This window comes from Lepidochelys kempii, chromosome 26 (genome assembly GCF_965140285.1).
Source record: "Lepidochelys kempii isolate rLepKem1 chromosome 26, rLepKem1.hap1, whole genome shotgun sequence".
NCBI lineage: Eukaryota > Metazoa > Chordata > Testudines > Cheloniidae > Lepidochelys > Lepidochelys kempii.
In genome coordinates this window covers 10,703,223-10,775,311 of record NC_136405.1, presented here as the reverse complement: position 1 = coordinate 10,775,311, position 72,089 = coordinate 10,703,223, and the positions used below count along the sequence as shown (strand labels likewise).

General features: G+C 40.2%; 1 protein-coding gene across 1 annotated transcript; it reads left to right on the top strand.

Moving 5' to 3' along the window:
• Window positions 1-36,377: 36,377 nt before the first annotated feature.
• On the top strand, window positions 36,378-50,915 carry GKN2 (gastrokine 2). Its single transcript, XM_073324752.2, has 6 exons — window positions 36,378-36,497; window positions 40,996-41,049; window positions 41,839-41,970; window positions 42,384-42,494; window positions 43,185-43,338; window positions 50,740-50,915. Exons 1-6 carry the CDS (start codon window positions 36,378-36,380, stop codon window positions 50,913-50,915), a joined length of 747 nt encoding a protein of 248 aa, XP_073180853.2.
• Window positions 50,916-72,089: the final 21,174 nt, after the last annotated feature.

Sequence of the window (72,089 nt, the reverse complement as noted above, 5' to 3'; positions counted from 1 at the left end):
AAATAAAACTTGACACATGGCCCTCTACTTACATTACTTGCAAAGACTGGATTCATAAAGATACCCAGAAAGACAAGAAGCAGAATCTGTAATACAGCATGGAAAACATTAAGGGAGATTTCTATACACTCTGCAGGTCCTTTTTAATTGCCAAATGCAACTAAAATCACATGGTAATAAGCAGCTCCCCAGTCTTTCTGATTTTCCACAAACTCACGTAAGTTATTGAGTGGGAATTTATCATTCATTTATTTTATCTTTTCTATTCACAAGGACGACATAGTGCAACTGTGCTTTGGTGGATTATTCTAATTAATAATGTAACACCTGTCAAGCTAGATTCTGATCTCAGTCACCAGAGTGATTCTATTGTTACTCCAGTTTTATACTAGTGTAATTGAGATTGGAATTTGGTCCATTAAGTAGAACGGGATGCTTCTAACTTAACTGAATAGCTATTTTCCTACCTACAGAACTATGGGATTTCTTCCTCAATTAAGTGTCATGTCCTGTCCCCCAAAATATTTAAAGTATGATTTAATTGCTTGACATGCTAGCATTCTCCATGCAGCTTTCTTGATTATTTAGAGAGCATTTTTTTAAAAACCTGGAGTCAAATCCTGCAGTCCTCTCTCAGGTCATGTTTCTGCCCACACTTTATGCATGTGCTTAAGTTTATTCATGTGCCCAGTCTCATTGGTTCTCAGGATGAGGGCATCAGTCATCACTCAGCAAGGAAAGAGTTAAAATTGAGTAAGGGCTTCACAGTATGGCATGAAATTCTGGCCCCATCGAAGTCAATGGGAGTTTTGCCAATGACTTCAACAAGACTAGGATTATACCTTAATGCATTATGGCAGGATTGGGGTCCTTCACAAAAAGGCCTGAGATAGGCACCTAACTCCCATGGACTTTCAATGGAAGTTAGACACCTCTCCTGCTTAGGAGCTTTTGTAACATCCATTAGATGCCTATCTTCATCTTTAGGTCCTGAAATACCTTTGTAAATCTCGGTCCACTTGACTAAATTTGAGTGTGGGTGTTTGGCACGTCTCAAAATCAGGTCCTCGGGGTCTCAAGTTGGACTCCAAAAAATTGGGGCACCCCAAATTAGTGACCACTAATAGTGAAAAATTAGGCCTAAGGGCACAGTCTTGTCAGTTTCTAAGCCCCTTCCCACTCCCACCTTCCATCTTCTTATACCTTATCTTATCTATCCCATTGACTTCAATGGGAACCATGGACTCTCAGAACTGCCCAGAGTTGGGCCCTAAATGTACTAAAATACAAACCATTTAACAGAAAATGTAGGTTGTCAAAACTACTTACAAGTGTCTTCATTTTGAAGCCAACCTGAATTTGATGCTGATCTGACACAAAACGCTGAAGAAAATGAATTTGTAAGTCTGCTACTAACCTTATATATTTTTCAAGGTTGGATTTGAACAAAAGCCCGCAGATAAAATATTTATTTTTCTCACTACAAACAGAAGTGAAACACTGGAGCAAACTAAATATTTTGTGCATTATATATTTATCTATGAGGCTGGGTAACACATATTACTGTCAACAGTCTTCATCAAAGCCTTCTGTTTGAGATGATTAATGATACAAACATGAGCATTAAATACACCACAGAGTCTGGTTCAATGCAACCAAAGGAGAATTTCCCCCTTTTCTCAGTCTGTTTTCATCATAGTCTTATTTTCAAAACCCTTTCGACTAAATGTTGTCTAAGTCATTTGATGATACAAATTTTCAGAGCATTCTGTGTGAGATCTGAGCTGAGGAGCTCATTCTCTGCTTGCTCCTGATCTGGAGGTACCTATTCAGCCTGGCACCTACTGTGCACTGTGTCAGAAATGTCAGCTATTCTCTAGAATGGTCATCTTCAGACCAGTGCTGGAAATGGCAAGAAGCACATTTGCATATATGCTAAGGGTATGTGTGCATTGAGGTACACAAACTTTGGGAAGGGGCAAAGTGACAGGAGATCTTTGTTTCAACCATGGATAGAAAATGGAATGAAGGGCCTACAGATGAATTACATTTCTTTAAATTCTCTTTTGAATGGGATTTCTTGAGATACTTAGGGGACTTGGGCCCTCATTCTCAGGGTGATAGATGACAGATGGACAATGGTTTTTTTTTGTTTTGTTTTGTTGTTGCGGAGCAGCATTTCTTTGGAGCTGGGGTTTAATAAGGGACTGAAACCACCGATTCTTCAGCTTGTGCAAACTTTGGCTTTAAAAATAAATACTTCTAAAAAGCTTTGTTCTAGTTCTTGCTAGAGGAGGAAGTTATGCAGAGACATACCAGAAAGAGAGCAAAGCAGGTCATGGCACAAGTTCGAAGATTCCTGAAGGTGCTGTATAATTCCTCCAAAAATAAATGAAAAACCCTGCTGAACTTTGATTCTTGCCTCTTTCTGTCATTTTTTGCGTCACAGCATCCTGTGTAAGAAGAGAATCGGTGCTGTGCATAGGGGTTAAACATGAAAGTCGAGTGAAATAGCCACAAGAAAAGAGCTAACAACAGCTCAAACAGTAAAAAAGAAAAAAAGAAAAGTCTGTCTCCCACTAGAGTTAATTTGTTGTCATTTAGACACTTTTCTTGAAATGCAGGCTGGTGTAACCAAGCAAACTCAGTCTGCTTTCAAACTGGTGGAAGAATAAAACCCAAAGGGATTAGTAAAAATCTTAAAATGTGCTGGGAATGGAGGAATTGTCTGTGGCTCACTGTTTTCTCCTGCAATTCATTGCTTCATAGATTATAAAGTTCATGAGTTCATAAGGCAAGCTTTATGATCTATGAATCATACACTACAAGTATGTGCTAGGAATCTGTGCTGTATCATGTGGATAGAAAAGTTCACTCTTTTGGACTGTCAATCTGGACCCTTTCATGGGCTTTAAATTTATATGAAAAATGTAATTATAAGCCCCTTCCCCCAAAAACCCCCTCAAACCCCAAATCAGGAATTTTTCATTTACAGCCTCCATGCCAATCTTGGCTTTGCTTTCTGTACACCTTAATTCTGCCCTTAGGACATCCACTCTCCTTATTGGAATCAAAGAGCCATTCTTCCATGTACCCTAACCTCCTTCCACATACACGCCCTTTACATACATGTACTGTATGAATCATTGTATAAAGCTTGTCTCAAGAACTATGGATGTCGATGGGGCATGTCTGTATTTAAGAGCTCTGTATAGCTTGAAAGCTGGTCTCTTTCTCCAGCAGAAATTGGTCCAATAATAGTGATTATCCCACCCACCTTGTCTCTCATGTATGTGTCAAGGCTTTTACAAGCAGCAAAGTGCAACCATTCCTTGCATGGCCTGATTTTTTAAAATTTGTCACATCGCATCTACACTTTGTGATGCCAAATTAAACAGAAAAAATAAGCTAAATAAGAAATAAGCCTATATCAAGAACATGGTTTATTCAATATCAGGGTTACTTTCTGAAAAGAAACGGCTGAGTAGGTGCACATAGCCATTTGAGTGACTATCTTGACAACTACTGATCCATCTGCTGGGCCACTAAACCAGTTATTTCCATGCCTCTGACTCGGCTTCCCCTCTTTCAGTTTTCAGTGGAAATTATTCTCTTCCCTGTCAGCTTTAAACTGGCTGTCCACAGTTCTTCTCTGTCTCAGGTACAACGCATTACATTAGCCCGAATAAGCAAGATCACATTCATCATGCGAAATAATGATATTCTAATCCTGGGCAAGAAATGAAGTTCCTTAATATTTCTGATACATTTTTAAAGCTTGGGCAAGATAAATGATGTGCTTCAACTAAAAATAATTCCACTGCTCAAGACTTTAATTATCCACAACAGCCCTTTAACTAGAGAAGCCTAAAAAACTTCCTCCAAATTTTGTAATTCACCTAGTTCATCAAAGCCTCTCTAGAGACAGTTTGTAGTCCAGCCTTGGATGTCCATGCAGGGGAGGAAGGAGGAGTGAGATCCCATGTCTGTCCTCTTGCACGGGGATATGGTTGTACCCCTAGGGGGAAGGACAGAGCGTTCCCTTATGCCATGCTTGAGATTTAGTTCAGTCCTGACCCAAAGGTGTGCATCACCTTCTGCATCGGTAACCTCATTTCCTGCAACTTGTTGGGTTTTCTTTGAATATCTCCCACCCACATATTGACCTGGTCCAGCCTTTCCTTACTTGTGAGATCACATCCTGACTTATATGATTAAGGATATAAAAGATGAGAAACAAGGCACAGCTGATTCCAGTGCTAAATGTATTTAATTGACAGACATTGTAATAGCCTTGGGTTTTCTACACATGAAGCATAAAGGGAAGACAAAGACAAAAATCTAGAAAATGGCATGTCACAGGAAGAATAACGACAGACCTGGTTTTATCTAATCAGTGGGCACCTTGTCAGACCAGTTCCAAGCAGTGAAGATTTTACTATTTGAATGACACGTCACCACAGAAGCCAATATTAATAATCCACAGGATGCTAGTGTGAAAACAGCTTCCTGAGTAGAAGAAGTTTGCTTCTTTCATTCCTTAATGAAAAGAAAAAGAAAAGGTATTGTCAGGTGATGCCTGATGTGGATGTTAGGAGATCTGTGCATTCACTACACTTCAGGACACACAGAACCCTGCACCTCGTATAGCCACTAACACCTGCACAAAGTGATCACAAAGTAGGTGTAAAATGCTACCCAATCAGAGTGGGAACATGTTATGCCCACATTACACAAACGTCAATAACTGCCTAAAGTCCAAGGCAATGGAGAGTCAGACCCAGAAAATTCCCACTGTTCTACAGGATTAATTCCTTGAATAACACCGAGTTCCTGTAACAAGGAAAATACTCCTTTCCTGCAGAACAAAGAACATTTTAATGCGATCAAGTAGGACAAGACATAGCATCCGCATCAGACAGTGAATGATTTATCTCTGCATGGTTTGTGACCTCTACTATTTTTGGTAACAGTTCAACAACAATTGTTATACAAGTATATATTTCTATTACTCTGGTCAAGGAATCTTGTTAATATAAAAGTTTTTGAAATAAATAATATACAAATTATAAATAAAAGTATAAAAATACAATCAACAAAGCCAATTGGATTTTTGCCTCAAAAATGACTGACCAGAAATTTGAGCTAATTAGTATTCTTCAATGAACGCTAGCTAATTAATCCTCTCAACAATCATATGTGGTAGCCAAGTAATAGCTGTTATTCCCAACAAGAACCTGCAAGGTGTTCAGAAATGTGGCCTGATCCAGCAAAGTGCTTCAGCACATGTTTAATTTTAGGCACATGAGGAGTCCCACTGTAGGCTTGAGCCCACAGCAGTTCTTCCATGACCACACAGCAAGTCAGCAGCGGTTAATGGGTTAGAAGCTAGTAGTTCCTGAATCCCAGCACCAAGGTTATTCCACTAAACCACATTGTCTCTCTTCCGTATCTTAGCAATAGATCCAAGGTACAAAATTCTGTACCAGACTTTGAACAACTCAACGTTTGGGAGTGTTGGAATCCGAGCTTTTACCATTATAGAATATAGACTGAGGGCAAAAAAATTCAGATCCAGAGTCTAATACCCTTCTAAAGCACACCAAGTTCTTGGTTCTGGTCCATCTCTACTTAGGACAGTAACATTCATTCCATGCAGAAAATGCAACTCAGTTCGCTATGAATAGTTACTTTAACTTTCACTCACTCTCAGCCTCATGAGCCACATAGGTAGGAAGTCCTCTGCACAAAGCTTCAATGTTCTTTCCAAAAGAGGTCAGATCAAGGACTCTGGTCTTTGAGACAACGAATCTCAGTTCCTTCGGACGAGGCCCTTGAGCTCCAGCCTTCTAAACATCCGGAAAGCAAACTCAGAACACTGTCATTCAATAAAACTGATGACTAGAATCATTTATGACAGTTTGTGTTCCTGTAGCTGACATTTCTGACACAGTGCACAGTGTGTGCCAGTCTGAATAGGGCCCTACAGACCAGAAGCAAGTAGGGAATGAGCTCCTCAGTTCAGATCTCACACCGGGGCACAAGGTGGAGGTGAGGACTGAAGACGCAACCATGCATTAAGAGAAGAGCACTGGAAACTCCATAAAGTTGACTGGGGAAAAGAGAAAGGCTGTCTATAATTTACCTGGGCCCTCTCTCTAAAATATTCCCTTAATCCTATGCTCAATCCTATACCCTAGATATACATGGGATTGAAGATAGGAGAAGTGAGGGGCTGGGAATCTATTAATTTATTTTCCCATAACCATAACAAATGAGAAGGCAGGAACATGTATATTAAACACATTTGCTGGAAATGTTTACAACCTGTTCTTGAGAACTGTAATGAATATATTGATAGTATGGCACATTGTTTGGTAGAACTAAGTGAAAATTGGAATTTCCATCCCTCAGGAAAGTCTGATGTTTCAACATTTGTTTTCATTGTGAATTAGAATAAAAGGTTGAAATACTGAAATTGTTCAAGGAATATAAAATTCCAGAATTTTTTTTTTGAAATGTAAAATTTCATTTTGCATTTTTGATCAAAAAGGAACATTTTGATATTTTTGAATCAAATTGTTTTGCTTCAGTTTGCTGAACTGACCCAAACTGCTGTCTTTTTAAACTGTACTGGCTCATTGCCTCAAGGGAGCTGTAGATCAGGTTGCCTGATGTCCCTGTTCTCCTCTGTGGGCAGGCTCCCTGACTTGAGTACATGTCCCATGATGCACCTGCAATGATATGACTCCCATGACATGTAATGGCACTCAGTCAGAAGAAAAACTCTGTTGCACCATGGGAGAGAATGGAGGCCTAAAGTACAACTCCCATGAAGCATTGTGCCACAATAGGAAATGAGGTTTAAAATTGAACTGACTCAAAATGAAGCATTTTGGGTTAAACTGATCCAAAACAAAATATTTAGTTTCTATTTTCCCAATAAAAATAAATCAATAAAAAACAAAATTTCCCATAGAAAATTTCAATTTTTCAGCAACTGCATTTTCCATTAGAAAATCATTCTGCTGAAAAATTTCCAGACAGCTCTATTGTTCAGCTTGAGTTATTTGAAGCAATGCTGAAGGCTGTGATGGACTATAATGGGGTATCTTCCAATAAGGAGTTTTAAAAACACCTCAAATCTGTTCCTAACTCGGTGCAATCTGGTCTTCTCCAGAGTGAGAAAGTATGTTCTTCAGGAATATTTCGATGAGCCCCCGAGTTATGTCATATTTAGCAGGGAGGACTGAGAAATATCCCTCTAGTTTGATGGTGGAATTGTAACAAGGGGCTGAGCTCTTTCGAAAATCTAGCCTCAATTGTGTGTTCTGAGCCACTGAATATATGTCCTTGAGTTCCTTTGAAAAACTGGCCGGCTCGTTTGGCCAGAGACTTTTCTTCCAGAGCTGGATCATTTGTTCCCCTCCAATTTCAGCTGGTCAGAACATGGATTTTATCTGATGTGAAAAATTTTGAAATTTTTATTTTTTGTTCATCCTAATTGGGAGGAAAAGCCAAAATTTTGAATTTTTTCATGAAATGAAATTCTGAAAAAAAATTGTTTCAACTGTATTGTTTCCTTTCAATACATTCAAAATGTTTCATTTTCATTCTGATCCTGCTGGTTTTATATACATACATTATATATATGTATGTGTGTGTGTGTTTGTGTATATATATATATATATATATATACACACACACAGCCCCCCCACACACATATATAAAGCTGCAAAGAAAATTTGTTCCAAAAATGTCAAAACAGGACTCTTCTAAAGTTTTTTCATATTTTTTCTGAATAAAATTTTGTCAAAATCAATATGATATTGCAAAAATTTTCAGTTTCATCTAAACGGGAATTTCTGACAGAAAACTATTCTGATGAACATTTTCCTACCTACAACAGCTCTACCTCCAGCATCTTAAGATGATTCATTTCCACAATTAGCTTTATACTACTAGGACTTGTTTACCTGGGGACACTCAGGAAAGTTAAGATGAATTAATTAAAGGTGTGAAGTTAATGTGCATAAATTAAAGTGTGTTAACACCCCCCCCATGTGGACAGTCTCAGAAAGTGGCCCAAGTTTGTGGAGGATTAAACTACAGTGAACTAAAGCCACTTTAGCTGTGAATGAGAGAATGTGTGGGGGTGTAGACAAGCCCTTAGAAAAAAGCAACCTCACTTCCCCCCATCAGTTCCAGCATTCCCTACCATCTTACCTTCCTTTCGCTAATCAGCCTGGGAATGACTACAATATCAGGCATGACATCTTTGTTCATTTTAGCAACGATGCAAGATTTCTTGGAAAATACCCTGGTTGCCATGAAACCCTGTAAAATAAAATTACAAAGAGCTAGACGTTTTGTTTGAGCGGCTCCCCAGTAAATGAGACGCAAATCAGGTTTGTTTAATTTTTGAAGCTAACTAACATTTAATACAGATTTCCCTCCCCAACATTTAGACCAATTTTGATAAATTATTCGTAATCTGCATGCATTATGACTAATCATTTAGGCACTACTCCAGTCAGTGACTCCATACGTTTCCCAAAAATGCATGTTTGCCACTTACATTGCCATAGTCCCAGACGGAGTTCCATGAGTTCCAGCCATTGTTTGTGTCAATGTTGGCCACGTGCTTATTGTTGTTGATGCTCACAGTCTGGTGTGAATTTCCACCATCATTTCTCTGGTTGTTTTCATTCACATTCTTGGATTTAAAAACAAAAGGTGACAAACATTTCGGTTTTTCGGGTTTTTCTCGTCAACTCTCTCATAATCACAAGTGCTTTGGAAAATCATTGCTCTTAAAATTATGTTATAGTGATGTAATGGAATGAGCCTCCCACCCCACAGAGGCGACTAAAGATTTCATGCCAAACCCTGAAATCTCTTATTCTAATTTATGCAGCCCTTCTTCGGCAAAATGCTATTGATACAAATCTAGAGGTGGAGTTTTGCCTGAGTGAGAACTCAGTCAGAACTTGTCCAATTGGCTTCAGTTAAAAGATAGCCAGATCATTCCATCACAGATCATCCCTAACAGATTTTCCCTTCCTGCATGGAAGTAAGGGGTCATCTGTCTATGCAGGACAGACCCGCACTTTTCCAGATCCTACTGACGGTGCTCAACAGGGAAAGAACTCAATCATCATCATCATCACCACCAATAGTAATAATAATAATAAAAATGTATCAGAGTGGTAGCCGTGTTAGTCTGGATCTGTAAAAGCGGCAAAGAGTCCTGTGGCACCTTATAGACTAACAGACGTATTGGAGTATAAGCTTTCCTGGGTGAATACCCACTTCTTCAGATGCATGTAGTGGAAATTTCCAGAGGCAGGTATAAATATGCAAGCAAGAATCAAGCTAGGGATAATGAGGTTAGTTCAATCAGGGAGGATGAGGCCCTCTTCTAGCAGTTGAAGTGTGAACACCAAGGGAGGAGAAACTGCTTTCGTAGTTGGCGAGCCAGTCACAGTCTGTGTTTAATCCTGAGCTGGTGGTGTCAAATTTGCAAATGAACTGAAGCTCAGCAGTTTCTCTTTGAAGTCTGGTCCTGACTTTTTTTGCTGCAGGATGGCTGCCTTTAAATCTGCTATTGTGTGTCCAGGGAGATTGAAGTGTTCCCCTACAGGTTTTTGTACATTGTCATTCCTAATATCTGATTTGTGTCCATATATCCTTTTATGTAGGGACTGTCCAGTAATAAAAATGATCTGTTTGTCTGAATTATTGTAGCATCTACAAGCCCCAGTCATGAATCAGGACAATCATGCTTAAAAGCCTGTTTGGAGGTGGGTTTGTTGTTTTCAATCACATTTGTAGCATAATGAATTAAGTTTCTGCAATGGACAAAAAACTCTTGTGAGGTTACCGTTGGGTTACATACATTTGCCATTGTTCTAACCTATTGTTATGGGGCAGTCAGAACCATTCCTAAATATTGACGTATCTTTGTGATCAAATTTCCAGCATTCTTAACATACACAGTAGTGTCCTAAGGTCTGATTCTCATTTATGCTAAGGCCTTTTTGCACCAGTCCGGCAGTATGAAAGAACCTTAAATTGGGTGTAAATTATATATATGCCCTTTGCAAGCACTGTTTACACTACCAGAGCAGCATAACGAGGAGTAAATATAAATGAGAATCAAGCTCATAATATATACAATGGTATCTCAATGGAATTTTATCCACTGATAGAACAAATATTCATTTTCCCACTAGGAACTCCACCAATAATCACAACATTTTGACAATGGCAGAACAATATTGATGCATTGCAATAGATATTACACAATTTTTCCTTTCATGTTTGGTCTGACATGCAGTAACGTTAATAGCAAAATCATTCTCTGAGTAGGTTAGCTGAATAATTATTTTCTTTAGAGCACAAACCCAGTCTTGTGATATTGCAGCTTTATGTGCTAAGGACATTTTAGATTTTTCTTCAGAAACATCTTTCAGTAATGTGAAAATTCATGAAGCATAAATTAAACAAATTGAAGGAGGTGTATTATGAACCGTATTTGATCATTATACTCACATCAGTAGCAAGAGATGGAGTTAGGAAGACTCCAAGAAGACTGGCAACCACAATCTGAAATAAACATTGAAAGCATATCAGTATAAAGGCTGATATGGCTAAAAATATAGTAAGAAGAACCTTGATATACACCTTTCCTTCAAATTGATGTAAAGTAAAGTATCTGAACTGATTTTGCTTTCACACTGGATGCATATTACTTCAGGGGATTTATGCCTTTGTTGACACTAGTGTGAGATCAGATTCAGATCCATTGCTTTAATTTTTTACATATCAGCTATTTAAGATTCTTTAAAGGGCCAGATTCTTCAGACTTCACTTATCATATTTGCTTTGAAAAGACTTTTTTGCTTGACTAAGGAGAGCAGGATTATGCTCATACTATTTAAAAGTTACAGAAAGTGGGCTTGATCCATCACTGTGTTACACCAGGTTTCAGAGTAGCAGCCGTGTTAGTCTGTATTCGCAAAAAGAAAAGGAGTACTTGTGACACCTTAGAGACTAACAAATTTATTGGAGCATAAGCTTTTGTGAGCTACAGCTAGTGAGTATATTTACGAAAGCTTATGCTCCAATAAATTTGTTAGTCTCTAAGCTGCCACAAGTACTCCTTTTCTTTTTGTGTTACACCAGTTTTCTGATGGTATAACTCCATTGACATCAATCGGCACTGGACCATGCCCCACGCCCTCTGCATACAATACAATTTGCATCTAAATCGTATTCAGCTTAATGTGGTCTGATAAATTGCATTTCCTGTTGCAGTGAAATCACTAGTGACCCCACAAACCTTGCACCAATGCAGCTCCCATTGAAATGTCTGGTATTTCTGCGTGTGTAAAGACTACCCTTTTTGGACCAACTAGAGTGTTAATGCTATATTATTTTGTAGGAAGCAAATGGTAAATATACTCACGGAGAGCTTCATTTTTACAGCGGAGGAGGTGAAAGATCTGCTTGAGGAAGTGATACAAACTCTTCCACTTTATATACACTGGGGGTTCCCAAAATTAGGTGTGGAAAGTAAACGTATCATACTAGCATGTAGCCATTGATATGTGACATGGAGCATTATCTCCTGGTGCAATTACTATGCAAACAAAGGGGTTTGAAACTGGCCTGATAGAGTCAGTCACCTGCAGCAGATAAGGGTCAATTATACTTAATCAAGATCAGCCTTTCAATCCCTAAAGTCAAACAAGATTCCTGGTGCAAAATAGTGCCTGCATGCCAAATGCCTCAGCCCAGCAAACATTTTTCTCTTTTATAACTCATAGTATTTCATAAAGTATGATAGCATCTCTTTGTGCCAGGAAGCTCTATGGGCCTAGCCCACTCCACATGAAAAGGGTGAGTTAGCTGCCTTTATGGCTATGTGTCGGCTCCTCTGGCACTGTGAAGGGCGATCTCCATGTGTTCGGGGTCTGCAGTGAGGGAAATAGCAGGTCCAAGGCATGCTGGGTGCAGGAATAGGTGGAACAGGGACAATGCAGAAAAAATAATATGTCCTAAGACCATGTTATCTTTTCTTAGCCCCCAAGGCCAGGATCCTGGGGTGAAATGTGGCCCAGGAGTATCCCCAGTTACTACTGCCCAGGAACTGGCAGTCCTACCAAGGGTCAGAGCCATGGCAGATCCACCAGATTTGGCTCCTCCTCCCAGCCCCGCCCCAGTCTCCAAATCCTCTAATTTTCTGCAGAACATTAATTTAAACATTTACTGGTTTTTATGAGAAGGGTGTCAAGAACCGAACAAAGCAACGGGATGCAGCTAATCCCTGTGGTGCAGTGACTAAGAATGCTTCAACAACCATAATTATTTCAACTGCCACAGACAACATGTGCCTCTTAGAAATGTGACTCTCCAATCCCCTTTAGACTGTTGGTTGCTCATTATCGTCTATCTGTCAGCCTTGCATGGCTGGGCCTCTGGAGACTGTGACAAGCTTTGGAAGCTAATTAGATTCACAGAAATCAGAGATGGAAAATACTCTGCAGCACCATGTCCCATCCCATGACCAATGCAGGGTTGTTCCCTATAGCATGGGCTTTAATGCTTTGCCAGAAAAGTTCTCTTATGGTGTGCAGAAGGCACCTAGGGGCAGGCAAATGGACCTGGATAAGAATAGATTCATAGATTATAAAGCTAGAAGGGACTGTTGTGATCATCTAATATCGCCTCTTATATAACATAGGCAATAGGAATTCGCTGGATTAATTCCTGTTTGAACCAGAGAATATCTTTTAGAAAAAACATCCAATCATGATTTTAAAAGATTGATGGAGAATTCATGAAAGCCCTGGGTAAGTTGCTCCAATGGTGAATTACCCTCTCTGTTAAAAATGTACACCTTATTTCTAGTCTAAACCTGTCTTGCTTTAACTTCCAGCTGTTGGATCTTGTTAAACCTTTGTTAGCTCAATTGAAAAGCCTTCTATTACCAAATTTCTGGTCCCCATGTAGGTATTTAGAGATTGTGATCAAGTCAGCCCTCTCTGTGATGAGCTAAACAGATTGAGCTCCCTGAGTCTTTCTCTATAAGGTATGTTTTTCAATCTTTTAATCATTCTTATGGCTCTTCTCTGAATCCACTCCAATTTCTCAAAATCCTTGAACTTTGAACACCAGAACTGGACACAGTATTCTAGTAGCAGCAGGACCGTCCCTAGCGGGTGCGGGGCCCGGGGCAGAAGTGACGAATCTGTCATTTCCAGGACCAACCCATCACTTCTGGGACCAACTGCAATGGCCAATCACTATGATCCCCCAAAGCATAGGGCCCGGGGCGATCACCCTGATTTGCCATACCCTAGGGACGACTCTGAATAGCAGTCACACCAGTGCCAAATACAGAGGTAATACATAACCTCTCTATTCCTAGTTGCCTGTGGTCCATCATGGGGAAAGGGAGCCTACCTCATAAAGGAGAATGGGAGCATGAAGCACTATGGCTGTATTTCCAAATCATAATATTTCTGATTTAAATTTTTGTCTAAAAGTCAAAATTTCTGGGTGTGGGAGGAAAAAACCCCAACATTCCCCCCCACCCCACCCAGCTCTGTTACTCATCCCCACACTGGCCCTGGCAGAAGGAACATGACATGGCCAGAGAGAACATGGCTACAGAACTCCTGCACTTCAGCAATACACAGTTGGCAGATGGTAGGATAGGTGCCAAATATTTTAGGGCAGTGAGCTGGAAAGCAGTATAGAACTGTCCCCAGCATTGGGGATTCGCAACCTGATCCTTTGGGCCCCCCATCTCCCACTGTGTTGCACTTCAATTCCTCTGAGCCTACCAGAGAATTTGTCCCCAAGTACTGAACTGAGAAACACAGTTTGTCTGCTACACGTTATTTGCTTTAGGTGGAGAGTTCAGCAGAGGTGTAATAACTGAATGCAAAGGTCACCATGGCACATTTTGTTAGTATTTTAGGCGGTGGCATAGAGCTCTATTGCCCGATCCCTCTTATCTCTTGTGGGTGAAGTCAATATTCATCAAAAGCATCTCAAGAAATGTTGTATTGGGGATTGGTCCTGCTTTGAGCAGGGGGTTGGACTAGATGACCTCCTGAGGTCCCTTCCAACCCTGATATTCTATGATTCTATGATTCACATGGGAAGATTTCTGAATCAATGTTTTTTTCATCTGAGTTTGTTTGATCTGGTTTTTCAGGTGTTATTAACCTGCTTCTGCATGGTTGAAATGAAAGAATTTTGCAGATTAAAAAAAACCTCTTACTACAATTTTATAAATTTATCTTTTTCAAAAATCCACATCTCTTTTATTTAAATGATTGACATCGGGTGCTGGGACTAAAAACTAATTCCCCTTGCTAATTTTCCCCCTATTGTTACTCACACCTTCTTGTCAACTGTTTAAAATGGGCCACCCTGATTACCACTACAAACGTGATTTTTTCTCCTGTTGATAATAGCCCACTTTAATTGAATTGTCTCTCTAGAATTGGTGAGGCAATGCCCATCTTTTCATGTACTATGTATATATATCTTTCTACTGTATTTTCCACTCCATGCATCTGATGAAGTGGATTTTAGCCCACGAAAGCTTATGCCCAAATAAATTTGTTAGTCTCTAAGGTGCCACAAGTACTCCTCATTGTTTTTGCTGTACAGAGTAACACGGCTACAACTCTGAAATATTCTGCCCTTGGTTACATTAATGTAATCTGTGTTAAATCCATTGGCTGCAATGATACTGAAGTCATTGCAGTTGCACTGGTATAAGCTACAGCAGGAATTGGACCCCTGAAAGTGGCTAGGAGAGAGGCAATTTCCTGCAACTATTTTTCTATTTTTACAAAGCATTTACAGAACATATTTTTCCATTCCAACACCTTAGTCAAGCTCCATTCTCTCCTTCTCTCTTCTCTGCAGTGATATTATCTGTCTGACTTTGAGCACTATAACACAGTAGAAGAGTAGTTACAGATTTTGCAACCATAGAATGGAGAAGTTTGCTATCTCCTGACCTTGACCAGGAGCAGCCGATGCAAAAAGAGAAATGCAAATAATCAGCTGAAAGTTCAGATTTGCTCAGTGATATTCAAACCTACCATCTTTAGTTTATGCTGCTTTCATTCTACACTAGAATTGACACTAGTGGAAGCATTTGACATCGACTGAAGGCAATTTTATGGCCTTTGGTATTTAACCGTTCACCCAGCTTTCGTGAACATAGCAAGTATTCAGCTACACAATCAAAAGAGGTTTACGTGGCTTTCCCTCATTGAAAATCTCCCATTGGTGCTTTTGGGATGAATTGTGCATACAATAAATGGGGACTGTATTCCCCAAAGTAGCAATGGTATTTGTGCTAGGAAGGATGTACATACTTGTGTGAAGAAAAGGAGGACTTGTGGCACCTTAGAGACTAACAAATTTATAAGAGCATAAGCTTTCGTGAGCTACAGCTCACTTCATCGGATGCATACAGTGGAAAATATAGTGTGGAGATTTTATATACACAGAGAACATGAAACAATGGGTGTTACCATACAGACTGTAACGAGAGTGATCAGGAAAGGTGAGCTATTACCAGCAGGAAAGCGGTGTGGGGGAGGGGGGAACCTTTTGTAGTGATAATCAAGGTGGGCCATTTCCAGCACTTTACAAGAACAGTAGGAGGGGAAATAAACAAGGGGAAATAGTTTTACTTTGTGTAATGACACATCCACTCCCAGTCTTTATTCAAGCCTAAGTTAATTGTATTCAGTTTGCAAATTAATTCCAATTCAGCAGTCTCTCATTGGAGTCTGTTTTTGAAGTTATTTTGTTGAAGAATTGCCACTTTTAGGTCTGTAATCGAGTGACCAAAGAGATTGAAGTGTTCTCCGACTGGTTTCTGAATGTTATAATTCTTGACGTCTGATTTGCGTCCATTTATTCTTTTACGTAGAGACTGTCCAGTTTGGCCAATGTACATGGCAGAGGGGCATTGCTGGCACATGGCATTATCACTTTAACACCCATTGTTACATGTTCTCTGTGTATATAAAATCTCCCCACTATATTTTCCACTGTATGCATCCGATGAAGTGAGCTGTAGCTCACGAACGCTTATGCTCTAATAAATTTGTTAGTCTCTAAGGTGCCAGAAGTACTTCTTTTGTTTTTACAGATACAGACAACACGGCTGCTACTCTGATACTTGTATGAATTATAGTGCAAAGGTAGTTAGAAAGCAGCCTGTAAAGTGACTGAGAAGTGGGAAAGGGAAGACATGAACCCCACCCGGTAGCTGGAGAGACAAGCAGAAGATTCTATTAACCAATGGAGCACCTGAGCTGTGACAGAAAAATGGCGGGAAAACACTGAGGGGAAGAAGAAAGGGAAGAAGAATCCCAACCCATGCCCTGAGAGGAAAACAAAGCCTCTTTTGAACAAATCGAGAGTCTTTGAGCCATGGCAGGAAAATGGAGGGGAAACTGCTCTTGTGCAGCACGAGGGAAGCGAGGAGCCTCACCCCCACCCAGTGACTGAGCATACCACAGAAATTCCTATTAAACCACACAGAATGTGAGCTAGAGTGGAAAAATGGAGGGAAAACCTGAGACTGCGGAGCACGACACGAACCTCACCAAGTGGCTGACAGAAATAATAGAAACTCTCATTGGTCCAATAGAGAGTCTGACCTAGGGCAAGAAAATGGAGGGAAAATCTGACACTGAGGAGTGAGAGATGAACCCTTTCTGGAGACTGAGCAAAACAGAGAAATTCCTATTGAACCAACGAGGGACATGAGCTAGGAGAGAAAATGGAGGGAAAACCTGACACTGTAGAGAGGGACGTGGGTCCCACCTATTGATCAAAATGTCCCGGCATCCGAGCTTCCACACTCTCTGAGAAAGGCAGACACTTCAGTCTAAGGGCCCAGTATTGATAGTATGTTGCCATCATCTTGCTCTTCTTTTCTGATTACTCTGTGAGGTAGATACTATACCTCTTTCATAGATAGCTAAGGGATACTCATTTAACCAGGGAAGCCAACAGTATCCCAGAGTTGACATTTTGCTGTCTGGGATTATTATCTGACTGGCTATTAGTGATATTTCTAGTTGTGTCCTTACTCATATTGGCCCGATGCCCATTTGCTGGTCAATTCAGAGATATGGATGTTGACCTGCAAAAGAGCAATATACTATATACTTCCTTTCTAATGGGAGTTAGGTGCCTATGTGCCGCTGAAAATCCCAGCAGGTGTCTTTTGGTGACTAAATATCTTTTTAAAATCTGACCCAAAGTGATTTAGCAGCATAAATCCTACTGAAAGTCAACAGAATGTACGCTCTGCAATCACATAAGTGCTTTTTGAAAAATTACCCTTAATCTTTATTTTATGGCCGTCTCTTGACATGGCTCAGGGTTATGGAAGGTTATAACTAGAGCTGTGAGAATAACTCCTTTTTTTTGGTACTGTGGCCAACCCAAAAAATAGGGGGGGGGAATTGTTTCAGGTCAATCCTAATTGAAAATTCTTTTGCATTTTTTCAGTAAACCCAAAAACAGTGAAAATATTTTGTTTCAGGTAAAATGAAACTTTTTGTTTTCATTTAGACAGTTGAGGGTTTTTTTTAACCTTTTTAAAAAACAATAAAATTGAAGTAAAATTCTAAACAAAAAGTCATTTTGAACCAAAAACTTGAAATACTTTGTTTTGAAATTTTTTTGGAATTTTGGAGGGTTGGGGTTTTGTTGACCAAAGCAGTTTGGAGATTTCAACATGAATTTGCAGAATGTTTTGATGGACCAAAATCAGCATTTCTCACCTCCCCCCCACCCCCCCCCAAAAAACCCAACAACCTGGTTCCAAACATTTCATACAGCTCTACTTTTAACTCCTATTACATGTTGGGGGTCAGAATCCACTGTCACAATTCTCTCTCATAGATTAGTTTGCTTTACACGTGGAACATTGTTCTCTGCTGGGAAGAATGTCAGATCTGCTCGTGTGTGTGTCAGAGATACAGCAGTATTGTCAACCCCAAATGTTCAAAAATCACAATTCAAACTCCAGAAATCATGACATCACAAGTATTTTTTTGAAATAAAAAAAAATATTGAGGGGTCTTTTTATTTATCATCTGGCTTTGGGGCCTTTCAGTTACACTCAGGACATATTATTAATTTTTTCTCTGCGACAACATCTAGAAACTTTTTTAAAAATAAAAACTGAGATTCTCACACATTCATATAACTCCAGAAGCTGAGGTTTAAGAAATACACTAAATATCATGAGAGTCATGATAAAATAGTGAGAGTTGGCAGCACCAAGTTAGCCCTGCTAGTGGGAATAAAAGTACAGAGAATAAAAGCACTACAGATAATGGAAATTTTCCTTTAGCAAAAAACAAGCCCATGCTTTGCCGAGAAGGATCATTTTTTTTCTGCTGATTTGAAATTATGAGTTCCTTTGTTAAATTAAAAAGGTAAATATCTATATGCATTCTTGAAAAAGTATCATTTTATTGAATTCGCAGCTACTGAAGTCTCTTCTGAGCTACTAAACCAGTCACTTTGGCATCTCTGGTTTGATTTCCTCCTCTTCTGACTTTCAGTGGAAATGATTCTCTTTTCAGTCTGCTTTAAGCCAACTGTCCACATTTCTGCCCTGTCTCAAGTACAATTATGGTATTGTGCTGAATAATCAATACCATATTCATCATGCAGTATAATGATTTCCTAATCAATCTAAGTAAGAAACCAAGCTCCATAATATTTGAATTAAATTCTTAAGGTTTTTCAAATGCAATGTGATTCCTCTAAAAAAGTAAAAAGAAAAGGAGGACTTGTGGCACCTTAGAGACTAACAAATTTATTTGAGCATAAGCTTTCGTGAGCTACAGCTCACTTCATCGGATGCATTCAGTGGAAAAGACAGTGGGCGATAGCTAGATAGATTTTCGTAACATTCGTGATGCTTCTCTGTAAAAATATACTGATGGATCTGCCTAGTTATGTTTTTACAGGCCATTTCCCTGGGGAAAAATGTGCAGTTGGAGATGGATGAAATATTGCAATATGTAATAATAAATTATAACAAAAATAGGCATTTATGGTCATGTCTTTTATTGTGAGGTGTTTGAAGATTATAGATGAGCTTCTTAGCCCTGTTCCAAATGCTTGTTGTGCCACTCAACCCTAAAGTTTGGACCCTGTAAAATTGTCCCTGATTTAGGGTAATCATTGATGTTCTAGAACAGGCAAAGTGGCTCCTAGGCTTCTCCTGTCCCAGCCCCCAGTGCAAGGTGCAATCCAGGGAGAAAGAGGGTGAGTACAGAACATCCCTTTCCTTGTACAAGCTCTTACTGCTGGAATAATTCTTTGTGGGCCCTGGACATCCATCATAAATTTGAGTAGATTGTCCCCTGACATCCATCCGTGGCTCTTGCCTAATTGCATTCTGACTCTTTACTTACAGTTTTAATTGGAAATGAGTATACGTTTTCATGTCCTGTCTTAAACTGTTACTGAGCACTATTAAATAACAGCTGCACTCCACGATAAGGTGTCTGCATTTCAATAATACACTTATTGATCTTCAAATAGCTACACAGATGAATCTGGATTTCAATAATTATTATTTCAATAATAAGTATATTGATCCACAAATATATATATATATATGAGGGCTGCCAAGTGATTTAAAAAATTAATCGCGATTAATCGCACTGTTAATAATAGAATACCATTTATTTAAATATTTTTGGATGTTTTCTACATTTTCAAATATATTGATTTCAATTAAAACACAGAATATGAAGTGTATAGTGCTCACTTTATATTTATTTTTGATTACAAATATTTGCACAGTAAAAAACAAAAGAAATAGTATATTTCAATTCACCTAATACAAGTACTGTAGTGCAATCTCTTTATAATGAAAGTTGAACTTACAAATGTAGAATTATGTACAAAAAATAACTGCATTCAAAAATAAAACAATATAAAATTAGAACCTACAAGTCCACTCAGTCCTACTTCAGCCAATCGCTCCGACAAACAAGTTTGTTTACAATTTGCAGGCGATAATGCTGCCCACATCTTGTTTACAATGCCACATGAAAGTGAGAACAGGCATTCACATGGCACTGTTGTAGCCAGCATTGCAAGATATTTACATGCCAGATGCGCTGAAGATTCATATGTTCCTTCATGCTTCAACCACCATTCCAGAATATATGTGTCCCTGCTGATGACGGGTTCTGCTCGATAACGATCCAAAGCAGAGCGGACTGACGCATGTTCATTTTCATCATCTGAGTTAGATGCCACCAGCAGAAGGTTGATTTTCTCTTTTGGTGGTTTGGGTTCTGTAGTTTCCGCATTGGAATGTTACTCTTTTAAGACATCTGAAAACAATCTCCACACCTCGTCCCTCTCAGATTTTGGATGGCACTTCAGATTCTTAAACCTTGGGTCAAATGCTGTATCTATCCTTAGAAATCGCACATTGGTACCTTCTTTGCATTTTGTCAAATCCGCAGTGAAAGTGTTCTTAAAACGAACATGTGCTGGGTCATCATCCGAGACGGCTGTAACATGAGATATACGGCAGAAGGTGGGTAAAACAGAGCCGGAGACACACAGTTCTCCCCCCAGGGAGTTCAGTCACAAATATAATTAATGTATTATTTTTTTAATGAGCATCATCAGCATGGAAGCATATCCTCTGGAATGGTGGCCAAAGCATGAAGGGGCATATGAATGTTTAGCATATCTGGCACCTTGCAATGCTGGCTACAAAAGTGCCATGTGAATGCCTGCTCTCACTTGCAGGTGACAGTGTAAATAAGAAGCAGTCAGCACTACCTCCCGTAAATGTAAACAAACTTGTTTTAGCAATTGGCTGAACAAGGAGTAGGACTGAGTGGACTTGTTGGCGCTAAAGTTTTTCATAGTTTTGTTTTTGAGTGCAGTTATACAACAAAAGAAAAATCTACATTTGTATGTTACACTTTCACAATAAAGGGATTGCACTACAGTACTTGAATGAGGTGAATTCAAACATACTATTTCTTTTGTTTATCATTTTTACAGTGCAAATATCTGTAATAAAAATAATATAAAGTAAGCAGTGTACACTTTGTATTCTGTGTTGTAATGGAAATCATTTTATTTGAAAATGTAGAAAAAACATCCAAAAATATTTATATATATAATATATAATGCATCTGGATTTCAATAATTATTATTTCAATAATAAGTTTATTGATGCTTAAATAGCCATCTTGGTCAATAAGCCTTACTGAAATACAGCTACCTTGGAACGGAATGCAGCTGTTGTTTAACAATGTTCAGTAAGAGTTTACTTCAGGAAATGAATCAGTGTACCATAGCCAATTAAAACTGCAGTGGGAAATTTTAGATAATCATATTTATTTGCCCTAATTGGAATTTGGCAAGTACACTACCATTAACCCTATTCTTGCAAAAAGAATCATTGATTTCTTCAGGGCCCGCATGTTCAGGATCTCAGTTTCAATTAATGGAAAGCACCAGAATGTTCCTTAACATCACACAGGGAAACTGGTTCATGACTGATATGGGAGACTGCAACCTTCTAAATCAGGGGTGGGCAAACTTTTTGGCCTGAGGACCACATTGGGGTTCTGAAACTGGATGGAGGCCCAAGTAGGGAAGGCTGTGCCTCCCCAAACAGCCTGGCCCCCGCCCCCTATCTGCCTCCTCCCATTTCCCGCCCCCTTATTGCTCCCCTCAAAACCCCCGACCCATCCAGCCCCTCCCCTGCTCCTTGTCCCCTGACCGCTTCCTCCTGGGACCCCACCCCTTATCCAACCCCTCCACCCCCCGCCCCCGTACCATGCTGCTCAGAGCACCAGGACTGGCAGCCCTGCCGTCCAGCCAGAGCCAGCCAGCCGCTTGCAGCCCCGCCACCCAGAGCGCTGGTGGCACGGTAAGCTGAGGCTATGGGGCAGGAGGCTCAGCAGGGGAGGGGCCGGGAGCTCGCCTCCCCAGCCGGGAGCTCAAGGGCCAGGCAGGACGGTCCCGCGGACCTAGTTTGCCCACCTCTGCTCTAAATCATTAGCCTCCTTGCATGCAGCCCCAAGGTTCTCTTTCGTTATGGTCTCCCATCCAAATGCTAACCAGGTCCAAACCTGTTTAACCTCTCAGATCACATCTTGAGCCAGTGTCCGTGACAGAAGACAGAAATTATTAGAAACATGGCATAACTGACTAATTCCTTTATTGACAGATATTGTAACAGCCTAGATTTCTTCTACACAGAAAACATATGGAGGAGAGGAAAACACATATCTGATAACACGATCATGAAAAGAACAGCAACAAAATTATTATTTGTCTAATCAGTGAGGGCATTGCTAGCTGGATTCTATCAGCAGCAATTTTATTTGAAAGATGCAGTTTCACCGCAATAGTTAAATGTCATCACATCCATTATATTAGTCTTGAAACATTGTCCAGAATAAAAGAAAAAGTTGTCTCCTAAGGGAAAAAGAAAAACAAAAATTAATATCCGGTGATGGCTAAGGATGTTATCACAGTCATCCATTCATTACCGTCCTGAATAATTCTCCTGCAAAGAACACTCCAAACCATTTCCCATTCAATCCAAACCATACAAGGTCTATGCCATCTAATAAAAGCCCGCAATGCACGAGCATGATGTGGGAATGAGTGGATTATTAATTTGTGAGTAAGAGCATTAAAATTCCACGTGCCCTACAGTTAATTCTTTTGTATGAAAATGAGTTACTATAATCAGAAAAAATACTCCTTTGATGCAAACAGAATTTTAATATACTGAAGCATGATCCAAAGTTCATTGAAGTTGATGAAAACATTATTTCCATGGGCTTTGGTTCAGTTTCAGGACCACTTGGACATTACTACTTGGATATCTATTCGTCTATCTTAGATATTTACATTGCCCGTATTGGCATATCTGTGTGACTGTGATGTCAGCAATCAACAGAGAATGGTTTATCCCTCCATGCCCTGACGTTGCTTCTATTTTTTTCCATTTTATTTTTCAGTACTGATTACAGTCATCTTTAAAATCTTGCTAACTATAAGTAGCAAAGATTCAACTCAAAAGGAAATAATGGGCCAGATTCAACATTGGGTTGGTTCAATTTCAGTTCAATACGGCTGCCCTGAAATCAGTGCAATCACACCAGTGCAAAATGGGAGTAACAAAGTGGGTAATAGGTCCCAGTAACTCTGAAAAAGAATCATTATTCGTTTAGTACCAGTCTTAAAGTCACGCTGGGTTTCTACGTTATAAAAAACTGACAACTACTGAGTATTCCAATAAATAGTAAAAAAAAACAAAAAAAACAAAACATCAAAAAATCCACTACTGAATAGGGAGACTATGAGATTTTCAGAGCAATACCGTGGCATCTCAACATACTTTGCTGAAAATCAAAAAGGAGATACTTCTGCCATAAGATTGTCTTCTGAACCATCTAGGTCCGCACAAATCCAGGTGAAGTTCACCCTTGTGGAGAGAGCCAGCACGAGTTCCACTCATCTCTTAAGTCTGACTTAAATTATTAAAAAGGTCTGAAATGGAATTTAAATGGCATATAAGCCTTTATCCTCAGTCCTATTTACATACATGACCTAAGCTAGCATGACCTAGCTTCATCAAAATAAAAAGACCAATTTCTTTCCCATCTACAATTAGGCCATGATTTGCAGAAGAGAAAACAAAGGCAATTATGCCACCTAATAAAAACTCAGATTTAAGCAAACAATTTCTTTAAGCAATTTGTTTCGGTGCAGCTGTGTTGCTCTAGTCTTTGTTTATCAGGGAAAAAGTAGTTTTTTACTTTAATGTGATGATTTTTCTTATTTCTCCAAACTTCAAACATGAGTCAGTCTTTATCATTTATTGGAGCAATATTCAGCACAAAGAAGGAAAAGCCAGTGGTGGAAAAATGAATGCGTTAGCAATTTCCACAGACAGCTCCATTTCCCCCCCGTCATTGTTTCAAACAATAAAGGAAGTTTATCACAATAATTTGGCCATACAAGTGCTATGAAATAAGCAATATCCTAACATTACACGATTTCATATTATTTTTACAGAGCTTAAATACTTTAAATTTCTATGAAAACTTCCTTTATCCTTAATCAAAATGACCCTGCTCGCCACTGAAGTGGAATGAGGCATTTAGTGCTCTCAAATACATTCTTCCTCAGATTTTTAGCATTCTGTTTTATAGAGAAAGATTTCGAGGCTATCAAACCTCATTTAAGAGTCCAATTAATTGGAAGGCAGTTGCAATGCTTGAGAGCAGACAAAATTGATTTGGGTGATATATTACAAGATGAGGGAATAGAGTGGAGAGTGGACAAGTTACATGCAGCTCTAACAGCCTCTAAACCTGCTCTGTAAGGAGATTGCAAGGATGGTGAGGGAATAAAGAAATCCTTGCATTTCTCCATCACTTTGGGGAGTGGAAAGAAAGATATGTGAGTATTCATTTAAAATTTTAGATGAGAGCCTAAGCTGCAAAATTCTTTTCTGTATTTTGAACCCCATTAAATCCAGGTGTGGTGGGATCTGGACTTTGGGTTCAGCCCCTTATAGAGATTGCCTGCAAAATTCAGATCCAGAGCTGGGTTCAGATCCTGATGCCTTCCTGAAACACCCCAGGTTGCTTCTGGCTCATTTCCACTTAGGAAAGTGACACACTTGCCATGTTTCATATTGTAAATACCCTGGGTGGTTTTGCGGCATGAAATGTTAGTTAAATCTGTACTCACGAGCTTCGCGAGCAACATAGGTTGGAATTCCTCTGCACATAGCTTCAACAGACTTCCCATACAGGGCCAAGTCACTGACTCTGGTTTCTGAGACGGTGAATCGCAGTTCCACTGGGGGAGGCCCTCGAGAGCCGGCCTTCTAAATATTCAGTAAGCAAACCCAGAATAACAGCATTTAATAAAATCATGATCCTCTTTGTGAAATTCCTAAGAGTGCACAGCTTGTGACAATGTGGGTACAGCCTAACATTTCAGGAGCAAGCTGAGAGTCACTCAATTGCTCAGCTCTCCCGTAGGGCACAAGTGGAGAAACTAAGAAGGGCTAAGGGCTGAAGACCCCAAAAGTGCCCTGGAAAGAGTCACTGGAACAGTGAAATGCTGCCAATATTTCCACTGCCATCTAAAAACCTTTTTCTTTCATCACTACTCATGCAAACTAGGGGTCCAGTTCACCATTAACCCACACCCTGGGCAGTTACTTTCACCAGTGGACTGCTAAGAGGTGCAAAATGAGTATAAAACACTACCAGATCCGTTTAGTAGCATTTTACACCCGCTTTGTTCTGTTGTAAATGACGGCAGAAGGTGCAAGGCAACAAAGAATGAGGCTATAAGGCTCCATAATAAAGGCTTGAAGTAAACCATGCATGGCGAGAAACGTGCCTTTTGCTACAGCAGCCTTTGCCTTTTTCTACCATTTTAAGATGATGCATTTTCACAAGCAAACTCCCTAGTCCCACCCCCCACCAATCATCCCCACCTTTCCCCTCCTTCTTACCATCTTTTCTTTAATCAGCTGGGGAAGCTCTACAACATCAGGCATAACTTTTTCGTTAATTTTAGCAATGATGCAGGCTTTCTTTGAAAGTATCCTGGTTGAAATGAAACCCTGCAAAATAAAATTACAGAGAGAGTGGCATTTTGTTTCAAAGCAGCTCCACTCTTTGGTCACAAATGAAATAAGCAATGGAACTTGGGGCTCAAAAAATAGACGAAGTAGTATTGAGAAATGTGTAGTGTAGAGACTTGCTATAGTGCAAGCAAATGGTGTTTCTGAATTTTATTTGTTAAGGGATAGTATCATGATGACGGGGGCATTTTTATCATGGATGAAGCAAATGAGCATTTCAGTGCTGCTATGTGATTGGTCCGCTCTGCTGTTTCAGGCATGTGAATGGGTGCTCAATTGATAATGCTGATGCAGCACATAGTGCACCAGAAGTAGTAAAAAGGTTACCCAGGACATTTTCAGAACCCCAGAAGGATTTAGGAGTAAAAGTTCCATTGGCACTCCCAGGCACTTTTGAAAATCTTTTCCTCATATGCTTGATTCTTTTGCCATGGAAGATCTGGATTCTGATTTAGATTGCAAGAGAAGTGTATGTTTGAAAGTTTGCACCTAACTGGTCTTGCTCATACTTTCCTTGGCTTCAGTGAGAACTACTCTACCAGTTTTGAATTTTAATGTAAACTAAAATAATTCTTTTTTCAAGCCTGTTTCTTCTCTCCCTTATACAGGCATAAATCAAAAATAGTTCCTATGACATCAGTGTAACACAGGTGGTGAGAAACAAATCAGGCTCATTGGAGTCTTATTTACACGGCGTAACTCCATTGTTTTCAGTGCAGTTACTTACTAGTGACTGATGCCCCAATCCACTGGAGCAGAATGCACAGAGCTATTGGCTCAAGGAGTCTCCAAAAATGCATGTTTGCCACTTACATTGCCGTAGTCCCAGACGGAGTTCCATGAGTTCCAGCCGTTGTTTGAGTCAATGTTGGCCACGTGCTTATCGTTGTTGATGCTCACAGTCTGGTGGGAGTTTCTGCCATTGTTTCCCTGATTGTTTTCATTCACATTCTGTTTTTGTGGGTTTTTTTTGAAGACAAGCATTTATGTGTTTAGATTTCTAAAGCTCAGTTCTATAAATCCATTTCCATAACCAATGCTATGGAAAATCATTGGCCTTAAAATCACATTAAAGGGCTATAACAGAGAGACTTTGGGAAGTGGCTGGGATGCTTCTAAAACTATCTGAGCCAAAGCATAAAGGTTCTTAGACTCATGGACTCACAGACTGTAAGGCCAGAAGGGGCCATCATGATCCTCTAGTCTGACCTCCTGCAGATCACAAGCAACAGAACCTCACCCACCCACTCCAGTAATAGACCCATAACCTCTAGTTACTGAAGTCCTCAAATCTTGATTTAAAGACTTCAAGTTACAAAGAATTTACCATTTACTCTAGTTCAAACCAGCAAGTGACCCATGCCTCATGTTGCAGAGGAAGGCACCTCCCTCCCCGGCCAGGGTCTCTGCCAATCTGACCTGAAGAAAAATTCCTCCACAACCCCAGATATAGCAATCAGTTAGACCCTGAGCATATGAGCAAGACCCACCAGTCAAATACTTGGGAAAGAATTATCTGTAGTAACTCAGAGCTAATTTGTAAACACAGGGGTCATACCCTATGATTGCAGAATTGCAAATACAGTATGAATGGGGAGGGGAAAAGTGATCTGGGAAACTACAGGCCCATTAGTTTGTCTTCAATTGTATGCCAGGTGTGAGGACAAATTTTGAAAGAGAAAGCAGTTAAGGACATAGAGTTAAATGGTAATTGGGATAAAATACAGCATGGTATTGGAAAAGGTAGATCAAACTAGACCAACCTTATCTCTTTCTTTGAGAAGATACCCAATTTTCTAGTTAAGGAAATGCAGTAGATCTAATCTGCTTGAACTTCAGTATAGCATTTGATTGATACAGTTCCACGTGGGAAATTATTAGTTAAATTGGAGAAGATGGGGATTAAAAGAAGAATCAAATGGTGGGTAAGAAACTGGTTAAAGGGGAGACTACAGTAGGTCATGCTGAAAGGTGAACTGTCAGGCAGGAGGGAGGTTACTAGTGGAGTTCCTCAAGGATCAGTCTTGGGATCAATCTTATTTAATATTTTAATGAATGACATTGGCATAAAAAGCGGGAGTGTGCTAATAAAATGTGCAGATGACACAAAGCTGGGAGGTATTGCCAATATGGAGGAGGACCAGAATATCATGCAAGAAGATTTGGGTGACCTTGAAAATTGGAGTAATAGAAATGGGATGAAATTTAATAGAGCAAAGTGCAAAGTCATGCATTTAGGGATTAACTACAAAAATGTTTGCTATAAGCTGGGGACACATCAGTTGGAAGTAACAGAGGAAAAGAAAGACCTGGGTGTATGATCAATCACAGGGTGACTGAACTACCAATGTAACGTAGCTGTGAAAAAGGCCAATGCAATCCTGGGCTGCATCAGGTGAGGTATTTCCAGTAGAGATAAGGAATTACCATTATACAAGTCACTGGTGAGACCTCATCTGGAGTACTGTGTGTAGTTTTGGTCTCCCATGTTTAAGAAAGATTAATTCAAACTGGAACAGGTGCAGAGAAGGGCTACAAGCATGATCAGAGGAATGGAGAACCTACCTTACAAGCGGAGACTTATGGATCTTGGCTTGTTTAGTCTAACCAAACAAAGGCTGAGGGGAATATGATTATACTATAAATACATTAGGGGGATAAATACCAGGAAGGGAGAGGAGTCATTTAAGTTAAGAGCCAATGTTGACACAAGAACAAATAGAAATAAGTTGGCCATCAACAATTTTAGGCTTGAAATTAGAAAAAGGTTTCTAACCATCAGAGGAGTGAAGTTCTGAAACGGTCTTCCAAGACTAGTAGTGGGGACAAAAAACCTAACTCATTTCAAGAGTGATCTTGATAAATTTATGGAGGGGATGATACGATAAGCTTGCCTACAATAGCAATCTAACAGATTTCATGAAAAACAAAATGCATTTCCCATCCAGCTCTCACCTTTATTAATCTGCAAACAGACATTAGTTGATATCATTGTACTGTGTTTCTGTGATCAAATCCTCAATGCTATCATTATCCCACCACGCCACACAATGATTTCATAATATTTATACTAGTATCAAAATATAATTTGATGTTTCCTAAACTGCCAATAATTGAGTTTTCCCCCTCAGTAAGTAAACAAACTAAATATTTTCTTTAGCACGCAAGCACAATCTTGTGCTATGTCAGTTTAATGCACTAAGGAAATCTTAGATTCCTTTTCAGAAATTTATTTTTCAGATATGAAAACTCATACAGCCCAAAAGAAACATTTTGATAAGAGTTGATCATTATACTTACATCATTAGCAAAAATTGGAGCTAGGAAGACTCTGAGCAGAGCAGCAATCACAATCTGAAATTAACATTGGAAGCATAACAATGTAAGTGCTTGCCTTGATAAAACATGTTCTAAAAGTTCTTTGTTGTCTAAGAATAGGCTTAGGCATATGCTTAAATTTAAGCACATACTTAAGTGCTTTGCTGGACTGGATCCTAACCTGTAATCTATTGGAAGATTATTCAAACATGCTGAAATAATCGTATGGGTAAATCTGTTACCATTTCTGATGCAAATTCCTATTAGCCTGGGCAGGATGCTTTGCCTATGTGAGAAGAGCAACATTTGGCTCATAGTATTTGTGACAGATTTGGCAATTTCCAGCAATATCCTTGAAAAACCTTGCTGAATTAAGTTCAAGTATATTTGGAGTCCATTGTATCAAATGGAAAGGTTATGTATTATTGTGGGCCTGGATAGTCAAAGGACTATATTGAACAATATGGCAAACAAGAAGGGTCTTTTGGGACAGCAGATGTGAAGGGTATTTCCTTATAAATATCTAGCTGGAGGTGAATGCAAATTCCCCACCCTCAGTTATGCAAAAACCCAGCCTTTTGAAGCTCCACCCTGAGCCTTTGTCTGCTGATCACCTGAGGCCAAGATCAAAGGGCCAAGCTGTCTAAAGGAAAAACTGAAGTATTCATGGTTGTTCTGGTTCTAAGCTAAGGCTGCTATGAATTTGTAACCACAGAAGAAGGTGGGGTTTGAAGGACTGACTCCTGTCAGAGCCTTTGATGGAGTTGGGGGGTGAGCTCTGGTAAACTTGTTAACAGGCATGTAGGTTATTTCATTGTTTTTAATATGTTTTCTCGATAACACTTTCACGTTAAGAATAAATATACTTGCTGTGTGTTGACTTGTTAGTGCAGGCAATCAGAGCCATTCATAGCCTTCAAAGAGAAAGCAAAGCATAGACACTGGCCTTTTTGGATAGTTTGACTTGCTGCGAATATCACAGTGTAAACAGGGAACTGTGCAGCCTGGAAAAACTCTGGTCAGGAGGGAGAGAGATGTAGGTCTCTGCCCAAGGGAGGTGACAGCTGACCAGCTGAGAGCATAGAGTGGTTGTCCTTGCTGGACCATGGAAAGGGAATATATGTGCAGTTGCCCTGAACTGTGAGAGTATTAAAAACCTACAAAAAAAGTATATTTAAAATAGTGGAATGTCCAGGATGTGGGTGACAAGCTGAAAAACTCTTGGATAGGAGGTGAACCCTTTGGATGGAATATTTCATTCCTTAAAAGAGAGTTGATTTTTCTCCTAATGTTTTTATTTTGAATATTGACCAGAGCAATAACATTACATTATATGTGTATTCATAAAGAGTTAGGTCATGTGCTGAGAACAGTGCAGAGATACATAACCACCCCTCTCCACTCCCTTTAGGGTGATGCATGCCCCGAGGGATCTTGGTAGCATCTCTGTGCCTCTCCAAGTGCATTTCTGGTGAGCTTTTATGTCTCCTTAACCCCTTCCCCGTGTGGATCACAGAGGGCAAGGGAATTCTCCTTAATTCCTTCCCCATATTGAATAGTCAAACTGAACCAAAATTCAGACTGACTATGCTTTGCTGGAAGTGATTGCATATTTATAGAGGACATAATTTAGGAGTTCACATCAGAGATTGATTTTCAAGTTGAGAGAGACACAACATAAACAAACCCTGAAACTAGTATATTAGTAGCACTTCTTTGTTTCAGTCCGAAGAAAATGTTAACAATTGAGTTATATACCCCTGAATACAGAAATAAATAATGGAAGGGCTGACACAGTCTTATTTAGTGCAGAAAACAATATTGCTAAATGCTTTCGTTATTCTGTTCTAAATGCACACATAATTATTACAATGATTCAGAGGCTAAATATTATTCAAACTTCCCTGAATTATTTAGTCAAAGTCAGAGCCAATATATATTGTTGTAAGATTTAATAATTTTTACATTATGTCATTTCAAGACATAATTATTGTCTTAGAGACAAATTTTGAAGTTTTTCCTCAGATGTTGACTCCCACTGACTTCCGTAAGAATTTCTCACGAGTAAGGGCTGAACCTGGCTCAGTAACTTCTTAGAATTAATTCCTCAACAAACTAGGATGAATTTAAATACAGTTTTGCTTTCCAGTCATATATCCAGATTCTTACATTTCATGATTCTATGGGTCAGATTCTCCCCTCACTTCTGTGATCATACACCAGTGTTGTAACCCCCTCGAATTTCATGGAATCACTTCTGATTTACACTTAGGTATTGTAAATGAGGATTGGCTACTCTGTAGACAATAAAACATGCATTTAAGTCTGGGTTAAAAATTCTCTCCTATTTCCATTAAAATTCTAGAGATTAATGCATAGATGGGTTCATTTCCTTATGGAGTGAAATCTCTGCTGAAAGTAAAATTTCTAAAACTTTTAATGAAATTAGCAGTAGTTCTGCGTGTGTATGGTCACACCCCAACCCTGTGCAACATTCCTGTTGTATAAGAAGAAAGTAGTAAATGTACTCAAAGTGAACCTCATTTTGATGGCAGAGGAGATTCAAGATCTGCTGAGCTAAATGAAACAAACCCTTCAATTTTTTATACACCAGTTTCCAAAGTTAGATACGGGAAGATTAAATACTGAAATAAACTTATTTTATTGGTATGTATCCATTTATTTATGACATTGCACACTGTTTCCTTATGTAATTGCTCTAACAAGCAATTTGGCACCAAACTGATAGTGTCAATCTCATGTAGCAGATAAGAGACCATTTGTAATGTTAAATTCAATATATTTTATCATAACTTTCTGTTATGCAGAAGTTACACACGGTACATTTCCTTTAACAATGCTTAATTAAACCTAGATGATTAATCCAGAAAGTCAAACAAGATTCCCAGTGACAAATTTTGCCCGTATGTCAAAGGCCTCACCCCAAATATCTTATATCCATAATTCACAATATTGATAAAGTATACCAGATTGCCAGCCTCAAGCATTCAAAAATTAGTCAGACCCCACAAAATTATGAGATGCTCTAGGAATAGTTGAAATTAAAGATAAATTTTTCACTAAAACACTCTCTAAAAAATTATCATTTTCCAACCAGCTCTACTTCACACCCACTTTACATTGCCAGAGTGATATCAAGAGGCCTTTGTGAAACTAAGAATTCAAGCAACTGGGTCAGATCTTCCCGTGGTGCAAATCTTTTTGCTTCCTTAACCTTAATGCAGTTATGACAATTTAAAGCAGCCAATTGTATTTAGAAGCATCAGGCCTGATTCTCATTTACACTAAGGCTACTTTGAACCATTATGACCATGTAAAGGGATAGTGCAACATTATCTGTTGTCTTGCATCCTGAGTTGTCATTTACACTTGTGCTAAGTGAAGACAGAGGAGGTGTAAAATTCTACATTTAGCACAAGGTATAAAGTAGAGACCACTCAAGCCAATAGACTGCTGAGTTGAATGATCTACAGTTCTTCTAATCTATCTGAGTTGCAGATGGCAAATGGAGCAGCATATGTGTGCCATCAGTGGAATCCAAAACACACAGAACAGTACATTGTTCATGTAATCAAATCCTCTCTTTTTTTCTGGACCATTAATAAATTGGGTAGTGGTCATGAGAAAGGGATCAAGGAAACTGAACTACGTAATGCCATTTAGCTACTCTCTGTGGTATCATTAGCAACAACTTGGAAAGTTCCTTAGTCCAAGAGTCCAATAACCAAAGCCATTTTGGCCATCACAGATAGTGTGTCACACTTGGAAGTCTGAATCTACAAATCCCCCATCAGCTTTTCACTGTTTATATAGTCTGTTTGGCAAACTTGTACGGCTGGAGTTATTGATTGTAAGAAAAAATTATGGAAACTAATTAGAATGGTAGAAATCAGAGAAGGAAAAGATCCAACTGTACAAGATCCCATTCCTTGGCCAGTGCCAGATTGTTTCCTGTAATATTATCTTTAAAGCTTTTGCTCAGAACATTTTCTGTCTATATACAGACTCTTAAAGGTTATCTGACAACAGGGAAACTCATATTGTTAAGAACCAACTTTAACCAAAAGTTAATTAGATTCTATTTCTGAGGCCCAAAGATAGCCTTTATTTTATACATATATATCTGCTTTTTCATGCATCTTTCCACATCCTTTCATGCAGGATCAGAACTAGAAATAGTGAAATTAGGGCTGGACTAACCCAAGTAATTTGTTTTCTAACTACACGATTTGTAGAACCCTGAACCTGAACCTGCCCCTGTTCTTGGGGAATGAAACCCCAGGACAAAGGCTCTTGTAGGCAAATGTTATCACATCATGATCCAATATCAAGATATTACCAATATGGTTATGTATTATGTGATCAAAATGAAGCAACTAGCGCTAACTTGGAAAACTCTGATGAAACCATATTCCGTTGAAACGTGTGGTTCAGTCAAAATCAAAATGCTTTGTGAAATTGGGTCCATTTTGCCAAATTTAATTTTAAAAAAATTAAAATAAGCTCCAACAATGTTGAAACATCCCATTTCAACATTATGGGAATGAAACATTTCAATTTTTCATTTTGAAATGACTTTTCATTTAGAATTACTTTACTATTTGTATAATATATTAAAATGCAATATATATAACATAACATTGTAAAAACTTGAAATCAAAACAAAACATTTCAGTTCTGTCAAAATGAAACATTTTGAATGGCCTGAAGTGAAAACTGATTTGGAATTTTCCTTCACAGAGAATTTTGAAATCTTCTCTTTTTTTTTTTTTTTTTCTGGTTTGGAATGAAACCAAATATAGAAATCCTTTACAAAAGGGATCTTCTGTTCACCACATGGCCGTAGTAGCAATTTTCATTCAGGCCTGGCCAGTTCAGGAATCCAGAAACAGCCTGTTTTCCAGCCCTTACATAAAGTCCTGCTTAGGCAAAAACGAAAGAATGCAAAGGCTGGCATGGTACAGTTTGTTGGTTTTTGAGGTAGTGATAGGCACTTTTTCCCCCATGTCAGCTTATCTCTTCTGAGTGGAACAAATATTTATCAAAACCACCTAAAGACATCATGATTCAACAGGGGAGTTTTTCGTATCAATATTTTTTTCCATCTTAATTTGTACGACTTGATTTCCTATGTGGTGTTAGCCTTATACATTGAAATTTGCTGGATGACTGGAAATCAGTCTTGAACTGAAATTGCACAAATTTTCCCTTGGTTGTATTTTCAAGACCCCTTTGTTTAAGTTATCTACAGTGGATGCTGGAGCTAAAACAATGGGCCAGATTCTCCTTTTGGTTATACCAGTGTAACTCAAGAGTAACTATTAAAACTATTTAATAGTATTGCACTGGTGTAAATAAGGGCAGACTTGGACCTATGAAAATAACAAAGACTGACAATTCCTTGCAGCAAGAAATTACAAGCACTTACAGTGCATTTTCTTTCATCCCAGCACCTGAATTCAGCTCCCTTCCTTCCTCCCGTATTCTCTGTGCAGATGTCACCAGTCTGAACTTGAGTGAACCAGCTGAGAAAAAGTGGCTCATCTGGGGGATGTGGAAGAGAAAAGCTTGCAACCCCCTGACTTAGACCAAAAGCAGCCAAGGCAAGAAGCCAGCTTTGGGACATGTGAATATTCAGCTGAAAGATCAGGTTCATGGAGGGATACTCAGACCTGCAGTGATCAGTTTGTATAAAACCTCATTCTGCATGAGAGTTGACATTAGTGAAAGCTGGGCTCATGAAATTGAACAGTTTATGGCCCCTTACTGTCTAGTTGGTTACCTAGCTTTAGTTTACAGGTCAAATATTCACCTATTCACTCAGAGGATTATAGCATAGCCTCCACTCAGTGAAGACATGTGTGTTTCTACGCAGCTGCTGAGAGGTATGTACATACACTGAAAAGAGAATATATTCCCCCAAGCAGTCATGCTATTCCTGCCTAGAAGGACACCCATACTAACCTTTGAATTAAAGTGCAGAGGTAGTTTGAAAAGTGATGCTGTGACAGTGACATGGATGAGTTCCCCACTGGTTCTTGGGGTAAGATTGTGACACAAATCAATTAATTAGAAATTAATTTTTATTTTCTGATCCCAAGTCATGTGACAGGGATCAAAAGGATACACCCTGGTCACATGGCAGAGGTCAGTCTTCAGTGGTTATAATTCTCCCTCATTGACTACTATTCTGCATACCACTGTGCTCAGCTATAAGAACATCAGAGATATACTTGGGTGAAACAGTTTGTGTTGCCCCCTGCTGATGGCTCATACATAGAAATTAAAATATGAAAATTACTACTGCTAATTTAAACTGTCATTTAAACTTTTAGTTCAAGTGGTAGAAGGCCAATGTGCTTCTGGTGCCTGAGTTCTATCATCAGTGTTCTGTGTTTGCATGGTTTAGCTGGCCACTGCCTGTCATGAGCATTTTTTATGTGCCCATCACCTTATATTGAGGCACCATTGGACAACAGATGACAAGGGCAGCTTTTGATTTAAGGGCAACATCTATTCCATGCTCATCAGTTTGGTATCTGATCACAGACACCTGACGTATTGTCTATAGCTATGGATTTGTGACAAATCCATATAATTAATTATTATTGGAAAGCAGTGTGAAGTAAGACTAAGTATGTACCTTTCCTCTTACCATTGCAACCTTTTTTGAAGAGATGGATTTGCACAGAACCCTTTTGTCTCTTTATCACATGACTAAGGTTGCAGAAATTTGTTCCAGATTTGCAGTTTAGTTTTAGCAAAACGTATATGCATGAGGGAGAGAGAGATTGCAAATAATATACAGATCAGAAAATGTAAGCATACAGTACAGTGGTTTTTTAAAGTATCATTTAATTTCATTGCACTGCATTAACAGAGAAAACGAAACCTTCAAAATGAATAACATACAAGGGGCGAAGGATAAGCATAATCCACTGTGAAAGACTACAACATCAGTGCCCATGCTCCATACTGCTATATCAGGTGACAAAATGGGATTATATTTTTTTTTCAATGAGACAATGGCTTTTTCACTCAAGTGAAACTTGACTTCAGTTGTTTTGATAGTTCAGCTGGTCCATTGATCACTTTGGAGTGGCTTCTGAGATGTCCCTTACCTGGCTTTATGGCTTTCAAACATCATTTAAAAGTCCCAGTCAGGGTTTTAAAATCTTAAATGAAGTGTAATCAATGGCGAATTTCATACATTGTGGAAAGAGAATAATCACAGTTGGCAAACTGAAAAAACTGAAGATAGAGAACATAAGAACGGCCAGACTGGGTCAGATCAATGGTCCGTCCCAGTGTCCTGACTTCTGATAATGGCCAGCGCCAGCGGCTTCAGAAGGAGCTAACAGAACAGAGCAGTTTATTGAGTGATCAATCCGCTGTTGTCCAGTCCCGGCTTCTGGTAGTCAGAGGCTTAGGAACACCCAGAGCCTGGGGTTGCATCCCTGACCATCTTGGCTAATGGCCAATAATGGATGTATCCGCCATGATCTTATCTAGTTCTTTTTTGTCCTCTACTTATCTAGTATCATTGCAAACTACTTTCACACTGCTCTGCCTCAATCCTGCTGGACAGGTGTCACCACTGAAATGATACTGTAGTCCAGTCTCGGTTGGTCATTCAGTCCTTGATCTATCTGCTGAGACTGCAAAGAAAGAAAGAATGCTGAAAGTAAAAAAGGTGATACATAAAATATATATAAATAAAATATAATGGATTACTGTAAAGAACTAGGAAATACAATATTTAGGAAGGAAAATTTCATGGGATTTAAACTCTTTCTTTGAATATAGTTTTAGACACTAGACCAAAATTGCAGACTATTATTTTTGAGATACAGAATGTGTCCTTTGTGAAGGACCTGATCCAATGCCCACTGAAGTTATATGAAGATTCCAGTGGAAACTGGATTAGATCCAGTGGAACCCCTGGCATTTTTCCATTGACTTTGGTGGGAATTGGACTAGCCCCTTGTAGCATAACCCAGTTCTGGGTAAAGAATAAACCTGCTGGACTTAAAATGAACTCTGTTAAAACACATATAATTAGTTGGTCAAATTTATTTCTGAAATAAGTGGGGAAACTACCTTCTTTTCTCTCTCTCCCTCATGCATCTCCATGAAACCAGCAATGTCCAAAAGTCTCGCCCTTTCCTTCTCCCACACGCACCCACAAACACACAGGGCTACTCCCTTTGAATTGATATATTATTGGCAATGGTGGGCCTGTGTGTTTACTTAGGGAGTTGTCTGCCCCTGCTAGTGCCTGAAGACAAAGAAAAGGTAATGATGCTATTTTCACCGGTGCTAGCTGATATGGAATCATTAAGAGAATAGATGTTAGGTGGCTTATTCCTTCACCCACTTACTTCCCTGGTCCTTCTCGCATGAACAGAGAGCAACAATACCCAAAGTCCAAAGGTGCAAACAATTCGATGTTTATTGGGGTGAACTTCCAGCAAGCATGATTCCAGTTTCCTTCCTTAGTGTCCCCCTTCCCAGCTCTGACACCACAGAGCCTTACACCTGTGTCCCTGTTCCCATTCCTGCCCTTAGCCAAACATGATTCCAATTTCCCCACTCCCATTCCCTGTTCCCATTTCCCCCTTTAGCAAAACATGATTGCAATTTCCTTACCCCCCATTCCCTGTTCCCATCCCACCCCCACCCCCACCCCCACCCCCACCCCCACTCTCTTCCTGATTGACTGCAGACTATATAGTAAAACTTGAGTTCGGCTTAGCTATACCTTAACCAATCATTTTCCTGAAATTTAACTAACCAATCCTAACATATTGTAACATGATTACGTAACCAATTATATCCCACCACCTTAATTAGTTTACCCCCAGCAAAATTAATTATACAGCAGACAGGAACAATCACAGAACCAGACAGAGATTATGCAGACAAACAATAGCAAAGTGGGAACTATAATCACAAAACAATACAGAAGTGATGATTTCACATCCCAGCTATTGATAAGTGAGTTCTTGCCAGACAGGATGCTATCAAACTAAGTTTCCTTTTACATTTTCTAGGCAATCCCTTTCTCTGGAGGTGATAGGCATTATCAGGACAGGATTATATTCCTAACAGCCCAGTAGCACCTTCTTTCAATGTGACTAGTTTGGAATGTGAGGATGTAACTGGTCGCTTCCCAGCTTATGGCTGCCTCTGTTGCTTAGCCAAAGGCCTTAGCCTAAGCACAGGGCCTCAGACTGTCACAGTAAGACAAGGCCCTTACACCGGCAGACAGTGATTTTGATTCTTTCTTTTATATCTCTAGAACTAGCCAAGTGATAAGAATACATCTAAATTCTTAGAGTACAGGCCTTTACAGACAGGCCTGAATATCTATATCCTAGATGGAACATAGATGGAACTTACCCATTTTTATAGAGTAATTTTTCACAATACGACCACACTGTATTGGTGAAGTCTAGTGAAGTCTAGCTGAAATAAAGAACAGTTGTAACTGGGAACCAGGAGACCTAGATTCTATCCCCCACTTTTCCAATGATCCATTTTGTGACAATTCACACAATTCATACACCCTCTCTGTGCTAGTTTCCCCATACATCTTTATATCAGGGAGACTAAGACTTACCCAATTTATGCATTCAAAGACATAATAATCAGTCGTTTTAATTCCAGTAGTTATTTAATGGGCTATTTTGGAGGCAGTAGCCAAAAACTGTGAGGTGCAGTAGCTGAGTGGTTCAGGTGTTCAACTAAAATCCTGCAGGGTATGGGGTTTGGGCTCAATAAATCTCACACTAAAAGGCCACTTCCAGTTTACCCAGCTGTAAAATGGGTACCTGATCTATCAGGTTAGGGCAGTCAAAGGTGGTCACCTGTGATGCTGACCCCATAAGGCCCTGGTGTTCTGTTGGCTATGAAACTGATATGCATTAACTGTGCGAGCCTATTGAGACATTGACTTGGGAGAACTTTGACTTTGACCTAGAAAGTTGATCTATTCATTGGTATTTAGCCAGTACTTGTGGGTTGCCAGGATATGGATATTTCTGTCCAGGTTCATCTTAAAGCTATGTGGGTGTTTGGGGATGGAGATACAGAAAGTAAAATGTAAAGAGTACGAAAGAACAGTAGAGTCTTTCCTTATATCCATTTCTGCTAATAAAGACAAATTGAAATTATGTCTGTGTATTAAAAATTAAAACTCGCATTTGTATACGCTAGAGAGTTCATTAGTACATAATAGATATTTGCGAAGTGAGCAATTTTAATCTTTTCAGGGTGGACTAAAGTGCTTACAACATATCAGGCCCAAAATTCAGATAAAGCAGTTTACCATGGTGTGGCATGTAGATATGGAATCACTGAAGTCACAATGCATATTTCTGTCCAGTGTTTCCCACACCTATGGCAAGATATAAAAGTTACAGGTCTCTGCAATTTTTTTCCATTTCATCCACAACTTCTTGTTCTTATCCAAAAGAAAAATGAACACAGTTGTGAGTATATTTGTCCTTTATTGTAGTTGTAATTATTTTAAGAAGCTACTATTTATATAAAAATGCGAATTCTTTTTGACGAGAAGCAAGAGTGTTCAGTGAAGTTAGCACTGTTTTGAGAAAAATTATGTTTCATGTTTCATTTGCTGGTACAATAAGAAGGTACTGTCCTGCATTCTTTGTGCTGCAATAATCTCCTTGAAATCAATGGGAATCATTCATTAACAAGGGATTCAGGATTGAGCCCAAATTTAAGCATGTTTCATTGCTAATTTTTGTTATAATTTTTTAGAGGAATCAAAAAATATGTTTGGAAGCAATCAGTGTAATTTTTGAATAGCAAGAAAAATGTAACTTCTCAAAAGGAAAAGTATTGTGTTATTTTCTGAATGAAATCATTAAGAAAACTGAATTTACAAATTTTTTACACAGACAAAAGTTTGAGAAATGTCTCAGACAAAGTCAGACAAGGAATGGCAAAATGCACATGAATATTACTGTCTGGTAGAAAATATTTAGCAAGTTGCATTTTTTAAATTTAGACTTTGGACTGGATTTTGTAATATTTTATCTCGTAAAATAGGCCTCAAGCAAATATGGGAATCTAGGAAATACCGTACGATATCTGACCTGTGGTCATAGTTGTACCATATCTCAGACAGTGACCAGCACCAGATTTATCCAGAGGAAGGTACAAGAATTAGGGCAATTAGGGAATCATCAACCCACCAGATATAAATATCCCAAATTCAGTGGGAGATCAAAATCTGGATATGCTTCTCGTTCCAATGGAAAGGGGCAGGGATTTTTAGTTGTAAGTTTTTTAGAGACCATCTAAAAGTTTTTGCTTGTTTTTGTTAATGCATATTTAATGTCAATGACTAACATTCTGGAGGAAGAAAGTGTTTGTTAAATACCTTCTTCCCTTCGGCTGAGGCGTGAGAGCTGATGTACTTTGAGACCCCACCAACAGGTCCTCCAACAAAACTAGGGAACAGTAGGTTTGGGGTTCCTAATATTTCTAAGACAAAAACACAAGTATCAAAACAATCACAAAGTAGATAGCCAGATAGCTAGATAGATTCTGTAATACCATAAAAAAGTAAACAAGTTCACAAGTAGAATTCTTTTAAAATTCCTTTTTGGGTTCCCTTTAAGATTAAGCAGTTTTTATAAAGTTTCACAGTGATACAAGCAAAATGAAACGTAACCAGGAGAAACTTACAATTGGAAAATGTAATTATTTTCAGATAATCCACTTGCAGTGCAAAGTGGATCATTTTTCAAACCTTGGGAATAAAATAGCTTCCCTTGATTCATTAATTCTGCAAGCTCTGAGTTTTGGCCTGGACTCTGTCCATGTGTCATGGTGGTTTTTAGTGTTTCTGTTGCATATGAATGCTGTTATTTCTTTTTCAGGCTACAGTAATTGCTGTGCTGGGAGTCTTTTGGACTCAAGCTTTTTCATATGAAGTAAGTAGACTGCCAATGCTTTGTACTGCCTAGTATTCATTTGCAATGCATTAGGTCCCTGGAGAAATGGGATAACCAGGAAGAAAAGGCACTGAGGAAATTAATAAAATGCTTATTGCTGAGCACAAAGGAAAAGGTAATCTTTGCCAAACCAGACAATCCTATAAATTAAGGAGCCAATCCTGCTGTCATTACTCAGGAAGAACTCCCATTGACACTTGCCTGAGGAAGGATTGTTAGATAAGGCCCCGAAGAAGAAAAAGACGTGTGAGGTCACCTCCTTCCATCCCACTAAATCAGTTCAGGATTATTCCCTACAGTATAGATATTTGCAAGCGCAACACTTCCTAGGCAAAAATAAGTCACAATCCAATAGATCTTGCCATGAAGAAATTATTGCTGCTTTATACAGCCTAAATAATTGTGTTCACTTTATAAACCATTGTTCCTGGTTATCTCCCTTCTAAAAAATGTCTCCCCTTTCTTAATATTTCACCATGTCATATATAGATAGTATCTCCCTCCTTAATCATCCCTTAGTGAAGCAAGATGCAGCAGGCCTGATTCTTCTTTACAGTAAGGCGCCTTTACACCACTCTGGTAGCATAAAGGGGCCTTGTACAGCCAAAGTGATGCAAAAGGGCCATAGCGTAAATAAAAATCAGACTCATTTTAATTCTTTGACTTCATTAGCTCTGGAATCATAACAGGTAAAATACTGTATTTTATGTTGCACTTTTCAGATGAGTGAAAAAGGTGACTATCGCATATTTTGTGTTTTGTACTCAGATCTATAGCCTCCCAGGAACAAACGGTGACTATGTCCAGCAAACTGTGACTATTAGCAATGAACTTCATATTGCTGATATCCATATCCATGCTGGGTTGTGCTCCTCTGATACCATTTTTGACTACAAACATGTAAGTGAAACCAAGAATCTGTCTTGGCTTAAAATCATTTCAATGTTTTTTTTTCTTTTTAAACACAGTAAACTAGCTTGATACCTCTTCTTCCTCCTTGTGAATAATCCTTAAACAATGTCTATTTTAATCATCCATCTCTTTGGTTTCTTCATATGTCTATGCAATGCAACAGAAATACAAAACGAAGAAAAGATAAAGTTTGCCCTAGAACTGTACATAGACATAAACAAGGAGATATAAATTCTGTTCCTAGTTACAATGGTGTGACTGCAGAGTAACTCCATTACTTCACTCTGCATTTACACCGTTGTAGCTCAGAGCAAAATTTTGGCCCAGCATACAAAGAGAAGATTAACAACTGGGTGGCAGTAACTATTTTCAAATTAGAAACCTGCTTTTCTATATCACAGGGATACATTGCTACCAGGCTGTTTTCACGGAGGGCCTGCTTTATCTTGAAAATGGAGAAAGGATATATCCCAGAGCTGAAAGAAATTGGACGGCTTGCTTACGAGAAACAGGTAATTCTCTGAAGTATTATGTACTATATACAAGCAAGTCATGTTAGAGAGATGGTGTGATGGAAATAAAGGGTACTGCCATCTGGAATACTCTTTGTTCTTAGGAGTCTTTCTTATTAGACTGGTGATAACAAAACAGAGACTTTGATACTACAGTGATGCACTCACTAAAGATAATTGTGCCTGCAAAACTGAACATCTGGCCATCAGTTTACTTGGGCCAACCCATGAAGTTCCTATACAGGCAAAACTTTCACTGAAATCAATAGGGATTTTGCTTGAGTGGGAATTTCAGAATTCGGCCTCTTTTTGGCAGGTGAACAGTAACTTATTCATAGCAAAATTACTTAATATAGTTATAATAACTGTACAGATTAGGAGGGTGAACATGGAAAACAAAGTGAAAGCTGCCAAAGTGTAAAACTATGTAGCTGTTCTATATTATTATTAATCATTATTAAGTATTTGATTAACGCAGTTCATTTTTGCTATGTGTATACAATTACTCTTCAGTGAACTTTGTGACTATTTCCTTCTTTGTAATTAACAATCTGTTACTTCTTTAGATGATGCTTTGTATGTGGCTAGAGAAAATTTGTTAGAGGTGGATGGGTTTTCTCACAAGGATGTTACAGAAGATTAAGGAATAAGATGTATTGCTAACTATATTTTAATATTTTCTCCTTTAAGATGATGAACAAGATGTTTTCCCCAAAACGCCTGTGGGTGCAATATGAACCCAGTGATTCTATATTTGGTGAAATCAAGGAGTGGTTCATCTTTGGTAAACCCATTGAGAAACTCTGCAAAGGTGTGCCTGTTTACAAGGTTCGCAAGGTTGAAGGTGGGTAACAAGACTGAAACCAAATTCTTTAGAAGGCGCTGAGTCTTAAAGAAGCTAATTTTCCTAGTTCTATCTCTGGTTCTGATGTAAGCCATAGTTCCTGAGCACCTCACAATCTTTAGCATATTTCCTTGGGATCTACAGCAGTGTTAATATCCCCCATTTTATCGATTGGTAACCAAGGCAGAGAAAGGCTAAGGGCGGAATGCTCAAAATGAGTTAGGATAACTCCTTTTGAGCATCCTCCCTTAAGTGATTTGCCCAAGGTCACACAGGAAGTCTCTGGCGGAGCAGGAATTAAACCAGGTCTCCCAAGTTCAAGGTTAATACCCTAATCACTGTACTGTCCTCCCTCTCTTGCTGAATATAAAATGACAGCTTGGGCTCATCTGTGCTAAAGCAATTCTGCATTCCACAATTTAGTAGCGAGATGGATTTGCTGGAGTGGTGGCCCAGGATCTGTCTTGCAAAGCAGACAAAGGTAGCACTTTCTGGAGCCCCTATTGCTGGTCCTCCATTACACCCTGCTGCTGGCATAGAGGGTGTGGCCATGGGAAGGGGGAGGGAGCCAAGATTCTTTTGTTCTCTAATGATCCCCTGCCATTTTAATGGCTATAGTAGGTCTAACTTATGCCAGAGCACTAGTTTGACACATGGCTGGCCCAGGACCAAAAGCACAGAAAGGTGGCTCAAAGCCACATTTGCATGTCCCCCATTTGAGTTGCACCATAAGAGTGTGACCCAACTCCCTAACTGACAATCAGGTCCTGTTCCTGTACTTTTTCTTTTTTTTTTTTGCTTGATTTTGGAGAATTGTCATTGAAAATATATTTTGTGTCCTTGTTTCCTGTTTAGGTGCCATAAGAGCTGGTGGCTGTGCTAAGGCAGGAATCCTGGGCATTTTGGGCATTTCAATCTGCGGAAAGATCAGTGTTTAGACATAACCCTGGCAGTGCCATTGCTTGGAATGGGCTTATTATTTTCCAGCGGCTTTCATTCTTTGTAAGCCATGAGCAACGTTATTAATTTGGGATCAATCTCATTGTTCCACATAATCAGCCTCTCTCGCAAACTATGATCTACCAATAAAAGAATGAAACATTCCACCTGCCTTGGTTTTCTTTTGCAAAACAAGCAGCACACAACTAAATGAATCCCCTCTCCTCTTATTTTTGTGTTTGTATGCTTCCCTCCAAAGCAAAATAAAGCTGTCCTTGTTCCATTCATCTGTTCAGCATGCAATGTGACATACATAATATGGGCTCACCCTTGCAGGGTTTTTTACAAACAAAACTCCCCAGTGAAGTCAGCACCTAGATACGTCAGTGACTAGCACTCCATAAATGTGATGGCTAGGGATAGATAGATAGATAGATAGATGTCATCCAAACTAGCAGCCACATCTTTAATACTTCAGAACTCCTTTTAGGATGTTTTATTTAAACGTTACTTTTAGAGATGGGTCTGAACCAAAACCCCAGACCTTAACATTCTCAAACTTTGAGAAAGTTTAGATCTGGAAGTTTACATTCAGCCCCTATCTTTATTGTGAGATGAACCAAACATTGAATGTGAACACCATCCCAACTTGGGAAAAGTTTGGATGGGACACTTTGTTTTCCAGTGCATTTCAGGTTCCTCACTGACTTAGACTGCAGTTTTCAAAGGGGCCTAGGTCAAATGGAATTGGCTACCTAAATTACTTACAGCATTTGAAATCTCACCATCATTTATCATCTTTATTATTATTAATAATAATTGTTTGTGTTGTAGTAGCAACTAGGACCCTAGGCAAGGACTAGGTGCTGGGTGCTGTACAAACACAGAACAAAAAGATATGTGCCCCAAAAAGCTTACTTCCCGGATTCCCTTTCCTCAGCACCAATTATAAAAGCTGTGCCAATTGCTAAAGGCACTTCACATGTTTTCCCAGAGGGCAGCTTGCAAGGGAAACTGAATGAGGCAAGGTAGCATAGCATAGCTGCAGCCCTGTCTCTTAGATTTCAGTGCGGGAATCAATGTTTGGGAGGAATGTATATTTTAGAGTTGGAAAATGCAGCCTACTGAGCCTTGAAGGACTGCCAGTGAGCAGAGCATACTTATGAGTCCAGGGAATTGGATAATTTCCTAACCTAGTTATTTTCAAATCTGGCTGCTTATCAAACCATCTGTCACTTATTAAAGGAGCATTTTATCTTCTTATGATGAAACTGTTCTGTTAGACAAATTAATCCTATTCACAACAGGCTGCAGGTCTTTGGTGATCCGGAAAAATGTACCTGGAGGGTTCAAGGCTGGCAATTAAATCTAGGAATATTTGTGTGTGTGTCTCCAAGAGATAGGATTTTGGATAATATTTTACTGTGAACTCAGTGCTGGTGAAAAGTGCAGGATTGACAGTCTTGGAGTGCAAGGTCCTCTATTGATCCACAGAAGAGGTACAGCCTGAGAAAACTTCCCCGTCTTGTCCTGCCAAAGTGCATCAACATTGCTTTGAAAGTACCACCTGGCAGGCTGAGAAGATAGTTCATTCTCCACTCATGCTTTCGGCTGTCTCCTGAGTGTGCCATCAAGAGGAGCAATTCAGTTGGTGGGATTTGTAATGTGGATAGCTGTACTTCAGAACCTGGCCTGGGACCGGTGTTGGGTGAGAAATGGTCTTCCCGCCCTATGACAATTTTCCAAGATTTTGAAAAAATTTCCTACCCCAAATCAGGACAGAAAGTACAAATCTTGAAAATTGTCATGAACTGACAAAACAAAAACAAACAAAAAAAATACAGTTCAGGTTAATTGAAACATTTTTCTTAGATAAATTCTAAATGTTTTATTTCAATTTTGAACTTTTAAAACCCTTTTTTGTCTACATTTGCTAAAATTTGTAACTGAAAAGTCACTTCAACGCAAAAAACTGAAACTTTTCATTTCAAAAGTCAAAACTTTTCATTTCAACAATTTTGAAACTTTTTTTGCCAAAAAAATTTCAAATTGGGAGATTCATCGAAACTGTCCCTATTTCACAAACAGTTTTGTTTTTGACAAATAGGCATTTTTCAGTAAGAAATGTTTCAGTGGAAAATTCCCAACCATCTCTAACTGGGACCTTCCACTAGTTTTACACAGGCCACGAAACAGCCTCTAAATGTTAATTATATGTGTTTATCACCACTGACACAGACTGTCTTTGAACTGATAATGTAGATGTGAAAGTCCACTACATATTCCCAAGTCCTTGAGCCATCCAGTCACCTAAAGACATAGAAACTGGTTGTCTCTATTAATTTAGGCTTTATTACACTGGATCTTCAATCTATAAGTCTCTGGTTATGTTGCTCAGGTTTCAAATCTGTTATGGTGCTAAAACTGAAAAAAGCCCTTAGGGAACTATCCTGCACAGTCCCCTAAGATATGTGCTGGATGCACAAAAATAATAGATAGATAGAAAGATAGATATGAGTCTAGGAATATTATTTAATAAAAAAGTGTTTTAAAATAATTAATTTGCATTTATCTGGTTATCTTAATCTGAATTTGACTGTATAACTGGGTTTGTATTTTTACTGCCTGTATTTTTACTCCCTTTAAGACTCCCAGGCTGTTACAACTGGCAAACCCACTACTGCTGGAAGGCTAGTGATGTGAAAGTGAAAGGGCTGTGGGCTGCTGCAGTTCTCCTAACAAAACAACATCAAACCTTTGTCTGTGGCTGTCCTTGGATTTAGGTCTATATCAATACACAGGTCCTCTCTCATTATACTTCAATATTTTGCCAATATTTTTGCAGCAAGGCAGAGAACGAAAAGCAGAATAAGGCAGCAGTGTGGGGCATGACACTAACTTGGTGTTTTAACTTCCAGCCAATATCCTTTTTATTAAACTCTGAGAGGAAAAAGGGAGAGTCAGGCACAATCCCTTTCATGAAAGCACTTTATTTAACAGTTGGAGGCCAGACTTGAAATCAAACAATGGAACGTCTGAAATGGTGTATTTCTAAAAATAGAACAAAAGAGACAGATAAGGTGAAGAGAGAATAAAAAACCCAAAGCAATGGGGATCCTGAATGATGACCAACAGCTAAGCTTAGCAACCTGAGATGTTGCCACACAGGTAAATGCCCAACAAGCCCAGAATTCCAGAATCAGCACAGCCTTGAAACTCAAACAATAGGGCTCCTCCTTTAAGGGAAAAAGAAAAGATGAGAGATGGTTAGAATATAACGAGATACTTCAGAGATCAATTAATTATACTGCTTAGTGAGAACGTTGCTTCTGACAGCAGCTGAACAATGCCCTAGAAATACACGTTTCTCTAGCCCATTACCAATCTCATCCAGTCCCCATTGAATGCAATAATCTACATTCTCCTTTTTCATGCATTATCATGTTCTAAACACTCAGGCAAAAGTGCTCACCCTGATCCTGTTGTGCGTAGTACGTAGGGACTCCTTTACAGAGTATGTTAATGGACCTTCCGAACTGGGCAACATTCCTGATGCGGGTCTTGGTGATCGAAAATCTCAGGAAAGGTGGTGGTGGCATACTCTTGGCTGGCTATATCATAGCAGAATGTGCACAATGCAATCGATAGGCATCCTTAAGATATGTGTGAGTGTTCATTTGTGTCACCTGGATGTCTGGCCTTGACCCAGGAAAGCATCTTTACGACAGAGGGTTGAAAATGTTCGATCAAAATTGCTTTCTGGTTGAAAACTGAGTTTTGGACTCAACAAAATTTTTCATGAAAAGCATCTGCTTTCTGCCAAAAAAATTTGGCATTTTGCTTAAAAATTGAACACCTGAAAACTGAAAGCTTTTGGCTGAAAGCCAAAAACATTTTACCCCGAAACCAAAAGGTTTTGGACAACATTTTTCAGTTTTGGTTTTTCAAAAAAAGTTGAAATTCTCGACAAAAAAGAAACCAATTTTCCATCCAGCTCTAACCTTTGTGCAGATCAGTACTTATGGCTGTCATTAATTTTAAGCACATGTTTAAGTCTCCTTGGAGTCAATTTACCAATACTTTTGTGACTTCTGAATAGAATTTTGCATGATTTTACTCACAACTGTTCTCATTTTTGTTTTGTGGGCAATTGAGTAAGTGGAGATTTGTCTGTATCAAAACAAATTTTGCCACACGGTGACTGACCCCTTTAAAGGAAAATAGAGTCAGCCCCATCTGTACCATAATTAACTGCATCCCGGCCTGAATGGGCAGGACTAACGGGATCTGGTGTTCATATGGTCAACACTTGGACCTCATAATAAAAAGGCTTAAGGGAATCAAGTCAGGAGCTGGCTGTGGAGGAAAGTAGTCAGGCTGGGTTGTAGCTGGAGACCTGAGCCACAGGAGTGGCACTAACTCCTGAAACAAGAAACCCCGCTCCAAGGTGCCAGTCCTGGGGGTGATACTCCACAATAGCAAAGAGCTAATAACAAAGAGCCCAAGAGGGACAAGAGACCCAGGCCTGGAGAGGGGCAGAAGAAACTTTTCACGGATGTAAGTGAGAGAAGACTCAGGCCCAATATATGGAATACAATACCACATCAACACAGATTGCCATGCTTTTCTGTCCCATTGAGCATTTTAGAGAGAGTGGACGTGATTCTCCCCTCTTTTACACCAGTTTTAAACTGATGCGACTTCACTGAATTTAAGAGCTATGGACTCAACCTTTCTCCCGCTGATACCAGTGGCAAAACTCCCATTGATTTCAGTAGGAGCTGGATTGTGCCCTGTTTCTAAAAGAGTTTGTTTTGACTAACATTTCCTCATATGTATTGACCTCTCTCACCTTCTGGTCCTTGAACTTGCTGAGTTTCTCCAGACTTGGGAATGCATCTTTATTCATCTTTGCAACAATGTAAGCCCTCTTGTTGAACAGCCTCGTAGCAAAAAGTTCCTTTAAAGCAAAGAAGGAACTGCTGACATGTATATTACATAACATCGATGTGAATGATTACTTATCTGATTCTGTGTAGCACCTTTTAACTAAAACATTGCTTCTGTGACAAAAGTGCTCTATCTTTTTTGCCTTAATCGCCTTCTGTTGTACTCTGTGCTCCTTTATGTCTATGTATGAACCAAATTTCATGGAGCCAAAAGATTCCAAAGTTCTTTCCAAATGGATATGCCAACTATATGGAAATTATTTCACCTGCCATTAAAATGTAGCCATCACTGGAATAAAATAAAATGGGTCTTTTATTATAATAGCAACACTACAATAGCAGTTTAGGACAGGAAACAAATAAGAATACTACATCTAACCGAATTAAAGAAAAAGGGAATTATCCCACTTGGAATTTTAATGTAAAAACAAATGCCATGGGCTCTTTAATAACTCCAAGTGGTCAGAACCTCAATTTTATAGCTGATCTGAAAGTTGCACGTAATTCTCCAGGAATTCATTGTGATGGAATATATTTTTGCAGATTTTTTAATTTATTGTTAACAACTTGTCTACATTAGAAGGTTGTACCAGAATAGTTAACATGACAAAATCCTTGTGTGGACATAGTTATATTGCTATAAAGGGGCTTTATACCAGTACAGCTATTTGTGTACAGGAAGAGGAATAAGCCATCCCAGTATATGGCACCTTTATACTGGGATAGCTGTTTCCACGCAGGGGTGGTAATGATATAACTATTTTGGTTGAAAAAAAATCACACCCCGACAGAAATAGTTATACTGGTACAAAACGTCCAGCCGACATGACTTGCATGTGTGCAATGTGCTGTCAGACTGAAAACAACTTTGGATTAAACTGTGCAAAGCCTGGGCATGTCCATGCAAGGGCTGATCAACCTCGGGCCCAAAGGATATAAAGCACAGATGTGTAAAATAAGGGGTGAAATGCTGATCTAGGGAAAACTGCATCCTTACATTTCAGGAGCCTGATCCAGAGCCCACTGATGTCCATGAGAATGTTTACATCGCCTTAAGTGGACTTTGGGTGAGGCCCCAGAACAATAACTGATTAATAGCTGGGGTCAGGAATACATTTCTCCTTGCATGTAGTAATTGACAAGTGGCTCCTATAGGTGAAGGAGGAGTAGGGGATAAACCTCTGTCCATTCCAATATGTCAGTTGTGGTATATAGAGAGCAGCATGATACTGTGGATATGGCAATGCACCTGGAGTTCGCAATCCCAAATCCCACTGAAGTAGATGGGGATTTTGCCACACGCTTCAATGGAGCCAGGATTTCACCCCTGGGTTCCATCCTGGCTCTGCCACTGATTTTGCTTTGTGACCTTGAGCAAGTCACTTTCCCGCTCTGTGCCTTGGTTTCCCCATCAGTAAAACAGGGATAATGACATTTCCTTTCCATTTGCAGATCACTTTGGATGACAAGTGAGGTAAGCTCTCCATGTAATTATTAATACCCATGTTCTTAGTGTATCCTGACCTTGCTGTGGTCCCAGACTGCATCCCAAACCTTCCAACCATTGTAGCTGTTGATATCGGCAGTGTGGTCTTGGTTGCTGACGTTCACGTTCTGGTGGCTGTTTCCACCATTGTTTCCTTCGTTGTTTTCATTGACCGACTAAATGAAACAGAACGGCATGAATAAGAATGATACAGGTTCACTGCAGTCTCACCCAGGGCAAAACCCACCGGATTTCAATGGGAATTTGGTCTGAGTAAGGATTTTGGAACCTCATTAATAGAGTAAATATTGGGTCAAATGCTCCTGTATCACAAATTGAAATGAGTATCACAGGGGTAGCCGTGTTAGTCTGGATCTGTAAAAGCAGCAAAGAGTCCTGTGGCACCTTATAGACTAACAGACGTATTGGAGCATAAGCTTTCGTGGGTGAATACCCACTTCTTCAGATGCATGGGATGCAGCCAGTTGAAATGAGTGGGTCTTGTCGGCGTAACTGTGTGAAGAATTTGGTCATCTCTGCATAAGATTCTTTGCTCAACCTGTAGGTATCATCCATTAATATTAATGGGAATTATATTCATTCACTAAGGGTCAAATCCTCAGCCATGCCTGAATTGCTGGACATGGGGGGGGTGGGAAAGAAGCCTCTTCCCAAGCCACGAAGTAGCTGTGAGACGCAATGTATCAATCCGTTTCCCCATGCCCCACCATGCAGGAGCAACCACTATAATATCCTCAGTCTTTGTGCATTCCCTTTTCTCCATCCTCTGCATTCTGCTGGACAGGGGGTCCCTGCAGAGGAGGCAGGGGTTGTTCCATGCTGGTGCCTGGTCTGTACCTCATCTCTTTGGGGTGACAGAAGCATGATGATGATGATGCTGTCAAGGGGCCTTTCATGGCCCTGGAAAAGATAGCAGTATTTACCTCTCCCTGCCAAATAATAGGTCAGTATGTGCCTCGGACACTTCATATTGTAATTTTAGGGGGAGGAAAGCCAGACCATAAATGAATACAAAGTACTTTAGATAACAGTAGGAAAACCTGCAGAGTCTCTAGGGAGCTGCTTATCAATTTGAATACTGCAGCACTGATTAAATCCCGTTGCACAAGATGAGTACTTTAGGTCAGATTCTAATCTCACATGTACCAGTGTGAATCTGGAGTGACTCTGCTCCAGTGTGTTTACTCCAGATTTACACCAGCATAAACATGATCAAAATTTGTCCATTTACTCTTCGGCTTGTCTTTTCTAGATCAGAAGTATATTGTGGACTTGGCCCATTTCATGTTTTTTATTGTTTAAATATTGATTTTACTACTTGTTTCGATAAGTCCTGAACACAGAAAAGTACTTGCATCCACTTACATCGTCGGCCAGGGCCTGAGTCAGGCAGACTCCCAGGAGAGCACCAATGATTATCTGAAACAGAGACAAGTCATGCAAAGTAAAGCCATGGAATTTCTACACATTATGCAGCATCTCATAGACCATCACAAAGCAAAGAGTTCTTTCAAAATGACTAAGCTTGCTCTAATGTTGGAAGTGTTCGAGAGTAATACACATTCACATGGCTAAATAACCAGCTTTTAGAAATAATTAAGGGTGAAATTTGTCCCTGTGCAGAGAGACAGCAAAAGGCCTATGTATTGCTGAAATCTTATTTATGCATTATTGTGAGGGCTTAAGTGGTGTATGGAACTTGTGAAGAATGTATGTCACCAGTAAGGCGATATTTTCAGAAGTTGTCTCTAATTTGGCTGCTTCCCTTTTTTAACATCTGGTCAGACGCTCAAATTGGACATTCAAAATTATTTATTATTTGTATTACAGTAGCGCATTGGACCTCAATGTGGTAGGTCCTGTACAGGCTTATAGTGAGAGACAGTCCCTGTCCCAAAGAGGTTTAAGTCTTAGTAAGGGAGGCATCCAAAATTAGAGACCAGTTTTGAAACACTAAACCTTAGCAAGTCTACATTCTTAAGGCCAGCTCCTCAGCTGGTGTATATCTGCAAAGTTCCACTGAATCCAAAGCATGAGATTCTGGTCCCACTGAAGTCAGTGGGAATTTTGCGTTAATGTCAGTGGGGCTAGGATTTCATCTAAAGACTGGCTGTGCAAACCGATCAGAAGTCAAGCAGACCCGGCTGTCTGAAAGTTCCCCTTGCACAAGGGGACTCCATGGATGGTGTACAGCTGTGGTACTAGTTCAATGCACCCCTGTGTATTCCCTGGCATAGGGATGATGGTGAGGAAGAGTGATGTGGCCAGAACTCCCTCCACTTCAGAGTTTCCTAGGTGTCACAATGGTCCATTAAAGCCATAGAAACTAGTATACATTAGAGCAGCCCTGAGATTGCTCTAAACTGGAGTGAGGAGTTGGGGACTAAACTGTCCCTAGCCAGCAGTGCAAGCTGCAAAGGTATCATAAAGCAACTTTTACTTCCCACTTCTCACCCTTCTTTGGCCCTGAAATGATCAGAGGATCAGGTCCTATTTCCATGTTTTTCTCTTTTCTGTTCCTCTTTCTTTTTAACATAGACTAGACATAAACTAACATAATAATTACAATAGAATTAACAATTCCTGCAACCCAAGCATAAAAATTTAATATATATATATACATATATACATATACACTATATAAAATAAAACAGAAGTATCATGTTACAATATTCATAACATTGGAATAATGTTGCAATACATTTGAATATATATTTGAATAACTGATACATTCACTTCATTCTCAGTATATATCCCATTAGTATTTTTTTAATTATTACTGTGTGGTTATTCAATGTGGGCATCCAGGGAGGCATAAGGGCCAAATCTACCTACCGCTGAAATGGAGGGAAAAACACCGGTTGACTCTTGTAGAACCAGGGTGAGGCCCAAGCAGTATAAATTCATAGCAGCATCCACGTCCATCTAAAAGCTGACTCTGATCTCACACTGGTTCCACTGCCTTCAGTACAGTTACTCCAGATGTGTGAATCTAAACTCTTGTTGAGGAATTGTTTTGGGGAAGGAAGTTCTCTGGCCTGTGTTATGCAGGAGCTCAAACTAGATGATCACTGTGGTCCCTTCTGACTTTGGAATCTATGATCAATGCATCCATGAGGACATCAGTGACAAGCTGCATGTAAAGAAGATCAGTCATTCATGCTGATTCTTAGGGAATGAGGTTTGGATGGCTCAAGTGATTGTTAATGGAACACAGAACCCTTCACTTCAAAGGATCTGATCCTTCGCAGCTTCACTCAGGTCAGAAATGATCACTCATAAGAATAATCTCATTGACTTTATGAGTGAGGATTACTCACGACACTAAATCTTGCAGAAACCTGCCATTACCAGTTCCAATCCAGTCTTGTTTCAGAGTTCTATGTGAAATCAGCTGACAGTCCAGTTCCTAGAGGACAGGCATCTGTATTGCATAAATAACCACCACAGCTGCTGCCGTGGGCACCTTTGTTGGAAGTGTCAACATAGCACCTAAGTACTGAATGCACCAGGGGGCAGAACTGTTTGCCCCTGATGGTTCTGAGATACTAACTACCCGTCTCAGATGATCATTCCCAGTTACGTTTGAGGCCCAGTGGGAGGACAATGGAGGGGAAGCTTGTGCTGCTTCTGCACCTGCTCTAGAGATGACCAGATGACTTCAGTCTCTGCTAGTGTTCTCGGGGCTGCACCTTTTAAATTTACTACAAATATACTTCAATAACATAGACTTTACAAATCCCGCGGGCTGATTAGAGCTAGATGGCCTGCATTGTAATGCCGTAAAAAAGCAGAGCAATGCCTTTACAATAATAATTTAATAGCCATCAGACCGAAGGTAGAAAACACCCATGAGTAACCTAATACCCATCACACTAAAGGTAGAAAATATACTTACTAGGGTCTTACATAGGCAAATCTCTGTTAGAAATTAGTGGCTTGAGTAAAGTGAGTAAAGATGTGGCCTATTGACTTCAATGGGAGCAGAGGGTATGTAGCACCTTGTAGGAGTCAGTCAGTACTTTTTGCAAGTTCAGGCCTATATAGCGCTTTTCATCTTCAAAATGCTTCCCAAACGGTGTTGATGATGATCATAATTTATTACTGCAGTGCCTAAGGACCAATCCAGCCCATTGGGTTAGACCTTGTAAACCTGGTCCCTGCCTCAAAGAGCTTACAACCTAAACAGACAAGATGGCCACGGTGTGCGGCAAAGGGATATAACACACAAGCAGAGTGCAAATCTCATGTTAGTTCTATGTTTTGGGGGGAGTGGGTTTACTTAGGAAGGGATAGGCTTTAACTCTGTGCTCACAACACCCAGGGGATTCATATAAGTGCACACAGTTATCCCCATCTATGCGATGGGGAAACTGAGGCAGGGAGATTAAGTGATTTTACCAAGTCTTTAGAGGAAGTCAGTGTCAGAGCTGGGATTAAAACTCAGGAGTTCCTAGTTCTATTTTCAGCCCAATACATCATGCCTCTCTCTCTCTCTGGCTTAAATTTCTCCGTCTAATCATACTAAAATGAAAAGGGACACATTTTCATGGTGGGAGGGATACAGAGCCACAGCCCCCACCTTTTTAGAAGTGCCCCTCACAGAATCATGAATGGCAGAGGCCGACGAATAGCTTCCAGTTATAAGTAAACCAATGCAGTGCCGTGCAAGAAGATGCAGGCAGTGCAATGCATATATACCGTGTCCTGAGATGCTTTGCTGGATGGATCTGCTCTAAGCTGCAGGCTGAACGTTTTTGTTCGCACAGAGGGAGGCAAGATGTTTGTAGTGCTCAGAAAGAATGTCTAGAGCGTGCGTGGTGCTGAAAGCCCTGAGAGCAATGGGCCGACCTGGGGAACGTCAGGGTGGAAATGGAATGATTGGAAGAGTGTTTCCCTTCAGCATATCTCCCCTGGATCAGAAGAGAAGTGAAGGAACAAGGTGGGAAGATTGTTAACGAGCGCTATCTCCTCTCTCTGGAGCATTGTAGTGAGAGAAGCGCCTGACCTCTGCTCCCCAGCTATCTCGCTGGGGAGTTCCCCTGCCGCCTCAGTATGGCTTTGTTCATTACTCTTCAGATTTTTTTTTCCTGAACTTTAAAATTACAGCAAGCAGTATCAATGACATTGCTTTGAAAGGTGCAAGGCCAAATTCACCGTCCGCTACGGTGCAAGCAGCATGACTGAAGTGAGTGGGGCATGAATCACTGCTGGCCTAGGCGGTCACAGCTCTGGTAAAGGCAGGGGAGCCAAATTTAGTGAGTGAGGTCCAGATCTGCAGAAGTATTTAGGCTCCTAAATTGCCTGTGGATCTCGATCAGTGGAGGTTGTTCCTCCTGACACCAGGGCTTCCGCCCTCCCACTTCCTGGATCCCAGTAGGACCAGGGCTGAATTTGGTTCAATTGAGCTGTGCCTGGTTATCCCAGCAGAGAATTTGACTCACCACAGCTGTTAATTACTGGTCAGACACTAGACTGGACTCTGTCTACCTGTGTTTTAAAAGTGCGCTCATCTCTGCCCCCTCTGGATGCCTAGCAGGGTCTTTCACAGAGTAGTCAGAATTGCTGCGCATGCTGCATATTGTCACAGCCAAGACTTGAACCAGGCTTCCTCGAGGTGTCATCTCTGCCTGCAGATCCCTGGTGCAGGATCAGGGTTCAAGATAGTAAGAGCTGTGCTAATCTCACTGCATCCGACAGCTGCTCTTTTCCTATTGTCCTGGAGGAGACAATGCAAGTGATAGTGGGATTATGAGAGACCCAGCAGGAAACTGAAATAGTGAAAACCCATTGTTATAATTTTAACATGAAATGTTATTGCTTTTGTTTAAAAAAATGGATTTACAGCACAGCTGATAATGTGTGCACAATCACACTGCACAACTGAATAAGTGACCTATCTCCCATATGTTGCAATTCACAAGTGCCCGCCGGAGAGCAGATACATATTCCCGAAGGGCTTGGTCCTGCTTTCCTTTCTCCTATAAATGGAAGTTTTGCCTGAATGAGAAGTTCAGGAGTAGGGCCTAAATCAGACCATGACATAGATATTGTTATGCCGGGCAACAGAAGCTCAGGCCCTCTGTTATAGCCAAGGAACAGACAGAGCTACTCAGAGCACACGTGCAAAGATGGCATCAAATTTACCTTTGCACCCCCCTGATGCTGGGAACTAAACTAAATAGAAGGAAGCATTATTATCCCAATTGTATAGAGGGAGAACAGTGGCACAAAGTCTCAAAGGTAGTTAGGTGCCTCGCTCCCATTGAAACCAAGATCCTTTGAGGATCTAGGCCACTGAGATTGAAGCAACTTGCTACCAGTTGATGGTGTGTCTCTGACAGAGCCATGAACTGAATCGAGATCTGCTGAGCCCTCATCTAGTGCCCTAACAAGACAATCTTTCCTCTGGACATTAAATGTACTTTTCTTCATAAAAATGGCAAACTCAAAAGTAGGGGGGTTTATCGCCTGAGAAAGCAATACTGCCCAATTAAATATTAACAAGCCTTTAGTGTACATTGTCTATTAGTTTTGAAGGCAGTGCTGTATATGCTGTAGATTTGTGTTTGGAACTCACGCAAACGGTGAAACAAAGAGCTTCAGTGGAAAGCTCCTAGATACATTATCATGCTACCGTGTGGTTTGGCTGGAGAGAGGAGGGATAAAGTGTTCTGCATTCTGCCCCGTTTGTACTCAAACATGGAAGGAATTTGATCCAACTTTTCTTGATCTCTTATTTGAAGCTTAAATAACATCCATCAGGCCTGTTGGAGACGTATTTGGGTTTGTGTTTAAGTGTGTTATTGTCTGAAAAGTGATGTCGCAGAGTCATATTTATCAATGTCAGCCACCTTCCAATTGAATTTGCTGGGGTTACTGGTCAAAAGATAGGTTTCAGAGTAACAGCCGTGTTAGTCTGTATTCACAAAAAGAAAAGGAGTACTTGTGGCACCTTAGAGACTAACCAATTTATTTGAGCATAAGCTTTCGTGAGCTACAGCTCACTTCATCGGACATCTCACGAAAGCTTATGCTCAAATAAATTGGTTAGTCTCTAAGGTGCCACAAGTACTCCTTTTCTTTTTGGTCAAAAGATGATTTTTCTAATAGCCAGTGCTCCAAATTTTGCCAGAAAGCTGAGGGGCAGGCCCTCAGCGGGGGAAAATCAGTGTAGTTCTGTTGAAGTCAATGGAGTGACACAGATTTACACCCATTTAAGATTCTGGCCTCGAAACTCCAGCTGGGCTATTTCTGCCTCTAACCCCAATAGCAGTCAGAGAGATTCTGCAACCAGAACTTAGCGGACAATTTGTGGATGACACATGAGCCAGAGTAGAATCCAGCTCCCTCTCCTGTAGCTGAATTGTGTCTGAGGAGTTAAAGCTCATTTATCCCTAGTGAGGCATTTGACCTCACGAGGGCATAGAGCAGAACTGCATCTCCCCAGGTAAAGCTAAGCATGAGAGGCATTTATCTGAGACAAAGAATGACTGTGAATCCGTTTCATCATCATACATCATTAACAGCAGGGTTTCTGAACCTTTCCCATGCCAGGTCCCCCTAAATCCGTCTTTCACAGAGATGGGACTCTCCACCTGTTTAGTAATATAGGCTGGGTAAGCTGATTGTGATCCCGTGGCAAGTCTTCCTGAGAACTTCCAATTAACAAGCACTCTGACCCTACATACAAACTTCAGGCCTAATTCTGTTGCCATTAGCAAAATTCCCATTGACTTCAAAGGGGAGCAAGGATCAGGCCCTAAATGGCTGCAGAGCAAAGCTGGGGAGAACCAAAACCTAGACAAATACAAGTGCACACCCAGCTGCAGTGTGAAACAAAGCAGACTTGCAAATACTGAAATAAATAAGATCCTTTTGATAGCTTATCAAGTTGATATTATTGTTGATTATTGGCATTTCCTGCCTAGGAACAGTCTCCAAAATATATAGATTCCACTAGGTCCAGTTGTTGGGCTAAAGAGAAAGGCTCGGGGTATAGATCAAGGGAACAATAGATGGGTTGTCCTCTGGAAAGGTGGCTCACATGTAGACTTAAATGACTCTAACCTGACAATGTTTTTGCTGTCTGAAACAACAGCCTGATAGCAACGATGATTACCTTGAAGAAATTTATCTCTCTCCTTTTACATATGACTTCACTTCATAACAAGAGATACAAAAAGCATTTGATGTTGCATATCTTATGATGTAACAATAATATTAGTGGTATACAGTACCCTTCATACTGCAGGATCTCACGGTTTCACCAATTCTATGTAGATCCTTAACCAGCTCCTCTGCAGTTGACGGAAAGAGACCCATTTACATCAGTGGGAGACAGATTGGGTCCCAAGACCATCACCAGTGTACAGCTCCCTTTTGGGTGGAGAACAGCTGGCAACCACCAAATGACAGACAGCACAATGGTGGGGTGAGGGAAGTTTTGTTCAGACTCGACAAAGGAGATCCCTTACTCGTACCAAATTTCCAAAGGATTTTCAACGTAAACAATGCACAGAGCACACAGGACATGAGGGTTTGTTACCCACAATGAGAAGACCTGCACAGTGAAAACTGCATGGGAGTTCATATATCTACATCAGGAGGGATGAAGGGTTGCGTCCGTCAGACCAGGATTTGAACCTGTATCTGGGGCAGGCTGAAAACAGCAGGCGTGAACTAAGGAAACACTAAGAGGAGTTTGGGGAAGGAATCTGGGAAGAAAAGCAAGGATAAGAAGATAGCAGGGCTGTTACTCTTTGTGAGTTATCTTAAAGAACCCTGCCGACCGCTGACTTCCATCAAAGTGCAATAGGGAGTTGAATTTAGTTTGGCTCTGACCCCATCCTATACTATGTCAGAGCTTTGGGAACTTATTTTTATAATAGAGGAGAGAGAGCGTGTGTATGTATGTGAATTTGCCCATCAGGACTGTTTTCAAGCAGCTTTTACTGGTCGAATTAATGAGGATGTTAATCCCAGACCAAGATATCAGCATAATACTGAGAATGGATTTCCATCTTATTAAAACCAGAATGGTGATTAAAAGCTTGTCTGGGATCCCAGAGCTGGTATCGTTCAATGCGCATTGACAAGCAGTTAAAATATGTCAAGTATTCCATGGCAGGAACGAGCACAAATTCCAGTCTCATCTCTCAAGCTCTGCTATGTTTAACCTTTGTCGATCTCCATGCTCATCAGTGGGGCAGTAAAGGTCTATGGTCATCCACTGCCAAGCACAAGTATTTATCTAATCACACACACATGCCATGGAGAAATCTAGGATCTTTTTAGTATTCATCCCATCCCATACACAACAACTCCCCCCCCTCCAGTTTCCATTTCTCTCTCATGCATCATGTGGAATTCAATGTATTGCTCTTATGTTTATAAAAATATATGGGACAATATATGAAACACTGTGTTACATATAATATGTCGGGCAACTGTAATCGTTTTAAAAACAGGGGGGCTGATCCTGAAGCCCTTACTCCTGTGAGGAACACCATTTAAATTAATGGGACTAGTCAAGTGAGTAAAGACTGCAGGTTTGGGCCTATCTCATCTGATACATGGGCCAGATTCTCCAATCTGCTGAATACACTTTGCACTACACAATTAAAGTAGCTGGTTATTTGCATTGGAGAATTTCCCCTGCCTATGGATTATCTCCACCATTATAAAGCTCACTGTAAACAGAACTCAGGCAGGGTGGGGAATAAAATCCAATAGGTTATACTTAGTAACTAAAATATTTGGTCTATTTCACCAGTGCCCTGCACCTTTTGAAGTCATTTTCACCTGGGCAAAGTGGTTGTGAATCACAATCATTGGGATTTGATAGCATTTTATACTCTCTTTGCAAAAGCGTAAGATGATCATACCAATTCAAGGCAGCAGAGAATACCAGACACTTAAACTTCAGGGGAAAAAAACTATAGGACCAAATTTTGAATGGGTTGCTATGCCTGCATAAAGCCCAGTGAAGAGCAAATTGCTACAGTCTAGCCTTGAGACAATGAAGGCATGAATGACATGGCAAGGGCCACTTGCCAGGATCATCTGGGTATATCTCATGTAATCAATTCCCTGCCATTGCAGAGGCCTTGGACGTTGGTGCATGTCAGTACCTCCTGTTCTCTGCCTGTGGCACATGATAGTCTAATCTCTTGTGGGCTGTAATGCTTTGATCTAATTTCGGTTGTTGGGTTTAGTGCACTAGAGGCTGGGTACTGTTAGTAGCTTGTGATATACAGGTGGTCAGACTATCTGGTCTGGTGGTCTCATCTGCGCTTAAACTCTCTATGCAAGATCTATGTTCAAGAGAAAAGGATGAACTTTCCAGAGAGAGTGGAGACATTTACCAAATTTGAATGAAGGTGCTGAGATTAAGGCACCCAATTTTGAATATATTGGCCTCTGATGAAGGTGAATTAGGCTTTGTTAGGTTACATGTTTAAATAAACATATGCCCTCAAGTGTCATTTGAAATGAACTTTCCACAGCACATAGTCTGGCCCAGGAACAGGAACTAATTACTGATGTAATTTTCATTGACCACTAGATGGCAAATGATTACAGTAATCAAAGCAGTGATGCTCCGCAATTGCACTTCCAAGTTCAGTGTTATTATTAGTCAGTGCTGGTGTGTTGCTCTTATTGGCTTAGGTGAAAAACTAAGTTAGATGAAATCCATACCTTAATTAAAAAAAAAACCCTCACTATCTGATCAGCTTGAGACACATTAATCAAGAAGTAAAACACAGGTCAGGATGCAGGGTATCAAAATTATTTTTTTTTATTATTTTAATACAGTTGAGATGTTTGTTTTAAAGTGAAAGTGCTCAATTCAGTGAATCCCCCCAAATTTTTCAACCCCTAGACAATTGCCACTTCTGTATTGTAATAAATAATCATTAATAATTATCCTGCAATAAAGCTTCACTTTTACCCAGGGCTTATTACCCAAAGATCTCAAAGTGCTTTAGGAATATAACAAATTAAAATGCATAACATCCCTGTAAATTAAATTGGTTCATCTCCATTTTATAAAAGGGTACAGTGAGGCAGGGGGAGATTAAGTGATTTTCCCCCAGGTGAAACACATTGCCATAGCAGAGATGGAAATAGGACAGATGAAATCAATGTCCCAGGCATTTGCTCTGTCCATAGGGCCTCAAAATAGTCACCCTCTAACCACTGACATGTGGAGGAAAAAGAAACTAAGCACATAAACCCATTTCCATCACACCCCCTGTTTATCCCCCTGCACCTTATCTGCTTCTTTATCCTTTGCAAAAAAGCACTTCTTGCCTTAGGGTTCTTCATGGTCATGCCCTCATTCATCTCCCACCATCTTCTTTCTTCCAATCCTGCCATTCCTTTCCTCTAGTCCTCCAGCTCCAACCTCCTCACTTCTAGTAACATGGCTTCCAGCCTTAAAGTGACTCAGCAACTCCAATTTCAGTGGAAAGCTTTGTTTTCATGCACTCCCAATAAAAGAGAAGTGCATAGGGTTCATAGAGTCGTACGGTGAAATCCTCACCCCTGCTCCAGGCATTTTATGCTGGGCGAAATGGGCTATGTAGCACAAAGTGTCCCCCACAGCCCTGTCTGTGGCCAGAGGATTCCCTCTTGGCCCAGGCACTGCAGAAACAGCATCACAAGCCCTAGCGAAGGAGGTGTGCAGGGGTAGGGCTGCACCACGGGGGACATGTCGGGGGTAAGGATGCAGAACTGTGGAGAATCCAAGCTAAAGCCATCACAGGTCCCCAGGCTGCGAGCTCTATGCTGCCAGTGTAATCCACTGGCAAGTGTTAAAGGTCTCCCAGAGTGCCAACATACAAGGACTGAACCAGGGCCCTCCAGAGCTGAAAGCATAAGCTGCTATATCTTGAGCTAAAGCCAGGGGCTTTACCAACTTGTATCCTCAGCACAGAGAGGGACGTCTAATGCACGCTCACTAGTGGGTTATGCCAGCTCTTAGATGCATCGCACAGAATCTTGCCCATAGGTATTAAGACCACAACGAACTGTTATGATCACCTACCCTGACATGCTTAACACAGGTTGGAGAATCTCACCCAGTAATTCCTGCATTGAAATCCTTATTCAGCAGATCATTTCCGCCCTGCGTCTTAAGTCCATCCCTATTCGGCAAAGCATTTAGAGATGTGCATAATTTTAGACAAAGGCATGCAAGTGCATTGCTGACTCAGGCTGGGCCTGAGCCCCTAGTGGTAGCCAGTGAGTTTTTAATCTCGTGCTGTCTGAAATGGGTTCAGCTTTCCCCTAAAGAAATTTCCATGCTTCAGAAATTTGCTCTGAGCCTGTTTTGAGGTGTTTGACAGTAACACATTAAGTGAGGTCCCTGGGGGCATTACAGTGAGAGCTAAGCCAGGGCACTCTGCCACTAGCTGCAGATAAGTAAAGCCCTTTAACACCAGAGACTGCTAGGGGCTTGTTCCATGCTCTCAGTAAGATAAGCTGCCATCCACGCCTCAAAAGACACTCCTATCTGCCAAGCGACTCTGAGAAAAGCGGGGAGATGTGCAGGCTGATGTAAAGCACGTTACAGATTTGCCCAGTCTATAGCCCTTAGACTCTTCTGGTGTCACTAAATAAATGGGGTGAAACTGGGGAAAGCCTTCAAATATAGGATTTATTTGTTATACCTGTTAAATAGCCGTAGTAGTGATTATTATCATTAATAATAAATGTTGATGAAGAGAATGGAGGAGATTCTTAATGCACTGGTGTATGACCAGCCACTGACCGATATATATTCTTCATGATCACCATCAGTCCCATTGTTCAAGTGGGACACCCCTTTGGCTAGCTTCCAAAATCAGGAGCGAAAATAAGCCTCGTGCTATGAGGGAATGATTTTTTCCCTTGTGAAAAATTTTGGCAAAAACAACACAAAAATTGTTTTTGTCAGTATTTTTCTTCAATATTTTTCGGGGTTTCGACAAGAAAAATGACACTCCCTCAACGGAATATTTTTCCATTTTTAGCAACTGAGTGTTTTCAGTTATAAAGTTTTTTTGGACGGTTATGACAATGCAGTCTTTGACAAAATAAAAATATTTCCATTCCATTCCAAAAAGCCATTTTTCACTGAAAAAAGTTTCGATGTACATTTTTCAAACACCTCTACATACAGTTTTATGAGACAAGCAGCAAACCCAGCTCGTTCATTCATTTGCAATATATTAACTAACCCATTTCACCTGCAGTGATAATAAACATAACTCCAAATTAGATCTTTTGTCCTGTTTTAGACAAAGACATAAGAAGGAAACAACATGGTGAATGTAAGATGGATAAAAAGTTCAGAATAACGTCTGAAGCCTTTATGAAAGTTCTGAGTAACATATGAATCAACTTCTGTGATTTAAGCCAGAGATAAGTCAAATTCTCTACAACACTTCTATCTAGGAGGACGAGAAAGGGGAAATTGTAAATTAGCTTGCATGACAGACAAGGGTAACGGAGAATTGGCAGCTTACCGCCCTAATTTTTCTCTGTTATAGACTCTAAAGCATCAGTTTTCAGAATCTCAGGGCTTATCAGTATGAACACTTAGCTCACACTTAGCTCATGGCAAGCTTGAGTATAAATATTCCCTACACTCGTCTGCTGCGCACTAAATGTTCCCTAGTGTGCTTTAATCTGCTCCTATTTCAAACTGGGATAGATCAAAGTGCACTACGGAATTGTCAGTGTGTGGCACCAGGGTCCACACAGACATTTAGTGTGTGCAGACTAGTGCACGGTAGATTTACACCCCAGCTTATTGTGAACTAAATGACGATAGAGACAAGCCCTAAGGCATAAGCTTAATATCTTCAGTTCTTAGGGCTTCTTGCAGCTGAACTTGCATGGCTACTGTGTACATTTGATCAATGTATTACATCAGCCCATACAATTTACTTCTCCTGTGTTTTTTCCTCCCAAACCCCACCATCAAATAAAATATATAACAAATAATCAAAATAAATATTAGATATATTTGTCTACTTTTGCTAATTCTAGTTTCATTGAGATGCTTGTGAGCTGTTAAGATTTGTAGTTATTGTTTGATGGCCAAATCCAGTGCCATTGATTGATTTCAGTAGGAGCAGGATCAAGCCCTGGATTAGTATCAAAGTCATCAATTAAATAACTTCAGAGGATTACAGTTATCAACGAAATAATTTCTTTATTAGACCTTTAGTCTCTTACGTTTTCTTCCAGCCAGGCCTTTTAATCCACAGCTGTCTAAGAAAAGACAGGATACGTTTAGTAATTGCTCCTTGGAATTTTGTCCTTCTCAGGTTCATCGAGTATTTAAATGAATTCTCATTAAGGAAAAGTATGACATTCTTTGAAATAGCCCCAGGACACAGCTGAGGAAGATAGAGGAACAGGAGTCTGGAACAAAGTTGGAAATTTGTGAAATGACTTTGGTCAGTTTTCTTGCTTTTGTCAATGTCAGGGCAGCTCCCCAAGGACTTGTCTGATGCAACACCCAACTATTATAACAAGACCTCAATGATGAGGGAGAAAATTCTAAACGTGTCCAATGAGAACTTCCCACAGTTCTTTTTGGTTTAGGGCTTTGCGCTGACCCAGGGAAGTGGAGAGGGAATAGCCACAGTTGTATTAAATAACATGCCCCCGTGCTATGTGAGTTAACTTCGCAATACAGCAAGCTGCCACCTTTTAGCTGGCACTTTACTAATATTAATTGATTAAATCTGACAATGTCCCGATGGACACATTATTAGAGCTATGTTACAGAAGTCAGGACTCAAGTAACATTCCCATGGCCACACAATGTAACTCAGGTAGTGACAATAATTTTGCTCTGAGCCCTATGTCCACGTGGCCTCCCTTGCCAAAATAGAAAAGGGCCCCCAGCTGAAAGACATGGATTTGTGAACTTTTTCAGGGTTTGCAGGTACTAAATTTTAAATGATGTTTTTTCCAGTGGTATAAGCATCCACACACACGCACACACGACAGGGGTTTGAGGACAATTATTCGATTTCTTGATGAAGTCTCCAGTTTGGCAATTAACTTCAGCACCCTGTGATGGGGTGGACAAACCCCATACTGGGCCCAGAAGGGTTAAAGGACAATACTGGGCCCAGGTAGCCCCGCCCCTCCAGACCTGCAAATCATGATCCAGCTGGAGAGGAAGATTACAAGGGAGCGACCCAGTTCAGTCAGGGAGCGGCTGTGGAAGAGGAGAGACCTACCCTGAGGGCTCCTGGACAAGGGTGCCAAAGAAGCCTCAGGACCGCACGCTGAGCCCAGCTGGGAGTGAAAGTTTAGTTGTCTTTTCTTTTTCTTTGGTTACCTTATTTTGGTCTTGGAGCCATGGGGGAGAGGCAGATGGTAGGAAGTGACTCAGGGAGAGTATTTCCAAGGGCACCCCAGGGTGCCAGACACTGTTGACTCTCATAGGGCCTGGGGTTGGAGCCCAGTGGATTGGGAGGGCCTGGGCTTCCCTCCTAACTGCCCTTGTTGCAGGAGGCACATTCCAGCCTTACTTCTCCTCTGCTAAGAAGCAGGCAAGGTCATTGCAACCTAAGGTGAAGCTAACTCCATCCTCGGGGGAGGAACTGGACTGAAAGGCTTTTACTCTGAGAAGGGATACTGGGTGCACTGCCCACTAGACCATCTGGTCCTCTGAGGGCTCTATTACACATCCACTTAACTTGACTTCATTTGGAATGGTCACAGGCTTAAATTTCAGCACATATGCAAATGTTTTGCTGTATTAGGGCCCAAGAAAGGACTAAAGGGTTGAAGGAGAAAAATAAATGCTGGAGCTTACAGAAGGGAGTGACATTGCATAGATCTGCTTTGTCATTCCTCTATAAGGTCATGTTGATTTGTTTGTATATTTCAAACACCGTGCTTTGGCCTAGCTGCACCATTATCTCACTGGGAGGCTGATTTCTCTAATGCATAATAAGAGCCGCGTTAGAACATGTTGCCTTTTATTGACAGTAATAAAAAAGAACCAAGCAGACCACAAAACAGCTGCTCTTCCAAATAACTATGATGGAAACAAGCATCCTTAGGGCTGCCTGGGACTCTGTGTATAACAGCTAAGCAACATGCCTGTACTGAATGCTCTGCATGTGACACTGAGAGCACGTAGCCAAACCAATTTAAAAAATCCTTTATGCCATTCCACAATCTGGGCTTCCCAGTTCATCCCATTTCTTCTGTTCGTTTGCAAACTCTGATAAAGATTAATGTTTATATTTTAAATTTATTAATAACTGCATGGCCCTTTAAAACTTCAGCATGATCAGCAGTGCGGGACAACTTCTACCTCCCACTCTCTGCAGCCACCAAACACCATGAATTTGATGCAGCCAGTGTGCTTCCAGGAACCTACACAACTGATCTATATCCCACAAGTGCCTACAATCTACTATGGACATAGCAATCAGGGGACCTATGGGATCACAGAAGGAATGGAGTCTCCATTGGTGCCCTGTCATCGAGGCATAAGCCCGCAGCCCCATCTCCATGGAACAACCCAGTTAATGTAACTATCTCCCTTAGAATTTCCTTTCATGCCCATGGGTATAACCCATTTGCTCAGAGACTATGCTAGGGTGAGGATTTGTTATTACTGTTTATTTGTACTGCAGTAGCAACTAGTGTCCCATGCTATGGTCAGGACTCCGTTGCGCTGGGTGCTGCATAAACACATAGTGAGAGACATTCCCTACTGGAAGAGTTCAGTCTAAACAGAGACGTGAAATGAGTTGGCCAAGGTCACGCAGTTAAGTGGTAGAGGGAGGCATAGAACCCAGCTGAAAACGAAGATGTGCCACAGGCTTCCGACATAAAGCTAGTGATGGATGTTTCAATGTTCTCTTCTAAGGGACACCGCAAGATCATGTTATATAGCATGCTGCACAAATCCCTCCCTGCCAACATGGCCCCACAACAACTTTCCTGCTTCTCCCTGGGTTGGAGGGTTCATGATATCTTGTGGTCCTGTTTCATAGAGTCACAGAGTTTAAGGCCAGACGGGATCGTCTAGTCTGACCTGCTGTATAACACAGACCATAGAATTTCGCCCAGTCACCCCCGCACTGAGCCCAATGACTTGCATGTGGCTAAAGCATATCCTTAATATCTAGGCATTGTCACATTCTCTCCCTCTGGACTTCTTTTTTTTAACACCATCTTATGCATTTCCAGTGACATCAGAAACCAGCTGGGAACGGTCCATTTATGGAAAGGAACCCAAGAGCAGCCATGAACCGAGACGGGAATAAGGATTTAGCGAGATGTGGGATTGGAAACTAATTTTAGTTATTCCACTGCAAGCTCATCACACTGTCAGTGTCACACGCTTTTTATCTCCCATATCACATCCAACAGTTACCTCATGCCGCAGCCATCTTCTGATGGAGACCATTGTAGGGAATTTTCCTAATAATTTCCTACCCATATTTTGGAAAACGTCCTACCACATGTCACGGCAGTCACTAGACCAGCATGGGTCGCATTGCTCCATCACTTCCCCGAATGGCACATGCACAGATGTTGTCATTCCGATTAGAGAGGGACCTTGAACCAGAATCCTTGCATTTGAGCAGCCTCAGATTTAAGGAAATGTGCAAAATCTGCCAGATCTGAACTTTTTAATTGGCCCTTATCTTTATATTGGCTGGGCTAAGGAATTGAATGTGGATTTTGAGATCTGACTCAAACACTGTTATAGAATGCTATTGTAGCATCCTCTTTGTCCTGCAGTGGATAAAATGTGTGTATTTTTCAGAAGGAGATTTATTCGTGGATTTATAAGGACAAGCAGTATTTGGCATCATGGGCCTTGAAATATTGCACATGCTGACTCAGAAAGTAAGAGGCATGCACATTGTCCCATGAAAATACATACTTTCACCTTCATTAATCTTACATTGCTTGAGTGGAAAAGGCCCAACATGACTGGGAGCTAGAGCACTCTGTTATTCATTGAAAAGGCCCTCGTTCTTGAAAGTGAGAGGTTTTTAAATGGCTGCTACATCCTAATGCACAAACAAAACGTGCTTTGTATTGAAAGGCAAATAACTTGCAGAACTGGGAACAGAGAGCATATCCGCTAGTGATTAAAGCAAGGCACTAGAGCTGGACCCCAGAGAGCTGGGTTCAAATCTTGGCTCTGCCACAGATACCCTGTGTGACCTTGGACAAGTCATTTAATCTCTCAATGCCACACTTCCCCATCTGTTCAATGGGGATACTAATATTTCCTTTCTCTAACTCTTTGCCTATCATGCTTATTTAGATTGTAACCTCGTCAGGGCAAGGATTGCCTTTCACTATGTGTACAGCGCCTAGCACAATGTGGTGCTGGTCTCAACTGGGGACCTTAGGCATTATTATCACATAAATACTAATATAAAATATTTGTTCACATGGTGAATACTTACAAATAATAGACACACCAATAGAAACATGGGTCAGTTCATGAGCAATTTGTAAGCAGAACAGAAGGCGGACCTTTAAAATGAATTCCATGCACAATGAATATTATTTGTAATGAAAAATGCGAGCAGCTGTAACAATAACACAGAAATGTATGAGGATTAATTAAATGATATTGCGACAGTTCTTTGAGATCTTTAGATGGGAGCTAGGTATGCGCCAGATACTGGTTCTGAACCTCCTTGGATTTGGAGGATGTTTGGGATTTGGATCTGGAATTTGCATCTTGACCTCAGCTCTACAAGAAAGGTTCCAATGAGAACACACTGGATCCAATCCCTGTCATACTCTGGGAAAGTTTAGAGCTGGATTGGGCCTGAACACATCCCATCCTTAGCTGGGATGAAAGGTGCTGTGGTACATACTAGAGGTGATCAAAAATTTTTCATTGAAATGTTGTTTTGATTTGGATGGTTTGGTGGGGGCAGGGGGGGTTCTGGAAAATACCTTTTAGATTAAAAAGAAATTTTTGCATCTTTTTTTAAATATTTCAGATTTTTGTCAGAAAACTGAAAAAAATTGCTTTACAGTTGCTGAAAACAGAATAACTTTTGGTTTTCAGGTTTTCAGTGTTTTGATGACAACCAAAAAAGAAAGATTTCAAAAAAAAATGAACAAAATCTTGTAAAGAAAAAAAGTAATGTCCTGACCAGCTCTGTATATAGATGCAAAAAGTTATTAGAATTCTCTAAAGGAACTAGTTATTGCATATCTAAAATCTACCTTACTGGATTCATATGGTGAGAAAGATACAAGACCTTATTATACCTACTACCAGACTTGAAAAAGAACTACCCACAAGTTCAAATCCAAAACTCAATAGCACACATACAATATCACACTTTTTCTCCAGGGGAGCCTCCGTTCTAGGCAGGGTAATGAGAAGAGGTGACCATCACTTAAAAAATAATTATACTAAAGAAAGGTAGGACACCATTAAAAATCACTTCACATTCTTCTTCCCCACTTCCTCTTGCACAAATAAGGATCACACCCTTTCAATCATAGCATATCGTCGACCTTGACACTTCTTAAAAGCCCTGCTTCTTTTTCTAGCCTTTCAGCACCAAGCATGCTTCACACATTCCTTCAGAGACCCCTGCAATTCCACTGCCTCTTGAGAGAAGAAACCCATAGAGGCTGCTGCTAGGCAGAAGGTGTGGGGCGACCCGAGATCAGATTGCATTTTGGAGCCACTTCCATTAGGGAATGACCCTCTGAAAAACAGAGCTGCTCCCGGAAGCTGGACACCTTCAATTCCCATTGATGTCAACTGGAGTTAAGGGTGCACAGTAACACCCTGACATGCTCAGCACGTAAAGGGGGGGAAATCCTTTCTGTGGTCTATGGATTGTTCCAGGTTCCCAGATTTTCATGGCAATATAAGAACTGTGATATCAGATTGGACCAGGGGCCCATCCCATCTCTGGCAAAGGTCAATATCTTCAAGGGAAGGTCAAAATATTATTTAAATAATGTCAAATGAGCCACGCTACAAGTGCTGAGGAGACATTGTTCCCTGACCCTGTTGTGATCAGCTTAAGCCCAGAAAGAAGCTTGAGATTTCATTCGCTATACCGTACCATGCACAACTACGAATTATCCCATCCTTCTTTGGATTGTCAGTCACATCACATAACACATCTCTGGAAAGCGTTCTGACACCAGAGTAAAAGAGAATTTACAGTATCATTAATAATAAAAATACAATGTAGCTAGCTCTGTACATTTACATGGCACTAATCAGCCACCCCATGACTCTGATCCAAGTCCCTTTGAAGTCAATGGGTATCTTTCTATTGATTTCAGTGGGAGTGGGATCAGGCCCCATGTTTGCAGAGATGCCACTGGCTTGCTTTAATCCCAAAATAACAACCTGTTAATTAAACACAGCAAAAGAGCAGAGCTATATCGACCACTTGAGTGCTAATAATCTTTCTGTTTTTACTATTCCCTCACCTGAACTTCCCGACGGTGCCTCAGAGCGTTTGTCCAGGTTAGCTATCACTAACAAAAAAGGTAAATTAAATGTGATTTTAGATGAAGGAGACTCAGGTTGCAGGAGAAGCCTAGTTTGCATGTAACACTGGCCTCCATGCATGCTCTCTTTCCTACAATGCTGCCTACCTGTCACGTCATTTATTGCTCATAAACAGGCACACTGTTAATGCCATAAAGTTAATAGTAGCAAGGATCAGTAATATTCCCTCTCCAGCTAGCCTTCTTAATCTGTTTAGCATAGGTTTCTGCATTTAGCTCAAAGGAAGTTTCCTTTTCTGCTCACCTCTATCACACATATGACGTGAATATCTATGAGAAAAAACCTGTAATTCTTTTAAGTGGAAAAGTGAAATAAAACAGCCTTATTTCTAGGCTGTGCAATCCAGTCTTTTAATTCAGCAAGAGAGCTGCATGGTTTAAATTCTTCATCCTGCAAAGCAAAGGAAACAGGAAACTCTTTTTATACCAGATGTCATGTAGTTGTACTGTACATCTGGCAACCCCCCAACAGCTGTACAGGGGCTAAGCCACGTGAGCTAAGATATTAAGCAGTGGCTTGTTTGTGTAAGACGGTAGGCTGTGTTGCCCTCAGGAGAGTTGTTCAAAGAGTTCTCAGACAAGAGGGGAAATGCAAAGAGATTTAGAATGTTTGAGCTGTAATTCTGCTTGTAACAAGGTATTGATGAGAGATGGCACATTTATAGGTTTCAGAGATATATGTCAGATTACCTTGTGTACTCCAGTCTTTACTTATGTCTATGGTGTCTGCTGGCTGCGAAATGTGACGGTCACTGTCATGCTTTGTGATTTTATAGCCAAATAAACCAAACTTGCACTGTAGG

Coding starts and splice junctions, on each gene's coding strand:
- GKN2 (XM_073324752.2), top strand. CDS start 36,378: ATGGTCCGTCCCAGTGTCCTGACTTCTGATAATGGCCAGCGCCAGCGG. Junction 41,971..42,383: donor CCATTTTTGACTACAAACAT/GTAAGTGAAACC, acceptor TCTATATCACAG/GGATACATTGCTACCAGGCT. Junction 43,339..50,739: donor CAAGGTTCGCAAGGTTGAAG/GTGGGTAACAAG, acceptor CCATGTTCTTAG/TGTATCCTGACCTTGCTGTG.